A 50497-nucleotide genomic window follows, 5' to 3' on the forward strand; every position below is an offset into this window, starting at 1 on the left:
AGGGTTTGATGTATGGGCTGTAATGATAAGGGTGATTGGGAGTTCTCAGTAAGATAGAATTTGTTATGTTATGATAGAGTTTGAGATGGATTAAGATAAATTACATAGAGTCCTAGATAGAGTCTAAGAGTTTGAGTTTGAATAAGTTTGGTCTTTGTTTTAGTCTATAAATATAATGTAATTATCACATTCAATAATGCATTTTTTTTAGTCTTCCTTGAACTCTAAGTTGGTATTAGAGTCAAAGGTCTGAACCTAGAAACCTCCCACCGTTCTTCCTGTGTTTCCAAGGGTGGCCAGAATCCTACCCACCCTTTCTTTTTAGTCTTCTTGTTTAATTTAATTTTCCATTCATATTTCTTATTATAGTCAATTCTATTTTAGTTCTACTTTCACTTTTACTTTGGTTGCGTTTCTCGCATTCACCCATATGCTCAACTTCTAGTTTTTTTTTTTTTTTTTATTTTTATTATTATTTTGGACGACAAAGTAAGGAAAGACAACCGAGATTCTTTTCAACTTCGTGTTGTTCGATGTTGAATCTTCTCAACTCAGAGAACCGAAACTCTTACCAACTTTGTTTGAGAGATCCCAAAATTGAATTTGTTGGAGATTTGCCAGTGAATACGAGCATAGTTCGTTCTTTAGTCCATTCTGTGACAAAGTAGTAAGAGAAGGCCTGATACTCAACTGGGACATTTATGGTTGCCTCTATTGTTGGAAGGACTTTCCATGGATTCTTCAGCTGATAGTAAGTTGATCTGACTGAATCCTACTACTCAATGAGTACTATATCTCAAGCTAGAAGCATTGGCCTTCCACTGATGAATATTGTAAGATTTAAAGGAGCACCCATTCTACATCAACTATACTTGGAGGAACAGCTTCTTCGGACCTCTTCAGAGAATTGGTGTATCATCAATGATGGAACAAATATTCCCACCATTGTCATGGGGATTTTAGGGAAACCCTCTGAGCTTCTTGAAGTTAGATCAGGTTCCTGTTGTAAGAAGGTTTAGCGGTGGAGGTACCATCATTGTTGATCATGGGACACTATTTGTCACTTTCATCTGTAATAAAAATGTTGTTCCTAGTGTACAGCCATATCCTCAACCAATCATGTCCTGGAGTAGCACATTATATAATGAAGTGTTTCAAGGTATTGGTTGCTTCAACCTATGTGAAAATGATTATGTGTTCAGTAACCGCAAGTTTGGTGGCAGTGCACAATCTTTTACGAAAAAAATAGGTGGGTCCACAATACCTCCTTTCTATGGGATTATGAGGCATGAAACATGGTCTACTTGAAACTACCCATGCGGACTCCAAAGTATTGAGGCCTCACTAGAGTTATCGACGCCGGTGACGCTACAGTGAGATTGAGGGTTGGCAGTTGAGAACACTGATAATATGGGTATGATTACGAGTCTGGAGCCTAGACACAAAAAACAAAATCCTTCTTCTATCTGATCTCGTATTCTTTTTTCAGGCGTGTTTTACTCTCTTTAGTTTTAATAAACTTTTTGTGTTAAAAAAAAAAAAAAAAAACCTATTGAGGCATTTCTTTGACCCATTGATGTCTTTAGTGGCCATTGTTAGCCCTTTTTTCAGATTGGCCCATTGTGACCCACTTTGTATTAGCTTAAGAAACCAGCCCATCGAGGCATTTGGATTGACTCATTGAGGTCTTTATTGGTCGTTGTTGGCATTTTTCACATTGGCCCGTTGTAGCTCATTTTGTATTGGCTTAAGAAGTCAGCCCATCGGTGCATTTGAATTGACCCATTGAGGTCTTGTTTTTTGTTGGAAGATCCCTAAAAAAAAGTAACAGGTTCTCATTAGGCCAACTGGTCATCATGTCATCATCATTATTCCAGCAAGGTTGTCATCATTTTCCCAATAGGACACCATCAAGATCACCTTTTCATCATCTACATGTCACATCCTCGCAACTATCATCATATTGTAGCCATTTGTGATCAAACACAATGAAGATTTCTAATCCCCATGTATTTGAGGGGGGTGTTAGAGAATTAAGATAAGGTTTGATGTATGTGCTGTTATGATAAGGGTGATTAAGAGTTCTTAGTAAGATAGAATTTGTTATGTTATGATAAAGTTTGAGATGAATTAAGATAGATTACATAGAGTCTTAAATAGAGTCTAAGAGTTTAAATTTGAATATATTTGATCTTTATTTTAATATATAAATATGATGTAATTATCACATTCAATAATGCATTCTTTCTAACCTTCCTTGAATTCTAACTATTATCATAGAGTTTTGTGGCTATGGTTTTTCATACTAATTAATCATGACCGAGTCACAGTTGGGAAATCCTAAAACATTTGATGCCGATGACTGGTGAGGATTAGTGGATTACGCTGGGAGTCATGCTGTGGTATCTGATGAAACCCACAAAATAATCAAAGAGACCTGCGGCTTTGACAGCAACAATACTTGGAGCAATGATAATTGCACACAGGCTGTTAGCAGAACATACAGGCATTTCAAGGAATGCCTAAAGTCAACGCCAGGCCAATCCTAGGCAACAATACCTCTATACTATGTAAAACTTATTGCATGGCTGATGCCAAGCCATTACCTATACTTGTGTTCCAAATGCAGAATGATTCTTTGAGCATCAAGTATTACAATTTTATGTAAAATACTTCAGTTTCTAGAGCAATGTAGAGGTGTAGCAAGTAATCTCAACACAAGGATACAAAACTAAGAGATGCTATAGGACTCTATCTTTCACTATCTGTAATGGTGATAGGGAACTGGTTCAGGATTTTTTTTTTTCAAACAATCAGCTTATGGTGCTTTGTTTTGTCAAACTTAGAGAAATTTAATAGGTGTTATGGTAAGATATAAGGGTCATCACTTGGTTCTGAAGAAAAGATCCTCATAAACAGTTGAAAAAACTGAAACTAGTTTACAATATGAAGAAATCAAAAGTGTGGAAACTCCAATCCTGTGCAACCAATTCCCACCATTGAAGCTATGGATGCAGAAGAGGAAGATGCCATTGTGGAAAACCTGGTCGCGGGCTCTAAACTGCCACTTTTGCTGGTTTATTTTGTAGTGCGCTACTCCAATGGGAATAGCTGATTTCTCACACAAAGCCAATAGCAATATATATTTCTTACTAAGTATTCAGCCATTACAACTGTTGTAGACCGCTAACATCTTGTAAAGACAACAAGCAAGGGAGATTGATGTGATGTTCTCAATGATGCACGACTGAAAAGGTTGTTGGGTCTATTTGTTGGGACCTTCTGTTGGGAGCAGATCTAGATTCCCTCCTCCAAAAGCCCGAGTTGCCAAATATCGTATCGATTTCCTTATCCAGTTGGGCATCCCACTTTTCATCTTCCGATCTGTGCAAATTGTCGGTTTCGGAGCGTATCGGCATCTCGTCTATGTCGGGGCTGCGGGTGTATCCCCGCCAGTAAGGCAACTTCTTCCTTCTCTTTCTAAATGCTTTCCGGCACAACCCAGCTGGTATTTTGTAGAGAGCCATGAGGATAAGATTCACGAATCCGCAAGGGCAACAACAGCATAGCACGGCGCAATCGGCCGTTGCCGTGCCTATCGCTTCCGGGCACTGACTTTTCCCCATTCTCGGATTGATGTTTTTCTCGGAGCCGGTGAAGGAAACAAAGCAGAGATCTGGACTGGTGCAGAATTGTTTCAGGAACAGTTCTTGAGAACATGCAACGCAATCCTCATCAGACAATTGGAGACTGCATCAAATCACAAGAAAGACTCTCTCAATCCTACAAGTTTTCAATCGAAGGGTCTCCAAGAAATTATTTGAACAGAAGGAAATTAAGATTAGACGGGGACCGTACGTGCGATAAGAGTAGACATTTTTTTTTATGTTTCTCATAATGTTATAAACTGATACCATGTGCAAGAAAACTAACAGGTAGAATTATTTTTTAAATAATTATTTGTAAACTATATAAATATTTAAAATATTTTTAATCTTTGTAAATTTTATAGATAATTATTAAGTATTACAATTAATACTTTGAAGTAATTATTATTTTTGCATTTTATTTTTTTCTGATATTAAATTAAATTACAAAAACAGTGATACTTTTTGTTGGAATGATAAAACAGTGTAATACTTATTTAAGCAATCAATACTTTAAAGTAATATTACCTATCATTAGTTATATTGTTTAGTATATTATTCTATTTAAAAAAAATATTTAGTTTTTTATAAGTTAGTAATTCTATTCTATTTTTTTGTGCTTTTTTATTATTTATGTATTATTTTTGAAATAGTGTTATTTATTTTAAAAGTGAAATAATAGTGTTTTTGTAATAAAATAATTTATTTCTAATTAAATAAGGTAATTTAGATTTCAAACAAATCAAAATAATTACTATTTTAAACAATATTTAAATTACTAATTGCTTTAATTTAAGTAATTGATAATCCTAATAAATATTCTTCAAATATTGAGATTTATTATAAGAATGTTTAAATGAAAAGTTACTAAATATATTAGTTGTGAATTGCTTTTTTATATTAAAAAAATTAAATACTTTAGCACTTATGTTATAAAAAATTAAAAAACAGCCTATTTTTTAAAATCGGGATAAGTTGATTAATTTTTCTGTTCGACTCGTTAAGTCAATGGTTTTGGGCAGTCTTTTGGACATTCCAATTTTAGAGCTATGACTTAACTAGTCAAGTGGGTCATAGTTCAACCTGTTAGTCTGGTCCAATTATCTAAATAATTATTATTATTGTTAGGGAAATGATACGAGAAAGACATGAGCTTAGGGTAAAAGACTTAAACCTTTCCCAAGTTTTATGTTAAATACTTATACCCCTCCCTCTAATTTCTGAGAGGATTTAAGCCTCCCCTCTTGAATTAAGATACCGTTATATTTAACAGAATCAATAAAAATATTTTTATTGTCCTTCATCATTGTTTAAAATTTTAAAACAACCCATTCAACTATAACTTAAAGGAAAGAAACAAGACAGGATGGTTCTGTGGATGAATTAGATTCTTATATCTGCAAATAAAGGATTCTTTCATGTAAATCAGTTCCCATTTTAGATGTTCACTTAATCTGTATTTTGTAATAAAAGAAAGTTGTCTATGTTTTACTATTTTTCATGTAAATAGAATTTTTGGATATCACGTCTGTGAGTGTTTGTTTGATGGGTAAAAAAAGTAATGATTATTAGATCAAAAATATACTTTCTAACATTTTTGTACTCTAAAAAGAGAGGATTATTATGACTATTTTTTGGATACAATTTTATGTTGTTTTAATAATTAACTTGTTGATCAAAATTAAGGCATTAGAACATAAGATAGTTGGAGCATTTAATGATAGGCACACAGTCCCCACACTTTGTACCGATTTCAAACAAACAAGATGAGTGCAAAAACAATTTAAAACGTGAATGGTATTTGCATTCATGAGCTAGAAAAAAGGGTAAATATGCAATATAGATATTTACGTTTGCATTGCAACCAAACACAACCTATACATGAAGGTGGGAAAGGAAGAGAATTTTACCCTTGATAATACCACCGGTAGAAATTAAAATAAGTTTTTTTTTTTTTTTTCTGTTTCAAATCGTAAAAGGGTAAGAGATGGTAGAAACCATACAAAATTGAGTATCAGGAAAGTCACATGATGAAACCATACAAAATTTGTAAACACAAGAATGTGAAATCTTTCCATGGCATCTGTTAGATCTGCCACAATATGCTTCTAGGTCTAATTATTTTACTTGGCGTTCATACACAACCACCCATTATTATGGTTTAGTTTAATAAATCTCTATAGCCAGGGAAATTCTCTTGGTATAAGATGAAACCCTCATACATGGGCTGGTACAGAGCTCATAAACTCCAGTAACTAAAGGGACTGTGTTCATCAAAGTCATGGCCGCAAAATGTAATTTGGAGTACAAGCCAACATTTCACCTCTAGAAAGAAAGATTTTTCTATTACTTTTTATGACAACTGAAAATTAACTTGTTGGAATAGGAATAAGATGAATCCGTTATTCGGACTTTCAAAGAATCAAAACATGAAAATAATACTTGGGGAGGTTTTCACCCAGATATAGGTAGACACAAGAATTAAAGGCAAAAGGATGACGAAGGGTAATATTGGTTTTTTAAAAAAAATTAACCGGCAAATGAAGTCTTAAATGAATGTAAAAAGATTGTTAACGGAGGGGAGGTTGTTGCTATTTAAAAATATAGGAGATGTTTCATTATTTAGAAGTAAACTAAGGGAGGTTTAAACCCAAAAACTTGTAGCCAATCAACAGTTATCACAAAGAAGGTGACCAATAACGTGGCATTTATCAAAATTCATGGGCTTATTTGACTAAAATAACCCAAACTGCAAATTTTGGTTTTGATTATTTCAGTTTGTCTATAATTTGGTTTCGATTTGGTTTTTGCACCCCGTGAATTTGATGAATAACACTTGATGGGCCTCTTTTATGATATTGGTTGAACCCCTACTGTTATTATTATTATATTTATATTTATTATTATTATTATTATTATTTATTAGTTTTTTCAAAAATAATTGTTATTTAAATAATTTAGAGACATTTATAGATAAATTAGTTTTCGTTATATTAATACGCGACTGACATTATTGAACACGGGTCTGCGTTGACCCGTTTTATGTTCTTTACCCTGTCGAGAAAACGGGTCTTATGAAAACCCGAATAGTTTTTTTTTTCATTTTTTCATGATTTTTTTTTTTTTGATTTTCAATTTCTAATCACATAAACACGTTGTCTAATGATAGAATCAATCTTTGGAATCGTGAAAAAAATGTGAAGAAATTGCAATTTGTACCCGGGTTTTCGTTCACTTCAAATACAACAGCAGAAGATGCAAATAGCAAACTCAGACGCTAAAATCGGTTGCCCAAGCCTTGCCCACTCCACACCTGATGTAAAAAGAAAAAAAAAAGAATAAAAAACCGTAATGAAAAATAAACGAACCTGAAATAAAGAAATAAACAAAATGAAGCTGCAACCATGGAACTTGAAAATGAAGAGCTTCAACCTGAAAATAATCGAACTTTGTGTATAAATCTTTGAGAAAGGTTTGGCTTTGATCCACTCCTTTAAACTAACCTGAAGAAAGAAATAAACAAAACGAAGCTGCAACCTCGAAAATGAAGAGCTTCAATGAAACTGAAAAAAAAAAAAAGAAAAGAAAATGAGACTAACCTGAGAATAAAGAGATTTAATGGCTGAGGTTCTAAGATGAAAGGTTTCTAAGGTGAGAAATCTGATGAATGAGAAAAGTATTTAGGAGAGAAGAATTTTGAGAAGGTTTTCTCCGATGAGAAAGCCCAACGTCTTGGAAATCCGAACGTCCAGACGTCTTTGGGATGAGAAAGGCATAACTTGGCGGGAGACGTCTTGGAATTCCAAACATCTCTCGCTTGTAGTTGGCGTGAGATGAATTTGATGTGGAATTAAAAGAAAAAGAAACGAAATTTCAAGAAAAGAAAGAAAAAGTTGAGACTTCCTGTAGATAATGAGAGATTCAATCTTTACTTCAGTCGTTCTTTGTTTCTCTGCTCTTTGAATCAGGATTCAAAAGTTCCTGAAAAAACTGTTTACAAAGAGAGATTCAGGAATAGTTATCGAGAAAATGCAATGCAATGAAACGTCAGAAATTAGAAATCGCAACAAATCACAAGAAAACCTCCTGAATCCTGTAAATCTTCAATCGAAGGGTCTCCAAGAAACAACCTCTCTTCGATTTGAATAGAAGGAAATAAAAATCAGACGGGATGAAGATGAGTAGAAAGGATCAATATCCTCGGATAAAAGAATCAGTTCTCGATTCAAAGACCCATCCGTCGGATTCCGCTGGGTCTTCGCCATGAAACTTGGTCGATCGCCCGGCCGAACTTTGGACGATCTATCTTTTTCAGAAATGAAGACGAAGACTCCTAGATATTTATCAAGAAATTTCAGAAGCGGAAAAGGTTCTAGAAACGCACGCGGTTTAAGAAACGGTGTTCCCTTTTGAGAACCATTGGATTGGGATCTATCGTCCTGTGCATGTACCAAGAGGAAGATAGGATGTTCTGATTTAACGGCTGTGCTGGTAGGGTCTATAGTAGCTGACGATAGAGTTGAGAGATTGGTAATAGACGGGCTAGCAGTGGAGATTTTGGCGAGAAATTTACATCTGGCATTTCTTTATTTATTCACCAATAGGCGTAAATTTGTTTTTGTATAACAGAAATAACTGTCAAAATAAATGGCATACGTTTAACATGGCAGTTATAAGTCATAAGTTATTGGGATTATAGCGTATAAGGGCAATTTTTGGGTCTTAAAAAATTTAATAAAATTTTAAAAAGAAATTAACTTTTTAAAAATAATATCAGAAAAGAATAAAATTACTGTTCATCATCTTTTTCTTATAGCTTATTCATCAGAATCGGCTGCCGCCACCTCCGATATGCCTCCGCCCACCTCCGGCGACACTTTCACCCATCAATCTTCTACCGGACCGATCAAACGCTGTTCCTCTACCCACTTCTCCTCCATTAATCCAATAATCTCTCTCTCCTCTCTCTTGTGCATCACCTGAGGGGCGAAGGCGAGCAGAGGGAGAGAATGTCGACCCACAATAAACCCTTCGTCCATGGAATGAATATTTCGGAAATAGATATACATGAAGTCGTATGTGAACCAAAAGCCCTGATTTATTCCGGAAGCATCTGGTTCGGAGGCAATCCCTTCAAATCCTTTTCGCAAGAACTATTCCAACATGGCTGCTGGGAGGGGCAGTGCTTTGTCTAACCTTAACCTAAACGTACTCGTCGGTGCACCTTGCTCGGTGGGGATCCTCGTCGACCACGATTACCGGCGGCCCGCCGTGCTTAGCCAGCACTTCTCCTATAAGGCATTGCTGATATTCTTATTTCTTAGGCGGAGCCAACGACCGTGAGACACTAGCTTATGCCAACCGCATGTCATATCATCCGGGTGTGAGCATCACCGTGATAAGGTTCCTGATGATGCGCGATCCGGCCGGTCTTAGCTGTCAACGACCTTGCTCCTGAACTGAATAGCAGGGAGCCTGAAACGGAGGAGATGAGGAAGCTCCGGGGGGAACCCGGTGTAACGGCTCCGAAGCTTAAGTTAGAATCCTTCAAAAGCAAGATAAAACCAGATGGTGCAAAGTTTGCATACCTTCTTTGTTGGGGGGCAAGGGTCTCTTATAATCACTTCGCGCACTCGCTCCGAGGCCCTTGTCAGGTCGGGTACGATTATCCTTGCGCTTGTCAATTCGGTTGTCGTCCTTTCTGTTGGGACAGAACTGTCACTGCCTAACTGTCTCTCTAACTGGAGATGGCGGTGTCAGTGGCGGTGGTAGGTGGCCATTTAGAGTCCGGTGGTAGGATTCGAAGGACGGCCGCCAAAAGCAACTCGTCCTTCGAATCCTGATTGCACGAGTTGCTTTTGCCAGGGTTCTTCGATTTCCAAGAAGGCGGGAAACATGCCTAGTACTCATAAATGTTGATAGTTGTGACCACGCGTTTTGAATTTCAAAAATTCGTGCCACTGTTGTACGTGCGCGGGCGGCTGTCAGGGAGACGTGCGACGCAGTCGGCGCGACGTCGGTTTCAAGAAGACGTGCGCTGACGTTTTGCTCTTTTCGGAAAGACGTGCGCCAATCACGCCTCGACCTCATGGGACGTGCAGTCTACGCAAATGTGGGCCGTCGGATCGTCTTTGATCTGCACGGTCGGTTCTTAGTTACTGTAGCTATAAATAGTGGGGGACCCCAACCGATTTGTCACTTCTGCGGTTTGCCTACTGAGCTCGCGTCCAACTTTTCAGCTCGCGTCTAGGCTGGTTACACAGCCTCCAAGGTTCTTTTTGGCTTGTTCCTGTCTCCGGAGCCTTCAAAACTTTCTTTCGGTGAGTACCTTCCTGAATCCGCCTCTTTTCCTCAATGTCTAGCTTTGATAGCTCAGACGACTCTTCAAGTAGGGCTGACGTAGGTTCTACAAATCGAGCCGTATCCCCCGACTACCTCAGTGATCCTGAGGTGGAACCTGAGGACTATGAACCAGTAGGTCGAGCCGCTTCGGGCAGTTTGGTGTCTACCTCTCGCTGAGGTCGGATGCTAGACAGGTTTGGTCCCTCGACCATGACGCCTGAGGGGCTTCAATCTATACTTATGTCTTACAACCTTCCTGGGGGGTATACATATTTTATTCCTTCGGATAGCTTTCCTTGGGAACACGGTCCTAATGAGATCATGATTTTTCGGGAGCAGCTCACGGCGGGGTTGCGACTTCCTTTCCACCCCCTTCTTGTCAAAGTCATAAACCACTTCGGTGTCACCATTGGCCAACTTCATCCGAACTCTATTCGGAACCTGGTAGGTACAGTTTCCCTTTTTTGCGAGCAGAATTTCCCCTTAGACTTAGAGATATTCTCCTCCATCTTGATGCTCAAGAGACAGGCGGGTTCTCTTCCTAGGGGAAGACGGGCGTATTACCTTTCTCCTCGCCAGGGCTTTAAGCTTCTGCACGATCTTCCTAACAAGGTCCCGGCGTGGAAGCGGAACTACTTCGGTGTTCGAAATGCACAAGGATGATCCTTTCAGACCGGGTGGGGTGAGGCCTCTCCTGATTCAGGTGTTACTCTCGATAAAGAGACGGTGAAGGGCCTCCGGCAATGGGCACGACAAGGTTTAAAGTGCCATCACTACTTAATGGAGGCCAAGCTTATTGCGGCTGGCCTGAGTTCGGGTAGGTTTCTAGCTATGCGGTTTCTTGCTTGCTTTGTTCCTTCATTTTTTCTAATGTCGAACTCGTTTCTGCAGGTGTGATGGACGCGGAGAGAACTCATGGGGGGCGTCTGTTCCAAGGTATGAAGAGGAGGAAGCGGGTCGCCAAGCGAACTCATACCGAGCTGCCCCTGGATGAGGAGCCCCAAGTTCCAGACCACACGCTGGAGGATCTGCCCAGGGAGCCCGAGGTGACTCCACCGATGCATGAAACTGTCGGGGCGCCTTACACTGAGACCACTCATACGGGTGCTCCTGCATACTCAAGTGCTCCTGCTCACTCTGGGTCCGCTCATACGTGGGCTGGGCCCTCGGGTTCGGGAGCTCAAGGGGAGTTCAGGAGCGTGTTGACGCTGAACTACGCTCTTCAGAAGAGTAGGGAGGCTACTTTCCCTGAGGAGATCACAGCGTGGACCGATCTTCCTTTGAATCAGGTCGCCTGCCGTGCCGTAACGCATGCTATGGTGGTAAGTCAGATTCCGTCTGCCTTTTTCATTTTCTATCGCTTTTGTTGTTATTGCTCACTTGCTTCTTTTGGTAGGTGAATTCTTCAATTCATGCCTTAGCAGCCCAAGTGGAGAGGAGCTTGCGACAGGCGTGAGCTGCTGAGGCTGCTGCTCATGCTGCTGAAGAAGCTTTCCATGCTGCAGAGGCGAATACCCGAGCTGCTGAGGTGGCCGCTTATGCTGCCGAAGAGGCTGCTCGCGTCGCAATGACTAGGCAGGCAAGGTCTCAGCGTGACGTCGAGGCCATGGGGGTAGTTGTCAAGCACATGGTGGACTTGAAGTTGGATTTGCAGCATCAAGTCGAATATCTTCAGGAGGACATCAAGGAGAGAACACAGATTTTTTCCCAAGGCATTGAAGACGCCAAGAAGAAGGCCGTTGAAGACTACATTGCCTCTCCGCATTTTGATGATATGATGGTGGATTCTTACAGAAGGGGGTTCAAATTGAGCAGGTGGATGATCCGGAACACGTATCCCGACCTCGATGTTAGCGCCATATCCACTTCGCGTATAACTCAGGAGATGGCCAATGCTGCCGATGGCGAGCCGAACTCTGAAGGAGAGGCAGGGCCTTCGGGTGTTGTTGAAGTGCCTTCTGATGGCGAAGAAGTAGCTCCGGGCATGTAAAGATAATCTTTTTTTTTTTTTTGAAGTGCCTTCTGATGGCCAATGTACTCCTGTTTCTTGCAACGGAATAGATAATCTTTTTGCCCGTGTTCCTTTTCCAAGAACTGATTCTTTGTCGAATTGAATACGCCACTTTCTTGTCCGGGTTATTATACTTCCGCGACCTGTTTTGCCGCGAAGGCTTTTGCAGGAACTGATTTTTTGCCGAGCTGATAATATGCTTGACTTTTCTTTGCTTGTTTACGCTGAGGTTCCTCTTGGCTCTGCATCGTGGCCCATAGGACCTGATTTCGTCCACTTCGCTTGGCGGTTTATAGGTATTGTCGCCTTAAGTTCACGATGTTCCACGCTCGAGGTACTTGTTTGCCTTCCAAGGTTTTGAGTTCGTATGGCCCCTTGAGCGCTCTCTTTACTTTATAGGGCCCTTCCCAGTTTGGTCCAAGTTTTCCCACGCCGGGTTCGGGCACCATAATCTTACGAAGGACCAGGTCGCCGACTCGGAAGCTTCGTTGCTTTACTCTGGCATTGTAGTAGCGAGCTACCTACTGCTGGTATGATGCTATCCGGATGTGCGCGAGGTCCCTTACCTCGTCCAATAGGTCAAGGTTGGTACGTAACTCATCTCCGTTTGTCCGATCGTTGTATGTTTCTAGTCGCAATGTTGGTACTTCGATTTCCGCCAGGATCACTGCTTCAGTGCCGTAGGTGAGGTTGAAGGGGGTTTCTCCCGTGGCGGTTTTTTCTGTAGTTCGGTGAGCCCACAAGACACTTGGTAGCTCTTCGGCCCACAATCCCTTAGCTCGATCCAGACGTGCTTTCAGTCCGCGCAGGATGGCTCTGTTCATTACTTCCGTCTGACCATTTGCCTGCGGGTGCGCGAGTGATGTGAAGTTTTGTCGAATCCCCATGTTCTGGCACCACTCTTGGAACTTGATATCCTCGAACTGCTTGCTGTTGTCAGAAATTAGTACCCGAGGTAACCCGAAGCGACATACTATGTTCTTCCAAAAGAAGGTCTGTATGTTTCGGGCCGTAATAGTTGCTAGAGGTTCGGCTTCTATCCACTTCGTAAAGTAATCTACTGCGACTACTAGGAATTTTCTTCCACCTGTTGCTGGTGGGAATGGCCCCAAGAGGTCGATGCCCCATTGTGCAAAGGGCCACGGGCTGGCGAGGTATTTGAGGTCGGAGGCAGGTTGACGGTGGATATTGGCGTGCTTCTGACACTTGTCGCATTTTCTGACGAGCTCGACAGCTTCTACCTTCATCGTTGGCCAGTAGTATCCTTGTCGAAGTGCTTTTTGGGCGAGTGCTCTGCCCCGTAAGTGTCCGCCGCATAGGCCTTCGTGAGTGTCGTGGAGTATGAACTCGGCTTCGGCAGGTCGCAGGCAACGCAAGTAGGGGAGCGTGTAGGACCGTCGGTATAACCGTTCGTCTATTATGACGTATTTGGCTGCCTGGCGCTGCACCCTCTTGGCCGCATTGCGTTCTGCAGGGAGGGTTCCGTCTATCAAGAAGCTCGCGAGTGGGTCAATCCAGCTCGGCTCTGCTTCCAGGACGGGAGCGACCTCCTCTGTCCCCCCGAGAATACTAGGCCGAGGTAAGCCCTCTATGTACACAGTTCTCATGTTGTTGTGACTTGTGCTGGCTAACCGGGACAGAGCGTCGGTCTCAGTGTTCTTTGACCTCGGGATTTGCCTGATGAAGTGTGACTGGAAGTTGAGCAGGGCCTCTTTTACTTTTGCCAAATATGCGATCATGGAGAGCTCGCGTGCTTCATACTCGCCCGTAATTTGGTTGACCACGAGCTGGGAGTCGCTGCAGATGATCAAGTGTTTTGCCTTTACCTTTCGCGCTAGGTCCAGCCCAGCTATCAGTGCTTCGAACTCTGCCTCGTTGTTGGATGCCACGAACTCAAAGCGTAGTGCGTATTCTAATTTTGTGCCGCCCGGGCCGCATAAGACTATTCCAGCTCCGCTGCCTTGCCGGTTCGAGGAACCATCCACGTGAAGGATCCAGGGCTCCTCATCCCAGTTCGCGTTTCGCCTAACCAGGAGAGATGCCACACTGGCTGCTACTTCACGGGGTTCAGACTCTATTGGCTCGGGAGCTCCGGGTTCGCCCGAACTGGGGACCTCAGGCTAGACTTGCAGGGCTTTGTGGCTGAAAGTGCACTCGACGATAAAATCTGCCTAAGCTTGGGCCTTAATAGCAGTTCTTGGCTTGTACTGGAGGTCGTACTCGCTGAGTTCGATGGCCCATTTCGTCAGTCGACCGGAAACCTCAGGTTTGAGTAAAACTTGTCTCAGAGGTTTGTCAGTCAGGATGATGACGGTGTGAGCCTGGAAGTATGGGTGGAGTTTCCGAGCTACTATCACCAGTGCATATGCTAGCTTTTCTATCTACGGGTACCTTGTCTCTGCTCCCTGCAAAATTTTACTAACATAATAGATGGGTCGCTGGACCCGGTCTATTTCTTTTATTAGTACCGAACTGACCACCTCGTCGCTTGCCGAGAGGTACAGTTCTAAGACCACACCCTCCTCAGGTCGGGCTAAGGTCGGCACACTAGTGAGGTAACCTTTTAGCTCGTCAAATGCGAGTTGGCAGTCCTGGGTCCACTCGAACCCTTTTCCTTTGATTGCTTTGAAGAAAGGTAGGCAACGGTCTACCGATTTGGACATGAAGCGGTTTAGAGCGGCTATGCGGCCGTTTAGCCTCTGAACTTCTTTTACTTTCCGAGGTGGTCTCATATCTAGAATGGCTTTTATCTTGTCTGGGTTGGCCTCAATACCGCACCGATTGACAATGTACCCTAGGAGTTTGCCCGAGGTAACGCCGAAGACACATTTGTTGGGTTCAATTTCATGCTAAACTGATGCAGGATTTGGAAGACAGAATCCAAGTCTTGTATTAATTCTTGTGAAAACTGAGTCTTGACGACCATGTCGTCTACATAGCACTCTATCTTCGTGCCAATCAGGGGCCAAAACAGTCTATTTACAAGCCTTTGGAAAGTCGCCCCGGTATTTTTTAATCCAAAGGGCATGACCTTGTAGCAATATAGGCCGAACTCGGTTATGAAGCAGGTTTTTTCCTCATCGGATGGGTCCATCCGGATTTGGTTGTAGCCCGAGTAGGCATCCAGGAAGCTTAACAACTCATATCCCGAGGTCGCGTCCACTAGGCGGTCAATTATGGGGAGGGGGAAACAATCTTTCGGGCAAGCTCGGTTCAGGTCGGTGTAGTCGACGCACATGCGCCACTTGCCGTTTGCCTTTTTTACCAACACCGGGTTGGCCACCCAGCTCGGGTAATGGACTTCCCTTATGAAGTTTGCTGCGAGGAGCTTCTCGACCTCCTCGTCGACCGCCCTCCAGCGTTCTGGGCCTAAGTTGCGTTTCTTCTGTCTAACGGGTCTGACAGTTCGGTTCGTAGGGGTTCCTCGACGGAAGCTCCGATCTGAAGTGTGCGAGCTGGGTCCGTAGCCGAAGTCGGGATTGCGACCGTTTCCTCTGTGGGCGAAGCTCGTTCCTCACCTTGCTCCGCAGGCCGCTCTAGTTCGAGTTCGTCGGCCGCCTCGGATTTTCCCTTCAGGGCGGCAACATAACACTTGCGGGACTCGAGCTGGTCGCCCCGCGCTACTCCCACACCGAAGTCCATAGGGAACTTCATGGCCAAATAGTAGGTGGATACCACCGCCCGTAATGTATGCATGATCGGCCGCCCTATTATGGCATTGTATGGGGAGGGGGTCGCGACCACAAGGAAGTCATGGTTGAGTCTAACCGCACAAGGCCATGTGCCGACTTCCACAGGTACTGTTATTTTTCCGAGGGGCCTGACTTCCTCTCCGCTGAAACCCACCAGGGGAGTGTTCGCGGGCTTCAACTCGCGCCTCTGTAACTGTAGCTGGTCAAATGGTGATTTAAAGAGGATGTCTGCTGAGCTGCCCGAATCTACGAGTACGCGTCTGACCTCGAAGTCGCTGATCCTTAGTTTAATGACAAGCACGTCATCATGGGGGTAGCGGACCCCTCGCGCGTCGTCCTCCGTGAAGAAGATTGGCTCTTCGGTCTTTGGTCTCTTTGTGCGTTACCCCTCTTTTGGCCGCCGCGAGCTGCACTACGGGGTCCAACCGTGGTATCTGCAAGCATGCTTCGTTGAATTGCTTGATGTAGCCCCAGATGGATTCTCCTTCCCTTTGGACTACTCCGAAGATGCTTTCCTCTGTTATGGGGCACCGTTGGCTGGTGACAAAGTGTGCGGTGAAGACCTGCATGAACTGGGCCCAACACTTTATCGACCTGGGGGGCAAGTTCCTATACCAAGTGCGGGCTACCCCCCTGAGGGTGGTGGTGAAGGCCACGCACATGCACGATTCGCTGGCCTTGGCGATGTGCATTTGGGACTGGAAAGCGTCAACATGGTCATTGGGGTCAAAGGTCCCGTCGTACTTGTCCAGAGGTGGGAGCTTGAAATTTCTAAGTAAGGGGACCGCCAGGTGTTCTGATGCAAGGGGGGAAGGAACCGAGAGAATCGGGGCAGCTCCTACCTCGTCCGAGCTCGTCTCTTCTTTGCCTCTGAGCTCTGACAAGACATGGGTGGCGGTTCGGCGACTTCGCTGACGCCTTCGTTGTTGAGTGGGCCTTGTACTGGCACTGCTGGCCTCCGTGTTGCCGAGCTCGATGGGCCCGGAATGCTGGTAGTCTGCCGCTAGGGCGCCGAATCGGTTTTCCATGAGCAGGAACTCGGGCTTGGAGCACCGAGGTGCCGATCTCGCGGGCGAGGTTCCCAACCCGCCTGCAAGCTGCGAGGCGGGGGTGGTTTTTTTCTTTCAGCATGGGGACGAGGCCTGGCTGTTGAGGGGGTTCTGGGGCCAGGAGGCCTTTCCCTGGTGGGGGCGTCCATCCTGCGGGGAGGCCTTGACTGGCCTCAGAGCGGGGTGGCGAGATGGAAGTAGTGGTTGGTTCAGTGGTAGTTGGGGGAACTGCTGTTGATAGTGATACTGGGAGATGTTGTGCAGCAGTTGGTGCTGGTGAAGCTGGTGCTGCTGGAACTATTGCATTTGGGCTTGCATTGCCCGCATGCACTGCATCAGGTCATCCAACCGGTTTTGGCTTGCTGCCAGGGGGACGGCAGCCGGTTCAGTAAAGGTTGTCTCAATAGGGGGAGGAAAGGGGATGCTTGTGGCAGGAAGGTTTACGGGCACCACTGCTTGTGGCACGTTCAAGCTGGAGATCCCATCCACCGAAAGGGGGATGGTGAACTGTCCAACGCACACCACGGGGACTTGAAGTTGTTCCCCGGTGGTGTTTGTCTCCGTGCCACGTCCGACGTTGCTGGAGGAGGCCATGAGTGTTGGGTTTTTTTAAGAAAAGGGGTTATGGAAGTTTGGAGGGAGGCTTTTTGAAGCTTTCCCACAGACGACGCCAATTGATGATGCGCGATTTGGCCAGTCTTAGCTGTCAACGACCTTGCTCCTGAACTGAATAGCAGGGAGCCTGAAACGGAGGAGATGAGGAAGCTCCGGGGGGAACCCGATGTAACGGCTTCGAAGCTTAAGTTAGAATCCTTCAAAAGCAAGATAAAACCAAATGGCGCAAAGTTTGCATACCTTCTTTGTTGGGGGGCAGGGGGCTCTTATAATCACTTCGCGCACTCGCTCCGAGGCCCTTGTCAGGTCGGGTATGATTACCCTTGCGCTTGTCAATTCGGCCGTCGTCCTTTCTGTTGAGATAGAACCGTCACTGCCTAACCGTCTCTCTAATTGGAGATGGCGGTGTCAGTGGCGGTGGCAGGTGACCATTTAGAGTGCGGCCGCCAAGCGTCAGATCCCAAGTCAGTCAGGGGCGGCGCCCTCGGGCATAGACTTCCTTAGTGTCAGGCATGGTACAACTTGTTTGGTTTTGGTGCCCAGAAGGTGATGCGGAGTGGTGAGTGAGGCGAAGTCTTGAGTTCGGAGGTATTTATAGGGCAGGTCAGTTCGGCGAGGTGAATCCCGAACTGTTACAAGGTTGGCCAGTTCGGCGAGGTATACCCCAAGCTGTTACAAGGTTGGCCAGTTCGGATTACTTTCCGGATTTAGGCCAAGGGTGAATTCGGACCCTCAGTAGGGAGTTCGGTCCGCTGGTGTCCCCTTGGTGTTCACGCCTTAGTCTTGCTTCTTTGCCGAGCTGTTGTTTTTGCCACGTGTCGCATAACTGTGAGGTCGGACCAAATCTTCCTTCATCATTTCCGATTATCGAACGACAGTGACGACAGTGACGATTATGAGGCTGAGAAGAAGGTTGATGAGTTAGTTATGCTCGAATTTCAATTTAAGAGCATGAACAAGCAATCTGTCTTGTACCATGAATCGGTCGTGGCGGATGAGGGGCATGTGCTTCCTCTAATTGGACCTCTGGAGGACGACTACGACCTTATCATGGTGGGAAGAAGACATAGGACCACCATGGCTGACTGGAGGGAGAGCACAGAGCTCGGGTTTCTTGGCGACAAGCTTCTGTCATCAAACTTGGTTTCCAAAATTTCTCCCTGTTGGTAGTGAAGCGATGCGAAGCGGTGAATTCCGATCCAGTAATTAAATGAAGAAACCAAACTTTGAGAAACTTCGGCTACCGTCAGTCTTGCACCATTTTGGCCTGTATATAGGTAGAAGGTCAAGCTGAGAAGGCCCGCTCTAAGGAACTGAACCAGGGCCGAAAGAGAGTATAATTCTCAATGTCTTATCGGCTACTGTTGATTTTACGATGTATGAATCTATCAGGATGTTTCAACAAAACCGGCGAGAGGAGGAAGATGAGCAACAGTGTTTAATGCCCTTTATTAATATTTTTTTGTTTTTGAAAAACTATTCTACTTTAGTTATTATATAAAAATATTACTTTTTATTGATATTAAAGACAAAAAGTTGCCCTTATCTACCGGAAATCCTAAGTCATTTGCTTATTTTCGTTTATGAAGTAGGTATGTGAACAAAAAAAAATTTGGTCGTCACGTTGAACAGCCTGGGCCATCAAGCGGGGCCCTAGGGGCTAGGGCTGATAATTCTTGGACCGGTCTGGAAACTTGCCTAGCCAGCCCGCAAAATTCTGGGTTGGGGCTTCACGTTGGGGCTGGCTCGCAATATAATAATATAATATATTATAATATATGTACTATATAATGTATTATAACATATTATATTATATATTTATGTATTATATATGTATGCAAATAAATTTTATTTTATAATAAAATATAAAAATTTAGCTGTAAAAGTTGCCCTTCCCATTCTCAAAACATATAAAGTATATTTAGGGTTTGACTATGATACCAGAATAACATATATATAAACAATCAAATGGTATCAAAAAGTGGTAATGAATCAGATGTTTTTTATTAATTCATAGGAGATTTTGATTGGTTGAAGCTTTTCCTATATCATGTCGTTCCGACATCACAGATTTTCCCATAATAATATATACATGGGTTTATAATCAAGTAATGGATGTGGATATTTATCTTAAAAATAATCAGGTTCGAGTATCATGTATGTTGAGGACAAAACCCAACCCCATAGGGTTTTAATAATGGATCCTATTAGGGTTGGATACCTAAAAATTTCCACATCCCCTTAACAGGAAAAGCATTCCATGCCTTTCGAGGTCCTTGATCCCCACTCTATATATAATTTCAAACCATAGAAATTTAGGTTTTTAATAAATAGGTTTAAGGCCTTGGCACCCAAAACTTGGGCTTTATGTTGAACATTTATGTTTTAGTTAATCAAATTGTGTTAAATATTTTAAAAAATATGGTTGAAACAAAAGATAAAGTGAATTTGATATCATAAACAAAAAATTAGTTAATGAATTTTTTGTTCCATTTGCAGTTGATTTTTGATTTTCTTGTAACTTTAAAGACATATCATGGTTTTCTTGTCTTAAGAGTGTTGTGCTTGCTCCTTGGGGGCATCCTTTTTTGGGATTTTGAGAGGGGAAAGTTGATCAATGGGATTTTGGTTCCCATTGACAAAAAATCCCATGTTCTTTTCTTAGATTTAAATGGGGATCAGAGAAAGTTTATTTTCCTGAGTACCACTTACTTGTGTAAGTGATACTCATCTCCTAGGTGGATAAATAACCTTCCCACCTGGAGGAAAAATTACCAACACTTGAATAGGACAAAAAATGTCCCTTTTAATAATTAGGTTTAGAAACGAAGTAAAAACAAAAAATAAAGTGAATTTGATCTCATAAAAAAAATGGTAAGGATTGGGGACACGGATGGGGAATTTGGGATTGGATTGGCCAGAGACAAAACTTTACACACTCTCTGGTTGGGGAACCAATCAGTAGTGAACACATCAGTGTTCGTACACTTGGGCCCACATGGGGCCCATAATTTATGTGTATAGAACACTAACATGTTCACTCATGATCTGTTGAGCAAGAATTTGTCTCTAACCATTCCAGACCGAGGAAAATCCCTATCCCCATTGGCGGGGATGGGGACAAAAATGGGGAGTTCCCCAGCCCAGTCCCCGCCTCATCCCATTGCCATTCTTACCCATGCCTTATGATTAGTTCTATATATTGGCCCAAAGCTTAGCCAATATTTTTTCATCTATACAAATATTAAATTTTTATTTATTAGATAACATAGGCCCAAAGTACAGACCGGCCCATATTCGCCTAGTAATATGCATTCAGCCTGGCCATGTTTGCATCTGCCATTTCCTGATTTATTCATCAATAGGCATTATTTTAATTTTGTATACCAGAAATAACTGTCAAGGTGAAAAGATGGCACTTATTTACTTATTTTTGTTTCCCGAGTACAGTAAGAATAAGTGACAAGGTGAAAAGATTGGCAATCATGTTTGATAGCATTGGCCATCAAGCATGGCCACCCAATATGCATTACGTTAGAATTTTATAATGTATATCTGATTAACAATCAAAGTGGTGTAGATTTAACTCCATCCGATCTTATTATTAAAATAAATCTGATAATGCATATGTGTATATATATATATATATAATGGAGATCAAAAGTAGAGATTCCGGCTAGTGGCTATTATCTAGAGCTTGGGCACAAACTCTAGTAGCAAATTTGCAAAAATGGTGTTAAATGGCTAGGGGGATGTCCTAGGCAAGGAACTATGATGCTTAAGTTAGTGATTGTCTATCTCTTCGAGGTGGTATCAAGCACAAGAGCAAAAATCAATAAGTATGTGTATGCGTAAGCCTACCTTTGGAGGGTGAAGGCTTACCCTTATATAGACCTCAAGGCTTGGTTGAAACGTGTCCAACATGTTTGGTTGGTTGACGGCTATGCATTCGTAGTTTTTGGGACACAGACATATAGATTTATGGGTGTCTTTAGCCACTTCCCTACGAAGTGGGGGTGAGCAGGCTTATCGTTGCCAAGTCGTGCTCATGTACACTTTCAGCTGGCTATTCCTTGCGAACATGGAAAAAATAAAGAGCTCACCATGTAAGTTGGAAATGTACTGAGGTCGAAGAGGTTCCTCAGATCACGAGCTGCTCGAGTCAGATGAGTAGGTTGAAACCGCAATATGACCAAATCACATGTATGCTTTGGACTTGTAAGCCAATCTATCAAGGTGTCTTTTAAGCAAGGTCAGAATCAACTCGGGCTTCCTAAGATGATCTAGCAAGGTGCCATAAAGCGTTTTCGTCACCACATGGTAGGGTATAATTGGAAGGGAAAATCGTCCCTCATCAATTTCTCTCACTTCCGAGCTCGAGGTGAATAGATTGAGTGAAGGAAGTAGATCAGTTTATGGTGGTTCTTGTCAGACACTTCAACGTTAGATTGTTAGGTTTCCGATAGGCTACAAATACATGCAACTTTAGTTTGCCGGTTTGAGACCGTCTAACAGATCACGTTGCTTTCCATGCAAACTTCTCACACAAAAACTAGTTATCACAGACGTAAAAAATTGTGGATTGGCGTTTAGTATGTCAAGTTTTGAGTTTGAGGGAGGGGAGTGTATTGGCGTTCTAGCCAGGGACCTAGGAGCATCGAGGTTCCCATAGAAGGACCCCATCTTCGAGGAAGAAATTCGAGTTTCATTCAATTCAGCTAACACATGCCGACCTCCAACGAATTAGGGACAATACCATGTTCCCGAGAGATTTGATTTCATCCTCTTGGGTCTTGATGTACATCCTTGGATCACGACAAGAACGAGGTCTACATATATGAGCAGTCCTTCATAGACAATTTAGTTTCCCCTTCACCCACTAGTGACCATGGTCCTCAACTACTACGATATCACCCTAGGTTTGCTTCACCCAAACTCAATGAGGTTACTGATCAATCTCAGTCTACCATCAATTTAACTTCCCCCCTAAACATCAAGACCTTTTGTGGGGATCTGCCAAATAGGGAAGATGTCTAATGAGGATGGGTTTCTCTACTTGTCTTACTGCTCTAAGCATAAGTTATTAGATGACCTTCCATCCAAGACACCAGATTGGAAATGAAAATTCTTTTACATCATGACCGAAGGGGGGTCACTCTTCACCTCAAAGTGGAGGGTGGCTATTGCTGACCTGGGCAAAGATGCCCTAGATAAGCCTGTAAAGTCGATAGTTAAGGACCAGGTTGACAAGAAGTTATAGGTCGAAGAGTACTTGTCTAAGGAACTACTAATTTGGGTCAGTCCGAGTCCAATGGGCAGGTCACCTTTCCACACTTAGATTTTTTGTTGTTGGCTTGCCTCGTGATGTGGTTTGACGTGCTTTGCCTTTTGTAGGAGAGTTGTCGAATGTTGAGCCAGTAGTACCCCTACCGAAGCATTTTTTGAGCCAATGACCAACCCCGAAGTATTCACGACAAATTTCTCTGTGGATCTCTCTCAACATATAGTCTGTTGTGGTAGGTTGGAGGCATCTGAGGTAAGGCAAAGTGAAGGACTTCCTATATAGCTGGTCACCTATGATGATGTAGCAGACAGATCGATGTATGATCTTTGAAGCTTTTCCTCAGTTGGCAGGTAATGTGCCTTGGCATAAGTACTCCATGATGGGATATATCCAACTCAATTCAGTGGTGACTAGTATCAAAGAGACTTCACCTTTTCTAGATGCTTAACCATGGTTGGCTCTCAGGCTTTATACCATTTGTTGACTTGATTGATGACGAGATAAGAATTGTTTCAAACCTCTATATTCTTAATGCAAACCTCTTTAGCCAATGATAACCCTACTAACAACACTTGATACTCAACTTTGTTGTTTGAGGCTTTGAATCCAAATCTAAAGGTGTACTCGAGCTTCACTTCATCATGTCCAAGCAGAATTAGTCTTGTTCCGTTGCCCTTCTAATTAGATGAGACAACCATATAGAGAATCCGTGGATCATCTTTCAAGTTGAATAAGGGTGACATGCTGATGGATGCCTTTGAGCTAATAGGTAGCTCATCCAAGTGTAGTGTTTCCAAGTTAAAGTATACTCAATGATACCAAGATCTGGGCTTTGATAACAGGTTGTGACTCAAATTGGATGTTGAATTCGTTGAGTTCCATTGCTCATTTGGTGAGTCTTCTTGACACTTCGGGTTTCTACAAGATCTGGTGTAGTGGTTAGTTGGTGAGTATAGTGATGGTATGGGCCTGGAAATAAGATTGCAACTTCCAAGCTGAAATGATCAGAGTGAAAGCAGGCTTTTTGATATTTGGATATGTAGTCTCAGTCGCATGTAAGGCCTTGCTTACATAATAAACAGGACACTGCACTTTCTCCTTTGTTCAAACCAATGCTGAATTAATGACTTCGTCACTAGCCAACAAGTTTAGATAGAGTTCATCTCCAGGTTCAGGCCTCATTAGCAGTAGAGGCGAGCTAAGGTACTACTTTAGTTACTCAAATGCTTGTTGGTACTCCTTGGTCCATTAGAAGTTCTTCACCTTTTTAATGTCTTGGGAAAAAAGGAGGCATCTTCCTACTAACCTAGATATGAAATGGCTGAGTGCCAAAATTCGGCTAGGGAGTCTTTGGACCTCCTTGATGGACCTCGATGGTTGCATTGTCCGAAGTAGCTTGGATCTTTTCCAAATTGGCTTCAATGCCATGTCGAGTTACCATGTAGTTGACAAACTTTCCTGACACCAAAGACACTTGTTTGGGTTTAGTTTCAATTAGTATTTTCTTAACACTAACATTTTAGTAAGGTCATCTATTTGTGAATTAGTAGTCCTACTTTTAGCTACCATATCATTGGCACAGACTTCAACATTTTTCCAATTAAATTATGAAAAGACTTGTTTACAAGGCGTTGGTAGGTAATCCTAGCATTCTTAAGGTCGAAAGGCATAACTTGGTAATAATACATGCCCGTCTTAGTAATAAAAGAAGTTTTTTTCCTGATTGCCAATGTGCATTAGGATCTAGTTATAACCTAAGAAGGCATCCATAAAGCACAAGAAGTCAAATCCCAAGGTGGGGTCTACCAATTAATCTATCTGTGGGAGCAAGAAGCTATCATTTAGATAGGCTTTATTTAGGTTGATATTGTCAATGTAAATGTGCCACTTCCCATTTTTCTTCTTGATGAGTACTACGCTGGCAATCCAATTCGTGTACTTTATTTTTTGTATAAATTTAGCATTTAATAGCTTTCCAACCTCCTCGTCAATTTCCTTCCACCGGTTTGGAGAAAAATTCCTCCTTTCCTTGTTAACAGGTCTATAACTTAGGTCCATGTTAAGCTAGTGATTTATAATTGATGGGTCGATTCCTAGCATATCAATGGAAAACCGTGCAAAAACCTTAGAATTTAAACAAATGAAACTTACTAGTTCACCTTAGAGGGGATCTTGAAGTAGTGACCCAATTTGCACCTTCTTCTTTGGGTCGATTTTAGAAAGAGGCATTGAAACCACCTACTCCATGGGCTATCCCCAATTGTTATCGATCTGATCGGGTAGGTCTAGGTTGATAGATAGGAATGACTTTCCCTTTCCCTTTAACGCTGCCACATAGTATTTCCTTGACTTGAGTTGATCCCCTAGATGACATTAATTCCTCACTCAATTGAGAACTTCATGGAAAGGTGGTAGGTCAACACAACTACTTAGAGGGTGTGCAAAAGTGGGCAACCCAAAATAACATTATGGTGATGGTGCTTGTATGACAAGAAATTATTTTATGATAGTAATATGTTCGGTGTGGTCCCCATTGTTATTGGTAGGCTGATCTTCACAATTGGATGAATGTTCCCTCCATTGAAATTGACTAGTGGTATGTCGGTTGGGATGAGCTATTTTCAATCAAGTTTCATCTATTCAAAAGCCTTAAAGAATAGGATATTAGTAGAACTCCCACTATCAACCAGAATCCATCTTACCTCGTAGTTCATAATCAATATTTTTACGATAAAGGTGTCACTGTGAGGTAGGCATACATCCTTTAGATCCTCTTTAGTGAAGAGATCGTCTCATCTTGCTTTGGTCACTTTGAAGGTTGGGTTCTGAGGTCAGTCTATAATTTCTAGACTGAGACTCTTCGGGTGGTGTGGTTGCACCTAACCACTATTGATACTCTATGCAATAAATGCAATTACTCTGGTAGGACCTTCCTCAGTTTCATCGTAGTCTTTGGGCTATTTGGTAGGTTGGTTGTCCTTGATGAACTACTTGAGGTAGCCACATTTGATGAGCTCATCAATCTCGTTCTTCAATTCTCGACAATACTCAATGTCGTAATTGACGGTCCAATGGAACTTGCAATATTGGTCTTGATTTCTCTTCGTCAAATTACCTTTCATGCATGGGGGCCACTTCAAGTAGTACTGGTGATTAATCTGCGTGAGGATCTCACCCCGTTTGGCATTGAGTGGAGTGTAGGTATGGTACCACCAGGGTGGAGTGCGAGACCGTCTAGGTGAGCTCCCTTCATTCAAGCTCTGCTTATTGTTGCTTCCATTTCAGTCATTGTTTCAATCCTTTCTCTTCTTCCTTTCTCCTTGGTCCCTTCATGCGTAGACGACCTTTTCAGCATTTATGTATTTCTCTGCTCTATTAAGGAATTCAGTCATGTCTTGAGGTAGTTTCTTCATCAAGGAGAATGCGGAGTGCGAATACTTAACCCTGTGGAAGGTCGTTGCTACTACTACCGTCGGATCAATGTCATGGACTTGGTGGCCTTTGAGTTGAATCTCTGTATGTATTCCTAGAGGGTCTTGTCAGATCATCGTTGGATGTGCGCCAATCTCACTACAATCTTCTGGTACCTACAACTTATTTCAAAGTGGGCCACGAACATGTTGAACTAGTCCCAACTCTTTATGAAGCGAGGCATGAGCCCTTGAGTACCATAGTTGAGATGCTTTCCGTAGTGTGGTTGGGAAGTCTAGGCACATTCTTGCTTCTAAGGCCCCATGTAGTAACATGAGAGCTTGAAAACTTTGTGGTCTAGTGGGTCAGATGTCTCATCATAGGTTTCTAGGGTCAATGTCTTTAAATCCTTAGGATGTGGCTTTGAGAATATCTTAAGTGAGAGGGGAGATTCCTTGGTTACCATAGGGACACCCGAGGTGTCTAATTGGCTAGCTTTCTGATCCCTGGACAGGTTAGCATGCTGATCATCTCTAGGTTCATGTTGTCTTTTCACAGGAGCTCATCAAGGACACCTTCTATACCTATCCTGCTGTGAGGTTACCTCGAAGCACGAGTGATCTGTCCTAGAGGAAGAGTTTTCCTTACTCCCTTCCTTAGATACATAAGTACGGTCCCATTGCTCTGACATGTGGGTTGTGGAAAGGCTTCCATTGTTATTCTGAGGCCCTAGGGAGGCACAGGAAGTCGACATTCAAGTTCTACACTAGAAGCTTCCCTCCTACTAGTGCGATGAGCTTCTCTTGAGGCAACTATTGTGTTGTTTCTTCCCATTCCTCCCAAGGTCAGAGGCAGACATCATGCTTTGAATCAGCTGTATAAGGTCCTCGAACTGCTCCCCCCCTATGGTGGCGTAGAGGGCTCAATATTTTGAGGATGTTCCCTAGAAGAGGATCCTCCAATGGGCTGATGAGTATCCTTGTTTTTTTTTTTTTCTGAGACGACCTGATGATGAGAACAAGAGGGAATGACCTTTGCATTTAGAAAGTTCCCACAGTTGTGCCAATTGATGGAGAGAACAAAAGTAGCAAACCCTACTGGCTGTGGTGATCTAGAGCTCGAAAGCAAACTCTGATAGCATGTATGCAAAAGTAGTGTCAAAGGACACGGGGGGATGTCCGAGGCAAGGAACTCCGCCACTTAAGTTAGTGACTTCTGAGTTCTCCAAGGTGGTATCAAGGATAATAGTAGGAATCAATAAGAATGTGCATGCGTAAGCATACCTTTGGAGGGTGGAGGCTTACCCTTATATAGACCTTGAGGCCCAGCTATAACGTGTCTAGCACATTCAAGTAGTTCATGGATACATGTTTGCCATTTTCAAGACACACCCATACGGCACTCGAGGTGTCTTTAGCCACTTCTCCGCAAAGCGGGGGTGTGTGGGCATTTCGTTGCTAGGTGGGCTTCATGCTTACATACATTTCGGGCTGGCTATTCCGTGCGGTCAAGGAAGAGAGAGAGAGAGAGCTTGCTATGTAGATTGGAGGTGTATTAATGTTGGGGAAGTTCCTCAGGTCGTGAGCTGCCCGGTCAGATGAATAGGTTGTTGAAACTGCAGTATGACCAAATTGAGTGTATACTCCAAACCTGTAAGGCTGTAAGTCGATCTGGTGAGGTGCCTTTTAAGCAAGGTTGGAGTCTACTCGAGCTTCATAAGCTGATCTAGCGAGGTGCCTTTGAGCAAGGTCCTGCCACGTGTTGCAGAGGTGCCATAAAGTGTTTCCCTCACCTCGTGGCAGGGTACAATTGGTGGGAACATTATCCCTTATCAACATTGTATATAAATTTATGTATACTAACTTTAATATTTCATATTTCTATTAGTTATTTGATATATAAGCTAAAAAGGTAATAAACTTTTTTCAAAACTTTCTTTATTTAAAAATTAAAATGGAGTTGGATTAAATCCAAATCCAATTGGAGTTTTGGTTGGATTCAGGTTCCCTTTTTTCGGATTTTGCTTAATGTAATCCGTTTAATATATAACTAGTCGGGGGCCTTGTTATGCAAAGTTGAAGTACAAACAACCTTATAACATTTTTAATTGAGCCATTTGAGTTATGTTTTGTTGTTACGACCACAATCCAAAATTGAAATCTTAATGAGAGTGGCTAATCTCATATAGGGATGTCAATGACTCAAGTTATTTGGTAAATTCGACTTGATTCACCCCTATATGGTCAAGTTAGGATCAGGCTTATTAGGGTGTAGAGTCAGGTTAGAGTTCTGGTTATTTCATACAGATTGGGTGTAGGTTTGGCTCACCTGGCCCATTGGTTCACTTACACATATAAAGGGTATTCTTGTAATTTGGTTTGACCTCTAACTCATAATGTTAAAGTTTATAATTTCTTTCAAGGTTTGTTTTAACCTAAATCGAGTGTATGGTTAGGCTAGAGTTTTGATTATTTAGTCCAAACTGGGTTTAGGTTTGACTAACCCTCACCATTGAGTAATAATACCTACACATATAAAGGGTATTCTTATAATTTGGTCTAACTTCAAACTGTTAAAGTTTATGATTTCTTTCAATGTTTGTTTTAACCCAAACCGGGTATAGGGTTAGGTTGGAGTTTTTGTTCTTTAACCCAAATTTGGTCCAGGTTTGACTAACCTTCGCCCATTGGGTCATATTACCCTAACACATCTAAAGGGTATTCTTATAATTTGGTTTGACTTCTAACCCCTAACCTTAAAGTATATGATTTATTTCATCATTTATTTTTGGATTTTTTCTTTCACTTTGTAGAAGGATACCTTGTAACTCATAAACTAATTTTCAATTTAAATTAAAGGTTCTTGAGTTTTTAAAAAGTAACACAATAAAATACAATTGAAAGACTACGAGTTATGAATTGGGTCAGTATCAAGGTGAACCCTATAAGCTGGGGCAAGTTCAGAAGCTACACAATATTGAGTCTGGTTGGATTGGATTTGATTGGAAGCATGGGAGGGTCAGGTTAGGGTTGAGTCAAACCCATCCCAACCCGTCTAACTCTAAAAGATTCAACGTGATACAAACTCAACCCATGTTCGAGTCTTTCAATTATAAATTTTGTGGCACATTTTGAAAACTGAAGGGTCATTAATATAAAAGTTGGAAATTGATTTATGGGTTATTGGGTTAACATCCTTATTCTCCCATGCTCTATTTTTGTTATATATGAACCATTTTGAGACAAAATGAAGTAGAAAGAGCCTTACGACCTTCTAAATTAGCGGTCATGGGCCAAGTTAGGCTATTGGCCTACTATAAAGCTTTATTCACGTAATTATTTAAAAAAATAGATTAATAAAAATTAGTTTTAAAATTAATAAAATTTTCATAGTAAAATTAATTTTATAAGATTACTGTTTTTTGTTAATTCTATTTACAATATTACTATTTCAATTAAAAACTGTTATTATTATTGTTATTGTTAATATATTTGAATTAATTTTTACATTTTTTATAATTTTTAAATACGACTTACATGGATTAAAATTATAACTTTTATACTTTTGCAGTAATAACAATTAATAGTTATGTTACTTAAATAAGTTACCTATTTAAGCACAGTCTTGTTAATTAGGATTGTTTAACCACATAAATAAGTTACCTATTTAAAAGCACAGTCTTGTTAAATAATTTGTACTTACAACTATTGTTTAACATATGGGGCCATATTGACATCAAATTAATGGACACATATGTAGTACAAATCTGAACTCAAAAGGGACCTATATCTAGTGGTACATGCAACTTGGGCAAGTCCAACTTGAGTCTGAAATGGATCAATCCAACCTACAAATTTACATGGGATGGGCTTGGATTTTCGGTCCTTGGGTTGGGCCTGGTCCTAAATGTTTACGAATTCTTAATTTTTGGGATGGGCCCAGGTCTAGCCCTTGGGCAATGTGAGCATTGCTCAACCTTATCCCAACTCCAACCTAGCCGAACCATATACATATGTACATGCACATATAGATATATTATTTGTATAAATACATACAAATATATATATATATATATATATATTAAATTTTAGTATGTGTCGTGCTTATTGATCACTAATGCAAGCGTGATGGCCCAAACTCTAACTTGACTGCATCAAATTTTAGCAAGGGTTGGACTGGAGTTAGAAAAATCCAACTTGACCTTCGGCTCGAGCATTATGCCTAATTCTAAGTGTTGGGTTGAGCTTAATTACTATTATTTTAAGGATAAAATACAAAATCCTCCCTGAAGTTTCTGACAATCATAAAAACATCCCCTATAGTTTCACTTTAGCAAAATCCTCCCCTCTATTTTTGAAAAAATCAACAAATACCTCCCTTCTATCAATAACAAAGACGGAAAACATTAAAAAGATGGTCATTTTTTTCAAAATACCTATTTACCCTTTTACAATTAATGTGCACCTGCTTGTAATAAAATAGCCATGTTCATCTTCTTCCTCACGACGCACAACAATAGAGGAACCATAAGTCTATCCTTGGTTGACCCCATCCCCAGATTGAACAGATTCACATTGTGAGGCTTGCACTCCTGTACTTCAACATTTAAATCATTCTCAACCCCTTCAACACCATATCCATTGTTGTTGCTAATGGCAAAAGATCCACTCCCCGCTGTTGATGACACAGGAGGGCAACTCTCAAGGTGGAGCTTCTTGGAAAATGCCTCTTCCTGGTTAATGACGGCAAGCCAAGTCACAATCTCCTTCACTATCATCTTGTCCTGCAAGCCAAGGTGTGAAGATCGTCGAAGGCTTCGCTCACAGGCTTCCCCTTCTCCAGAATGATGCCATAAACAAAGCCTTGAGCTTTATAGAATCTATTATCTCTCACATATCGCAAGAAATCCAAAGCGGCTCATCAAATTGACCCATGAGCCTATCTCCCACCATGGTCTCCACCAATAGCCGATCCACATCCATCTCCCCTGTTATTGAATTCTAGGTTGGGGTTCCATCCTCATACATGTTCCATGTTAGCCTCTTCAACACACTTCTGTCCAATCTCACCATGTATAGAACACCGTATGGTCGAAATTGATTCGGTATGGACACCGGCTCTGCTACCAATGACTTTGAAGAAGGGGAAGAGAGAGAGAGAGAGCTCACATGATTCAGCATTCACATTGCCAAGTAGAAAGAAAGAACTGATTTGCACTATAAATAGACCTAATTGTCTTGTTCTGAGACAATGAGAAGGGTTGGGAAAAAGGAAATGGAATATCAGATGGTCAATTCTGTGATTTCATGCATTGTAACTAAGCTGGGAAATTTACTCATTCAAGAAGTAGTTTTGTTGTCCGAAGTGAAAGACCAAGTTGAAGGGTTTCAAACTAAACTGAGGAGGATGCAATGCTTCTTAAAAGATGCAGATACAAATCAAGAAGACCGATGGGTCCATAATTGGATTTCAGAAATTTGAAAGGATGCTCTCAAGGTGGAGACAACTACCATCAACTATATCCAAGCAGTAAAAGAAGCACAACAGAAGAGCTTTGTGAAAAGGTGTCTTTGCATTGTCAAGGAAGGTGTAGATCTCCACAACTTTGGAAAGAAAGTTGAAAAAAACCAACGGAAGATGATTAACATCTCTAGTAGTCAAGAAAATTATGAAATTAGAAATATTGGTGAAAGAATATTATAACAGGCAGGAGGCTCTTCAGCTAAGATGCAATAACAGTTGAGATGGAGCTATTCACACGTTATCGATGAAGATGTTATTGGACGAGATTGATCCTCTCCTTGTCTGCCTCTGTTGATCCCTCTGCCCCTACCACATAGACTTGTCAGAGTTACGTTCCATCCAGACGAATAAGGTATATGCTGAAGGCCTCCATGTTGTTGGTATTGTCGGTTGGACGAGGCTATTAGTTTCCCATCTGTCAACTAGTTGGACGGATCTCCCAAACCTGAACACTCGAACTTGTCATCAAATGAACACAATGGAAATGCATTGTTACAGGTTCAAGATGCAGAACGATTGAATCGTGGTTGAACGCGATCAGGTAACCATCGGGAGAACACAAAGGGAATGATCCGTTAAGCTAGAGCATTCTCAGCTCCGTCATTGGAGAAGTTATAGGTTCGAGATGTAAAACGATTGAGTCCCCAGAAGCCGAATCACCTCAGAATAGGTGGTGTCCAAGAAAACCTAATTTCAAAGAGAAAAGATGATTGTAGTGGTGAAATTTTGGGTTTACAGTCTCCGTTACCCTGCAAAACAACTCTAGCTCTAGATCAAAGATCTCGATGCACTTAAAGTTATTCTCTCACTGTCGAGTCGCAACGGTGATTCGTTTGCCATCATGCGATGTCGTTGGAGTAAATGCATGGAGTCCCGGTGGGATAACCCAACGAGGAGCTTCACATACACCGAAAAGCTGGAAAATTTCTAGAAGATGCTCCACCATCCTAAATTTGTAAAAGGGCATATGAGAAGAAACAAAATTTGTAAAAGGGCAAAATAGGTATTTTGAAAAAAATATCATCTCTTTAACGTTTTCCATCTTGATTATTGACGGAAGGGAAGTATTTGTTAAATTTTTCAAAAATAGAGGGGAAGTTTTTGCTAAAATGAAACTATAGGGGAGGTTCTTATGATTGTCAAAAACTTTAGGGGAGGTTTTTGTATTTTACCCTTATTTTAATTGCTATGAAATTATTTTACCTAATTAAATAAATAAATGTGAAATTATTATAGTTAATGTGATATTTTACATAAGTAATTCAGTAATTTACTTAAATATTTTACTTAATACAATTATGGTAAGTTCACTAACTTAAAATTAATTTACTATTTAATTACTGATATTTTAATTAAATAATTCATTAAATATGGTAGTTTATTATTAAATTAATTTTCCAAATAGTTTGGTAATAAATTAATAACATAGTTTACAAAAATTATGGTAATTTTGAATAATAATTACTAGAATTATTAATATATGTATACTTAATAATTTAAGTAATTGTTAATAATAGTTTTATTATAATTACTATTATTTTAATATTGTAAAATAACTATATAGTAATTAAAATAATAATTATAACTTAAAAAGTTCACTAAATTTGGAAATTTACTATTAATTAAGTATTTAATTAATAATATTAATTATTTGAGTTATTAAATCCAATGATTTAAAAACTGACCTAGAACCAGAACCGTTCTAGCCACCGATTTTTGAGTCAACGGTTCGACCGCTTGGTTCGAATGGATGACCCATGTCAGCACCCAATTTTTGTTTAGTCATCTGTTTGAATCCCCAAAATACCCCTCTTGACCAAATTCCCAAAATTACCCCCCTTTTTCTAATTCCTAAATTACCCCTAACCAAATTGCCAAATTACCCTTCCTTCCAAAATGACCAAAATACCCTTGACTAGGTTATCCGAACTACCCCTTTAAGCAATTCCCAAATTACCCCAAACCTAATTCCCAATTAACCCTCCTTCTAGAATTACCAAAATACCCTTTCTTTCAAAATTACCGAAATACCCTTCAAATACCCCTCCTAAAATGCCCAAAAATACCCCCAACCAAATGCCCAAAATACCCTTGACCATATTACCAAAATATCCCTTGACCAAATTCCCAAAATACCCCTTGACCAAATTCCCAAAATACCCTTGTCCAGATTATCCCTTTCTTCTAGTCTCAAATTACCCCTTGACAAAATTCCTAAAACATCCTTGACCAGATTACCCAAATTACCCATTGGACCAATTCCCAAATTACCTCTTCTTCCAAAGTTACCGAAATACGCCTTGGACCAATTACCAAAATACCCCTGACCTAATTCCCAAATTACCCCTCCTTCCAAAATTATCAATATCCTCCTTATTTGCCAAATTATCAAAATAACCCCTTTCCCAAGCCCCCAAATTACCAAATTGCCCTTCACTCACCAAATTCCCAAATCACTCCTTTCAACCTAAAAGACACCATGTACCTTGAAGATTTTTTTTGAAACCTCCCTCCCTCCTATTATAAATAAGAGGCACCCATCCCAAGGAGGAGCAGAGGAGAAAGGGGTGGAAGGGGGAGCTCTCTTGGTATTTTCCTTTTGAGGAGCTGCCGAACTGAGAGTTTGAGAGAGTTTTAGGAGGGAGGGGCGAAAGAAAGAAAGAGGCGAGAGAGAGTTGCAAGCTTTGACCTGCTCTGCCGTTGACCTACCACTGCTCTGCCATTGAAACCTCAACCTACCACTACTCTGCCGTCGACCTGCTCCCACTGCCACTATCGAGTTGCCGAGCTAGGTATTCCATAACATTCATCAAGCTCTCCGAACGCAAGCTCCGCTAGTTTTGCGAATACCAGCATCATTGATCCTCGTGAAGGTCACAAGAGGTAAATCTTCTACCTCATCCTTTTCTTTTTATTTTCTAGTCTTTTCTGTTGGTTGAGTAATAAAGTCTATTAATCTAACTTTGATTTCATTATCTCAGTTTCTTGCTATCGACGTAATCAGTTCGTCGTAGCTAGATTTCGAGTGAGAATTGGGTATTATCTGGCATTTGGAAAAGGAAGTTGTCTCAATCTCTCCGCTCCTCAGACTTGCCAGCTCACTGCGAAGGTGGGGATTCTAATAGAAAAGGGGTGGGGATTTCACTCTTTTGCTCAGGCCCTACATTCAAAAGGAGTGCGATCTCAATAACACCCTTCCAATTTGCTAGAAAATATGGGTTCTTCATGCGCTGAGTTGCAGTGTTTTTTGTTTTAGAAACATAATCAAATTAAAAAAAAATATCAGATAAAGAGAAATTTGGTATTCACACCGACAAGAGATAGGGTGCCTAGCCCCTCAGCTCTCTCTTTTTCAATGGCCGGATGGTACGGAGTCACTATTAATCCCAAAATAATTAATCGAACACTGATGGGTGGTGATTCTATATATTTGACCATGAAGTGAACAGTTGGAGGGATATATTCCTGATGTTCATAGCCTGTTTTGATAAAAAATTAGAAAATAGAAAACAGTCAAAACCATTAACTGATTAAATGAGTCATTTGGTTTAATCACTAAGTTAACAAATCGTTGACTAATTCAATAATTTTTGGCTAAAGACCGAATTTGGGGTAAAAGAAACCACTTGTCTGATGGTTTCCAATCTGAACGGTCCGACTGTTTGAATCAACAGCGGTTCAAAATATTGATTAAATCTAAACTAATTGGCTGTATTTAATTTTGCCCTTAAATACATGCGGTGGAGTGCCGTTGTGCTCCTCACTTGTGGGACATGTGGCATGTTTAGAGGCAAGGTTCTATAGGAGTTGGTTCCACCTTCCACGCTCCTCGCAGGAGGAGGTTGGGCTGAGCTCACCGTACGCGACATGTCCCTCTTCATTTGAGGTCTGTGGTGTGCACCATAGTTACCCTCTATAGAAAATGGTAGTGTGACACATCACCATTCTCCACATTGGCCATGCTAAGCAGCTCAAGTGTCATCCACATGGGTGGTTTATACTCCACCCACCTGTCCTTAATTAGTTTCAAGTTGAGGAAGATGTTCTATATATAGCCATTAGGAAGACGACATCACTTCGTTAATGTGTGGACTGTAATCCAACTTGCTGGTTCAAACATTAAATACCAACGATTAAATTGAAGGTCACATGTAATCCAACTTGCTGGTTCAAACTATGAGATATCAAGTCATGAGTCACGATCTCCTGAGCTCACGCATGTGTGTTGCGTACAAGGTGCAATCTGGACCATTGATTGGTTTGACCTCATCATTTAAGCAAGAATGCCTATTGAAGTTCAATTGCTGTCTCATCCTTGTTTGGGGGTTTTTTCGTCTTCTATGTAAAATTTTCCTACGGTAAGTTACCATGTCCTCGTGTTCCTCTTCATCATGATCTTTGGGGTCCATCTTGGTAGTGAGCGGAGTAGTGAAAGTAGATCACCTCGAGACGAGGCGGTGGAGGTGCCGGTTCTGAGTTTGATGCCAATGAAGCTGAAGTTAAGGTGGATATCCTTGAAATCGAAGCCACGGAAGATGTTTGTCAGGAGGTCGAGGTGGGCCTTAATAAGGAAGTTGAGGAGGTCCTAGCCCGAGCAGTTGTTAATCTTAGCAACATTTCTTGCACTTTGCACAAGAGTGATATGCATAGGATATGGGAGTAGTAATCCACCCATTCGGAGTACAAGCTCAAGTGTCTGGGGAAGGAAGAGAGGGCTGACTTGCCTCGACCAGGCGAACTATGTGTATATGAGGGAAGCCTCAAAGCCGGACTTAGGTTCCCCTTGGACAGGGAATTAGTAGTTGTGATGAGAAACCAGCATGTGTTGCCTGTCCAACTAGTGTCATTCCTTTTGATACGTCGTTGGACTAAGATGTTTTGCACCACCCACAACATACTGATGATCCTCAACATTGTCCACATGCTTCTCCCTTTGAAGTACTAGAGGGGGTATTGCTACTTTTCTATTGGCCAAACTCGAAGTTTGATGTCTAGGAGTACACCTTTGATGCCTTGTTGATCCATTCAGCATGGTAATACAGTCATTGAGCTGCTGAATCTCAATGTTTGTCTTTAGACTAAAGTATACTAGCATTCACTTTATGTTTGCAGATTCTGGAATGGTGTCCCTAGAGGAAGAGTAGGAAAAGAAGGTCGAAGAATATTGTGTCCAAAGAGCCCTAGAGGCTCAAGGTTGGAGGAAGAATGTTGCATTGGGCCCGAAGGTGACCTCAGTCGTAGGTGGCTCGGGTACTCCACCACCTTGTCCACCAAAGAGACCTTGAGAAAACATGGTGACATTAGATTTCTACACTAACAAGCAGCCGAGGTCTTCTCTTCCTCGATTTGGGTCAAGGCCACCAAGGATGATGCAGGGCAGATAGGGTGCCAAATCATTTTGCGACCAGATTGGAAGGTTTAACCCACTAATACACTCAAGTTGGAGGGAGTGCCCAAGGAGGTTGCTCAAGGCATCCTACTCCCTAAGGTTGTTATTGAGATGCACGACTAGACTTTAGGGGTGATTCAGAGCATGACTATCAAGGCATCAATTTAGGTAATCTTGACAACATTATCTTTCTTTCTGTTGTGAGCTCCAATAGTCTGACTACTTTGTTTTGTAGTGTTTGGATGGTCAGTTGGTCACTCACTTGGTGAACAAGATGAGGGTGATGTCTTGATACATTGCGGGGACGAACAACAAGCTTAATAGATTGCAAAGCTAAGAGGCTATGAAGTCAGGTCAACAACTTGAAGAAGTAGCTCACAACAAAAAATAGTGAGGCTGAGGAAGCGATGGTGAAGGCGGCCACTTAAGCATGAGCTCAGGCTGTTAAGGACTTTCAAGCATTGTACCAGTACAAGTAGGAATTGGTTGTCTTTCCCACCAATTTTATATGCTCGACTTTGAACGATATAGGGGGCAAGTCTCGAGGTCATTCCCTAAGGTGACTGAGGCCATTACAGACTTTGACTCCTTTGCCCCCAAGGAGCTAGCTACGAGGAGTGAGAAGAGAGAGGATGAGGTCAAGTAGGGAAATGTTGCTAGATGGATTAAGCATGTTGATGGGGCTGATCCTTCGGCCAGGCAGTGAGAATTGGACTTTTCTTCACTGATCTTCTAAGTAATGTTGGAACGTTTTCTTCTTAATGTAATCAACTTTTGGATATTGTATAGCTTGGTATGTTGAGCTTTTTTTCCCTTTCTCTGTTTTTTCTTTTGTTTTTATTTTTTTCTTTTTAAACAAGTAAATAGCTTAATACACAGAGCTCTTTTTGAATATGTACTTGAGAGATATTAACAGAAAGAGTTATTTTTGAACTTGGTGCATTTTTCTTTATTCTTCATTTCCTTTCTTCTATCCCTCTCTAAACTTCTTACACATTGAGAAATCGAGGATGTAGTGAGTTCTAGGTTGGGGATTCTTGACTATGCATTTTGTGATGGGTATGACCAATTTTGTTGCCCGTCAGGCTCACATTGTGAGTGAGGCAATGACTCACTTTTTTCAAAGTGTGGGAGATCAGTTTTATGATGTTGTGCTTACGAGTCTGTATGAGGACTTGTTGAGGACAGTGGTTGGTTTCTAGCTAGCTCGGTCAACCCTGGTGTGGGACTAGGGGGTAGTCTTGTTAGTCTTTGGTCTTCTAAGGCCGATCTAACTAGGTGATTGGCAGAGTCTAGGTTGGTTGGTCTCAGATTGTGATCGGTCAGGTTGCCATTCCCATCGAGCCTAACCCATGTTAGGTCTTATGAAGAGATCTATGCTTAATGTTATTGGTTCTTAGTAGGGTCAACATTGTAAATGCTCAGTATGTGCAATTCCGTGAGTGCTCGGCAACACCACACCATGTATTTTCGAATTAGTGAAAAGAATAAGAGATATATTGTTGATAAATGATAGTTACAATGCTTAGGGCCATTGTTAAGGTCGACGCCTCTTATTGATAGTATATCTTCAAATTTGTAGAGTTCCAGGTGTGCAGTACAACATTTTTGCTAAGGTCTTCTAACTAGTAAGAGCTTAATCCCAACGTCTTACTGACCATGCAAGGGCCTTTCTAGTTTGGTCCTAACTTGCCAACGCCAGGCTTGGGTATGATGACATTTCTCAATATGAGGTTTCCAACTCTAAATTATTTGTTAAAGACCCATTTGTTGGTAAGTGGCCATTCTGATCTAAGCTCAGTCTATAGTCCCTTCCAAAATTTCAAAGTTGGCCCAAAGTCTTTCACTATTTGTAGCTTGATCATAGTGCTCAGTTTGGAATGTAGGAGTGCCAATCTCAACTGGAAAAACTATCTTTGCACCAAAAGTCAAGCTGAAGGCATTTTTCCCATGGCAATCCTAATGGTCATACGATATGCCCAAAGGACGCTTGATATGCTACGTACAAATTGTTTCCACATCTCTACCCATGGGGCATTGTAGTTGCACATTAGGCATATTTACCTTTCATTTATAGGGATATGATCCGAATACACAACAGTGATATACCATGGGTATAGATGTGGGAACATTTTGTGGGTAATAGATCAAGAGAGTGGCTTGCAAGTTCTTTAATCCATTGTCCCTTACTCGATCTAATTATGCTTTAGGTCCATGTAAGGGAGTGTAGTTTGTAATTTTGATCTAGTTGTTGCTTGACAATGGACGTTTGTGAATCATTATTCTGTGCCGAACTCTTTGTGGAAGTTCTTAAACTTCCCGTCCGTGAATTGAATCCCATTGTTTGTAATAAGTACCCAAGGTATGTTGTCGAGTAAATAAATGATTGAACTTCAGAGGAACCCCTAGGCGTTCTTGACTGTGATCTATGGTAGGGGATTGGCTTTGACCCACTTTATGAAGTAGTCAATGGTGACATGTAAGAACATTTTTTGGCCAGTTACAGTGGGAACACATAGAAGATGTCCATCTCCCATTGGGCAAAGGGCCACGGACTTGTGATCGATGTTAAGGGGACCACATGCTAATGAGGTATGTGCTGAGTGCCTTTGATAGAAGTTATACTTTTTGACAAATAATGTTGTATCTTGTTTCATGGTCAACTAGAAATACCCTTGCTGAAGAGCCTTATAGACTAGTGCTTGTCTTCTAAGGTGATCTCCTTACATATGGATTTACAATAGCACATAGTCTACTTTGTTAGGGAAAAGGCATCTTGTGTAAAGCAAAGCAAAGTGTGTGATCTCCTATACAAAATCTCTTCATATGATGCAGTACCCATCTTCCTTGTATGCAATCTTCTTGGCCTTCACTCAGTTCTTTGGGAGTATGTCGTCATGTAAATAGTTAAAAATAGGGTCTTTCTAGGTCAGCTAAGAGTTAATGGGTTGCAACGCATGCTAAAGTGCCTTGATGATGCTAGGTTGGGGAAGAGTATCTACACGGACCATACCATAGGAGGTTGAAATAAGTGCTTTAGTCCAATGATGAGCTCTTTGACATTTTCTGAGTAGTATACCATGGTAGTCTCCTGAGCTTCGAACTCGTTGTTGATTTGGTTCATGACAAATTGAAGATCACTGAGAATTCTACATGCTCTACTTCAACCTCCTATGGTAGCTAGATACCTATGATGAGGGCCTTATACTCTACCTTATTGATGGAAGCCTTGAACTCAAACTAGAGAATGTACTTGAGAATGGTGTTTTCTGGTTTAAAGAGTAGGCTAGCATCGCTACTTTGTTGATTCGATAAAATATTCATGTGGAGAGTTTAGGTTAATGAAGCTCTTCAGTATGAGCCAAGGTGAAGATGTACTTTGCAATGAAGCCAACTGATGCCTAAGCTTTGATGGCGGGCTGAGGTGTACTCAAGGTCAAACCCACTAAGATCAACTGCTCATCTAATCAATTTGCTCAAGATCTTAGGTTTCTACAACACCTGCCCAAGGTGTTGGTCAGTGAGAATGAGAATCTTATGGACCTAGAAGTAGTGTCGGAGCTTGCGTGCTAAGGTCACACGAGCTAGAACTATTTTTTCTAAGTTTGGGTGCCTATCCTCAGTGTTTTATAGCACCTCGTTGGCATAATAAATGGGTTTCTACATGCCATCTTCTTTGACGAGGACTGCACTAACCACTTTGTCTCTAGCAAAGACATACATGAGCAACTTGCCACTGGAGCCTGGTTTCGTCAATAGAGGGGGCAAGCACAAATATTTCTTTAGTTGTTGGAATGTATACTCACACTCTTCAGTCCAACGAAAACCCTTTGTCTTCTCGAGAGTTTTGAAGAAAAGGAATGCATCAATTTGTGGATTTTAGCATGAATCTATTGAGTGTGGCTATCCGACATTGAGGCATTATACATCCTTGGTAGTCTAAGGAGATGGCATATATAGGATGGCTTGAATATTTTTTGGGTTGGCTCAATCCCCTATTTAGTCACCACAAATTCTAGGAATTTACCTGAGCTCATGCCAAAGGCATATTTGCTTAGATTTAGCTACATCTGGTAATTACAGAGGAAGTTAAAGGCTTCTTCCAGCATTCCATTTACATAGGTCTCAACATTCTTGATGATTTGGTTAACATCCTATTCACTAGTTGTTGATAGGCCGTGTTGGCATTCTTCAAGTCAAAGGGCATCACCATGAAACAATAGAGCCCTTGGTTAGTGATGAAGGTGGTCTTCTCCTGGTTTGATGGGTGCATATGGATTTGGTTGTAGCCCTAGAGCATATCCAATTTGATGCTGACTAAATTGAGGTGGATGGGTAGTAGATAAGGTGTCTTGGTGAAATATGCATTCTGAGGTGGATCTGATGACCTATGAAGATAGAAGTTAGAGGCCCCAAGGTGGTTCCCTAGGGAAGAGCACTCCAAGCTCAAGTTAGTAAAGAGAACAATGAGGCGAGTTAGTGAAGACGAGCTTGTTGTAGCAGAGCAAAGATAGAGATATGAAGAGCTTAAGAGAACTAGAGAGCAGGAGATCTAGAACGCTAGAAAATGTAGAAGAAAATACCTTGGTCAGTGTTCCCTTAAATACATGTGTGAGAGTGTTGTTGTGCTCCTCACTTTGCAAGACATGTGGTATGTCTGGAGGTCATTCTCGATTGGCATTCTAGGAGTTACTTTCACGCTCCTCACAAGGAGGCTAGGCTAATCTCGTGTTTGATATGTTTCCCTCTTCATCTGATGTTTGCGGTGTGCACCATTGTCACCCTTCGTGGAAAATGGTAGTGCGCCACACCACCATTCACATTGGCCATGCTAAGTAGCTTAGCCAAGTGTCATTCATGTCCACATGGTGGTTCAATTGGTGTGGTTTATATCCCCATCAATATCTATTAACCTTTCTATAAGTTAGTAAGGGTGTCAATGGACCGGTTTTGGACTGGACCCTGTTCAGTCCAAAATCAATTTGGACGGATTGGACGGACCAAAAAGACATTATAGATTGGACTAATCTAAAATATTTATTAGATTGGATTGGACCTAGTCAGTTCATAATAAATTTGTATTGAATTTGGTTGGATTAAGTCAATATCCGGTCCATTGATATAAGATAAGAATATAAGTGTCAATGGACTGGGTTTGGGTTGAAACCAATCTAAATTAAAGTGAACTTGAACAAATTGGACGGTCCGAACATTGAATTGGACCATTCTAAAATGGTCCAAATTATTCATTGGATTGGATTGGACCTGGTCCATTTGTAATGGGATCACATTGGACTGGATCGGATTGGACCAAATCTAGTTCAATCAACACCCCTTAAGAACTTAGGGCAGTGGCAGTACTATCCTTTCATTGTTTCTTTTGGTTACCCTAATATAAATAGGTTAAGTTGCTAAAACCTCCTCTAATGTTTTTGACCATTGCTGAAACCTCCCTTGAAGTTTAGTATTTGCAATTACTTCCGCTAAACTTTCTTACATAGTTGTGACTTGCAAGTAGACCCCCTTTCTTAATTATTAGAGTCCTCTAACAAGAGACACAAAAATGTCCAAAATAACCATGTAGTACTTTTGACCACATTGTTTATTTTCCAACTTTTCTCTTCATATCAATCACTACCCTAAGCGTTTCTAGTCTCTTTTCCAAAATTGATTTATTTTTCAAATTTGCCCTTCATATTAGTTGCTCAAGGTAAAACTGCAACTTTACTCTTTTTTGGTTGTTCATAAAATTCGTATTATTTTTTCTGTAAAAGCCAACCACAGTAGTAACCGCATGGATATTTTGAACATTTGCTTGCCTCTTGTTGGAAGTTTCTTGTGAGGTTTCAGCAATTTACCCACATAATAATAAGATGGTCATTTGCCCATAGCCCTTTTTTTGGGCTTCTAATTGTACAATCCTCACTTCTCACTACTTTTTAATACTGAAAATATGGTATGAGAGTAGGTTTTCTGATCATACCAGGACCTATTTCTTCTTTTCAACATCAAATACACCTTCTTAGATAGGTTCTTCCTTTTAATTTCTCATTTTCAACACCCAATTCCTTTAGGTTGTGCTTGGTTGTAGTGCAATTTTATTTGCACTAGTACAAATGCATGAGAGTGCAAATGTAAAAAATGCAAATTCTTGTTTAATTTTGTTTTGGATTTTACTTTATCCTACTTCATGTCTTAATTTATTTCATTTGTACTATAATCAAACAAAACAATCTAAAATTTGAAACAAAAATAGGTCAGAATTTACACTCAAATCATTTGCATTGTCATGGTTTTGCACACATTTATTTGCAACCAAATACAGCCTTAGGTGGACTGAACTCTAAATTTCCCTTGATGTTTTTTACTGGTGATCAAGTGGTTATGATGGGAGTTTGAAAGGGTGAAAACCCTAGTATATATGCTATTGATGATCATATGATCAATTGGTAACAAAAGGTTAGTTCCAGTATTTGCCTTCGGTGTTGATGTAGGCCATAAAATTAATTTCAAATACCATATATATCACATATGGTTACTATTTGCAAGCATGCATATGAAATGTTGGGTTTGAAGCATTGGCCCAGGCCTGGCCACAAATTTTGATGTAGGCCTAGGGTTGATTAGGCTTAAATACAAAACCCATGCCCAAGCCCAAAAAATTGTTGGCTGGTCTGGAATATAAATGATCACCCCTTCAATTAACCATCCCCTTAAGCTGGGTAGTTAAGATCTTAGGTATTTTTAGCATTTTTTTCAAGGTACAATAACCTAGTAATTGAGATGGCTACTCAATATCCTTTAGGCTGTGTTTGGTTGCAATGCAATTTTATTTGCACTAGTATAAATGCATGAGAGTGCAAATGAAAAAAAAAATGCAAATTCTCATTTGATTTTGTTTTGGGTTTTGTTTTATTCTGCTTCATGTCTTAATTTACTTAATTTGTAATGCAATCAAACAAAATGAGCTAAAATTTAAAACAAAAATAGGTCAGAATTTACACTCAAATCATTTGTGCTGCCACTGTTTCACATCAGTATAAATGTATTTGCATTGCAACCAAACACAGCCTTAAAAAAAGGAGATATAGGATCAAACCGTTCAAACTATAAGCTCAAATATATTACTTTATGTGCATTAAATTGATGGCAATATTTTTTAGAAGAATAGGCTACATATTAAGAGATAGCCCCTCCCCAAACATCAAGACCTCTGAAACCTTGATGAAGGTGGAATATTCAATCCCAAGTCCTCTCTATGACCAGCCAAAGACTTTACTAGCAACCTAGCTGGCATGGAGAGTAAATCAGTTGAACTTGATAGTTGCTTTATGGGTTGTTGGGTCTATCATTTTGCTCCCCACCTGCTATAAATGAAAATGAGAGATTGAGTGATTGTAAGTCATATGCACCTTAAGGTTAGCGTGGGATGTATAATTGGTCCCATATCCCATAAAATAGCTATCAAGTTCAGTTAATCCTTTCTTGTATGAGCTACATTTTTATATCGCTTTTACAATGAAAACATTGTTTACCTTTCCATTTAATGCAAATTAAATGGGCAGAAAACAAAATTTTAACTATTATAGTCGACATATTTTAGCCTAAGATAATTTAAGACACCAACTTATGGAGAAACAAATAAAGGCATAAGTATTTTATCAACAACCTTAGATGAAAATTACATTTAGTTGTCACATAACACCAAGCTAATAATGTGCACATAACTTGTAGATTCAACAATGGAGGCAAAGTATCAATGAAGAAAGATATGATACCACGAAGTGAAGGTATGACAATTACATAACTTCAAAATTTGAACGTAGAGGGGAAAAGGTATGGGTAGGAATGAAAACAAAAGCGGGTTTTTTATGAGCTATTCAAGCCTAGTTCATGAAAAGCTCCATTTGGTTTGGTTTAAATCGAGCTTTGAGTTGAGTCCGAGTTCAATATATAGGATCGTTGGCTTACCACTAATGATGCCATTAGAGGTTCTGCTCTCCCATCTTCGTCTTCCTTTCTCAGCAATTTCATAAGGGCTTCCAGTCCTAGTAAAACTGCAGAGCTCCAAAGACGAGTACAGCTCGAAAGTATCTTCAAATATCACTAACGGTTTTGATTTTGGTTTTGAATCAAATCTGTAGGGTTTGGCGAGATGGTGATTCAACTATTGGGTTTTGGTTTTATACCGATTCAAACCAATAATAATACGGACGGTTTTATTTTGGGTTGGCCTAACCCAATAAGCATAATGGATTGTCCAAAACCGATTTGATAAGATTTGAATCGTTTTGGATCCAACCCAAAACCGTTCAATTGACAGCCCTATGCAGTAGATAGGTTTGGCTTTAGTTTGCTTTGAAGAAGGGTATAAAGATTGATGTGAGGGTAGTTTGTCAACACTATATGGTGGCTACTATTCACAACAGACAGTCATTTTGTATGGGAGCTTTTTTGTTGTTTATGAGGCATCCACAAGAGAACCATAGAGAAGAAGTGTTCAATGAAATTAAGCAACTTGGCAAGCAAAATAGCTAGCCATGGGTAGTTGTAGGAGATCTGAATGCGATAATGAGAGAAGAGGAAAATTTTGTTATTTTGAACAACTTTGTAGAAGAATGTGGTGGATTTATGGACTTGGCTGGCATAATGAACGCTGTTCTAAAGAGGCTGAAAGGTTTACATAGTGGGCTTAAACTTAAACGCAGCAAAGAAATTAACTACAGTATAGAAGGAATCGGATCATTGCATGGACTTGGAGTTCGAGGAACTGTACTGGAATAAACATCCCGATGTAACTGGTTGAACCATGGAGATCAAAATAGTAAGGCTGCATTTGTAAACGATGCAAATGGAGTGTAAATCCCAGTTTAGGGTAAATTTGAACTCTGGTTCATTTTTGCTCGTATTTGTCAACATTACATTTATGCATTGATAAATGACGGAGCAATGCATATTTATATTGACAATAAGATGTAAAAGTACATCAATAAAGAAGAAGTAAATTTACATTCAAGTGGGCTTTTAATAAAAAAAAAAACATATGCTTTATTGGAATTCATATTTTCATCCATTACAGTTAAAAGTCTATTTGATAAGAAGGTAAATTTGTCAATGTAAAACTAACTCAATTTTGCAATTTATATGAACCATTTTACATTCTACATATTTGCATTCACACATATTTGCATCATTTCCAAATACAGCCTAAGTATTTTCATATTTTAACATCTCAGAGTAGGAGAAAAAAATACAATATGTTGCTTGAAGGACAATGGATGAGATTAATTAGATGTCAAAATGTAATCTAATTGTAGCTTCTCTTGTTTATAAAGGAGAATGATGAACTATGTCAGGTGCTCACTATGGATGAAGTAAATAAGAGACTATTTAGCATTGGACCTCTCAAGGCCCTAAGCCTAGGTAGGAAACTAGCATAGTTATATCTTGGTGATTGGCAGTGAGGTGATGGAATTTTTACAACAAATGTTCCATTACATTCAAGACATTGAACAGGTGGACCAAGCCCATTTAGTGTTCCATTACATTCAAGAGATAGTATCTGATTCAAGACCATAGATTTTAGTAAGATTATATGCAAGGTTGTAGCCAAAATCATTTCTAATAGATTGAGTAGAAGCTTTTACTCCATGTATAAAAAATATGTTAAAACCTAAAGTGGATTAGAGAAGGGGGGAATAAATATAAATGGGCTCATGATAGGGGGAACCATTGAATTGGAGAGTGGGGGGAATGAAAAATTTACATGGAAAATTGTATTACTAATGGGGGAATTTCTGGACCATAGGGGAGGCCAATGGCTCCCCTGGCTCCGCCACTGCTCGTTTCACCTTACCTCTTTATAGTTAGTGTAGATGTATTATCTAGAATTTTATTGCATGCCATGAAATCTAAACAATTGGTTGGAATAAAACTCCAACTGGGGTTTCAAATTACATAATCTGGTTTCATAGACGAAATTCTTGTCATGGGGACTAGATTCTTGTCATGGGAATTGAGCAATATAATTAAGAGAAAGTATTTGAGTTATTTTCACATGGTCAAGGAAGCAAGTAGGTTTTTGTAAAATGATCCATATTTTGAAATTTATCAAGAGTCAAATTAATGAAAGATATTTAGATAGAGAAGATGAAAGGAAAATTGTTGGGCTAGAAAGAAAAGTTTCTATCATATGCAGGGAAGATCACTTCTGAAGATAAAATGGTTTAGACCTCCACACGAATATACAGCATCTGATTGCTGCTCTCTCTTATAGGATGTCCCACAACCATCGAACTATGCCTATGATTTTTGACTCTGTTACCTGTGGAGCTCTTTTTGGAAGGAAAATTTTCTTCCTTGTATGGTTATAGCTTTAACAAAAGTTGGGTAATTTGTCAAAGAGGTCTCTGAAGATTAATGGCTACTGTTGGGTTTGTGAATCTGAAATTGTGACAATGGAATGCATGTTTTTTCCATGTAAGGTGACGAGGTTGGCAGTATGGAGACATGATAATCAGTAGATAGAAGTACAAGGTAAGAGTCAAATGTTGATGGGTCTTTCAGATTGGTGGGATCGGCATTGCCCTTCAAAAGAGTAGCAAGTTTTCCTACTTTGATCCAAGGCACTTCACATTAGGGAGTTGATTGAAGCGTTTGGTATTTCTTGATGGGATGAAGTTTTCTTTGGGTTTGGGAGTTTGATTCTTCCATAATTCTAGAGGGAGTTGCTTTTATCATTGTAAACATTCTATATATTGGAGGAAAATTATACCTCTCTATGGCGAACTTCTTTCTTTCTTTCTCTTTTCTTCTTCATCGAGCTACACAGTGATGGGTATTTCATCCCCCAAACCCATAACTAGGGGTGTCAGTTGGACTGGATTTGGTCCAATCCGATCCAGTCCAATGTGAATGGACCAGGTTCAATCCAATCCAATAAATGTTTTGGACCAATTTGGATCGGTCCAATTCAATGTCTGGACCATCCAATCTGTTCAAATTCATTTTGATTTAGATTGTTTTCAACCCAAACCTGGTCCATTGACACATGTATTCTTATGTTATATCAATGGATCTGATATTGGCTTAATCCAATCCAATCCATTATACATTTGTTACAGACGGACCAGGTCCAATCCAATCTAATAAATATTTTGAACCAAATTGGTAATCCAACGTCTTATTGGTCCGCCCAAATTAATTTTGGACTGGACAGGGTCCAATCCAAAATCGATCCATTGACACAACCAGCTGGAGACGTTGCCAACTAGCCAATTGGCACTTGTGTGGTGAATTTCTTCTACTGTTGTCAATTTGCAAGCTATTGTGTCAAGATTCTCCCATTGTTCAATTACATACATGTCTGTTGTTCAGGGAATGAAGCAGCTCATAAGATTGCAAAGCATGTGCACTATTGATTGATAGTTGATTGTTTTATTTGGTTTTCATGTCATCTTTTGCTTGAATCCATACCTACTTCTTACATTTATATTATTATAAAGAGGATACCCTTGAAGGTGACTTTAATCATATAACATTAATCAATTGTCATTCTTTTGTTTTAAAAAACGAAAACAAAAATTTCTGGATAGGCCAGAAGCTTAATGATTAATTGCATGGATTATATGGAGGAATATGTAACTCAGAGACTCCATTAAGTGCTCGTTTGGGAGAGCTGATACTCAGCCGCTTTTCAAAGGTGGGCCCCACAAGGACAGCCGATAACTTATGCTTTCTTGAAAATTCAGGAGAATCCAAATTGCCTGTCAGTCGGTCGTTTGAAGGGCTGTTCAGTTCGAGCTTCTTTGCATAGTTTATATGAAGTGCTTCAAGGTAACTGAACCAGTTTATCTGAATCTTCAGCTCAGACCTCCCAAACAGTTTCTAATTTTGATTAGTCAAAGCTCGTCGGATATCATATTTTCCGACATCATAAATTTTCCTTAAAGTGAAAGGAAAAAAAAGAACGATTTCCTAAAAATTGCTATTTGTCTTGCTTGGTTGCTGTAAAATCTACCACCCAAAATCTCAAAACCAGATTGTGGGTGAATACCGTGAATCCACATCTGGATTATAGAATTTTCTGTATATCCGATTCGAGTCCGATATTTTGGATTTGGATTGTCAATAATCAGATCGGATTTGGATGTTAATGATTCCAGTCTAATCCGACCTGATCAATTACAGCCCTACATAGAATCTAAACCAAATTCTTTCAACACTGATTTCAGCATAAGTGGCTGAACTGAAAATCTTACTGCCTTTTTTTTTTTTTTTATTGAATAAGTTTTCAGGAGGTTGGTTCCTGAAAATTGGAATTATAAAATTTGGAGAAGCTCTAAAGCGTATCTAAAGTCGTTGTCTTTAGAATATTATTTGCCCCCATTCAGTTTTATTGAGTTTGTTGTTAATTTACAGGCAAATTCATTCCTATGATACAACAAAGCTTTGGATGAAAAAATATAACTAATAAAGTTGAAAAATCTCCAGAGAAACCTTATATAAGATAGAAGTAGATTGAATTAAACTGAGAGAGACAACAGTGATTTCAGTGAGATGTGACATGAAAAACTTGTATATTCGTCTTTGTATACATCCCTTTGATCTTGGAGAGTCATCACCAAGAGAAATGTGTTGGTTTGAAGAGTCCCTTTGCATAGTCACTAAAACTTTGTAACTTAATGGTTAGTGGCTGTTAACTTTTAAATACTGCCCCTTGATCATACCCAATCAAATCATGGCAATTGGATTAACTTAAAACATCAATGGCCATGGTTCAACCTTTAAACCAAACGCACCCCTGTGATTTGCAATTTTGCAAATTACAAAATTTGTTATCTGCAATTTTGCAAATGTAGTCTTTGGTTTGTTTCTTCACATCAAATGTTATTGCACCAAAAAATTAACTCTACTACTCGTGAACCACACAAGTGTAAAAAAAATGGACCTCTAAAGCGTCTCATTGCACCACATACGCGCATGCACATTACACCGTGGGACAAGATTTGAAAGAAGAAAACAAGTAAAACAGAGTTTTATTGGGAATTTCAAAACTAGTTTTCAAGGTGCATGTGAAGTGTGCTTTTCCATGTAAGTTATCAATCAAACCCCATCTAGAGATTAAAGTTCAACACTATTTACTTGAATCTTTTATTGTTTAATTATTTTATCCATATAAGATGAAACAATAAGCCGTTTATTTCAGCAACTTCAACTTCTATCAAGTGTATCCTTTTAACAGCAAATCTATGCCCGTTCTCAACTTAGACAAAGGTTAGCTTTGGTTGGTACTATTTTTCTTTTCCTCACATGACATCAAGTGCTCGTTTGGAAAGGCTTTTCACACAGCAGTTTCTCATGTTGCAAGGTAGGCACCACATAGAAAGCCCTCAAGTAGGGGTGTAATTTGAGCAATCTCAGGTTTGTTTTTTCTCTTTTGCCCAAATTTGAATGGGCACATCCTGAAGGTCCAAGCCCAAAACGAGCCCGGATCTCCTGCCCACATCTATCGCAGCCACACATGGAGAACATC

The 50497-nt window shown here is 40.5% G+C and overlaps 1 protein-coding gene, 1 long non-coding RNA gene and 1 pseudogene across 2 annotated transcripts; 2 read left to right on the forward strand and 1 right to left on the reverse strand.

Annotated features, from left to right (window-relative positions):
• The first annotated feature begins 710 nt into the window (after window positions 1-710).
• LOC148871422 (uncharacterized) lies at window positions 711-1337 on the forward strand (annotated as a pseudogene).
• Window positions 1338-2888: 1551 nt separating this feature from the next.
• LOC148871423 (uncharacterized) lies at window positions 2889-8201 on the reverse strand. Its single transcript, XR_016107894.1, has 5 exons — window positions 7731-8201; window positions 7247-7637; window positions 7080-7150; window positions 6867-6960; window positions 2889-3750 (listed from the first exon to the last, which is right to left on the reverse strand). It is a non-coding gene; the product is annotated as an uncharacterized LOC148871423 (long non-coding RNA).
• A 244-nt stretch (window positions 8202-8445) lies between these two features.
• LOC148871424 (uncharacterized) lies at window positions 8446-12163 on the forward strand. Its single transcript, XM_088972739.1, has 3 exons — window positions 8446-10806; window positions 10881-11311; window positions 11386-12163. Exons 1-3 carry the CDS (start codon window positions 10770-10772, stop codon window positions 11443-11445), a joined length of 528 nt encoding a protein of 175 aa, XP_088828865.1. The 5' UTR covers window positions 8446-10769; the 3' UTR covers window positions 11446-12163.
• The last annotated feature ends 38334 nt before the right edge of the window (window positions 12164-50497 follow it).

The sequence above is a fragment of the Nelumbo lutea genome, chromosome 2 (genome assembly GCF_056320005.1).
Source record: "Nelumbo lutea isolate HS-2025 chromosome 2, American lotus-T2T, whole genome shotgun sequence".
Taxonomy (NCBI): Eukaryota; Viridiplantae; Streptophyta; class Magnoliopsida; order Proteales; family Nelumbonaceae; genus Nelumbo; species Nelumbo lutea.

Excerpts from the sequence above, each read along its gene's own strand:
- LOC148871424 (XM_088972739.1), top strand. The coding sequence starts at position 10,770 with ATGGAGGCCAAGCTTATTGCGGCTGGCCTGAGTTCGG. Across the intron at positions 10,807-10,880 it reads TGCGGCTGGCCTGAGTTCGG|GTGTGATGGACGCGGAGAGA; the intron begins GTAGGTTTCTAG and ends TCGTTTCTGCAG. Across the intron at positions 11,312-11,385 it reads CCGTAACGCATGCTATGGTG|GTGAATTCTTCAATTCATGC; the intron begins GTAAGTCAGATT and ends TTCTTTTGGTAG.